This window comes from Paroedura picta, chromosome 17 (genome assembly GCF_049243985.1).
Source record: "Paroedura picta isolate Pp20150507F chromosome 17, Ppicta_v3.0, whole genome shotgun sequence".
Taxonomy (NCBI): domain Eukaryota; kingdom Metazoa; phylum Chordata; class Lepidosauria; order Squamata; family Gekkonidae; genus Paroedura; species Paroedura picta.
In genome coordinates, this window is record NC_135385.1 from 17,818,216 (window position 1) to 17,888,132 (window position 69,917).

At 47.7% G+C, this 69,917-nt stretch overlaps 4 protein-coding genes across 9 annotated transcripts in view; 1 reads left to right on the forward strand and 3 right to left on the reverse strand.

The window, feature by feature from the left end:
- Window positions 1-3,006: 3,006 nt before the first annotated feature.
- Window positions 3,007-10,330, reverse strand: LOC143827328 (transmembrane protein 238-like). Of its 2 annotated transcripts, none has more exons than XM_077316800.1 (2): window positions 9,538-10,330; window positions 3,007-3,573 (listed from the first exon to the last, which is right to left on the reverse strand). In XM_077316800.1, exon 1 carries the CDS (start codon window positions 9,977-9,979, stop codon window positions 9,551-9,553), a length of 429 nt encoding a protein of 142 aa, XP_077172915.1. In that variant the 5' UTR covers window positions 9,980-10,330; the 3' UTR covers window positions 3,007-3,573; window positions 9,538-9,550. The 2 variants fall into 2 exon arrangements, with proteins under 2 accessions (XP_077172915.1, XP_077172914.1); XM_077316799.1 differs by having other exon boundaries at window positions 9,534-10,330.
- A 4,857-nt stretch (window positions 10,331-15,187) lies between these two features.
- RSL1D1 (ribosomal L1 domain containing 1) lies at window positions 15,188-24,952 on the reverse strand. The gene is made up of 9 exons (XM_077316601.1): window positions 24,807-24,952; window positions 22,065-22,207; window positions 21,383-21,521; window positions 20,501-20,649; window positions 20,294-20,395; window positions 18,886-18,979; window positions 18,598-18,720; window positions 17,275-17,466; window positions 15,188-15,729 (listed from the first exon to the last, which is right to left on the reverse strand). The coding sequence occupies exons 1-9, from the start codon at window positions 24,846-24,848 to the stop codon at window positions 15,400-15,402; spliced, it is 1,314 nt and encodes a 437-aa protein (XP_077172716.1). The 5' UTR covers window positions 24,849-24,952; the 3' UTR covers window positions 15,188-15,399.
- A 915-nt stretch (window positions 24,953-25,867) lies between these two features.
- Window positions 25,868-57,342, reverse strand: GSPT1 (G1 to S phase transition 1). Of its 2 annotated transcripts, none has more exons than XM_077315992.1 (15): window positions 56,832-57,342; window positions 44,731-44,778; window positions 44,576-44,617; window positions 43,615-43,839; window positions 40,904-40,937; window positions 40,653-40,730; window positions 38,550-38,730; window positions 37,528-37,682; window positions 36,240-36,380; window positions 35,689-35,782; window positions 34,856-34,936; window positions 33,205-33,378; window positions 31,011-31,100; window positions 30,059-30,227; window positions 25,868-27,773 (listed from the first exon to the last, which is right to left on the reverse strand). In XM_077315992.1, exons 1-15 carry the CDS (start codon window positions 57,154-57,156, stop codon window positions 27,721-27,723), a joined length of 1,890 nt encoding a protein of 629 aa, XP_077172107.1. In that variant the 5' UTR covers window positions 57,157-57,342; the 3' UTR covers window positions 25,868-27,720. The 2 variants fall into 2 exon arrangements, with proteins under 2 accessions (XP_077172107.1, XP_077172106.1); XM_077315991.1 differs by having other exon boundaries at window positions 43,615-43,842; window positions 56,832-57,341.
- Window positions 57,343-63,318: 5,976 nt separating this feature from the next.
- SNX29 (sorting nexin 29) overlaps window positions 63,319-69,917 on the forward strand; it is a 154,446-nt gene continuing 147,847 nt past the window's right edge. For 3 of the 4 annotated variants that reach the window (XR_013227311.1, XR_013227310.1, XM_077316989.1), the window contains exons 1-7: window positions 63,319-63,412; window positions 64,757-64,821; window positions 65,855-65,907; window positions 67,492-67,616; window positions 68,498-68,678; window positions 69,570-69,640; window positions 69,803-69,917. The exon at window positions 69,803-69,917 is cut by the window's right edge and continues 134 nt beyond it. Coding sequence is in view for 2 of the 4 variants with exons in the window: in XM_077316989.1 (XP_077173104.1) it covers window positions 63,406-63,412; window positions 64,757-64,821; window positions 65,855-65,907; window positions 67,492-67,616; window positions 68,498-68,678; window positions 69,570-69,640; window positions 69,803-69,917 (617 nt within the window). In the remaining 2 variants the exon portion in view is untranslated. The remainder of the gene's footprint in view (window positions 63,413-64,756; window positions 64,822-65,854; window positions 65,908-67,491; window positions 67,617-68,497; window positions 68,679-69,569; window positions 69,641-69,802) is intronic. The other variant, XM_077316990.1, reaches the window with a different exon arrangement.

The window sequence follows — 69,917 nt, forward strand, 5'->3', positions numbered from 1 at the left end:
CACCCAGCTCTTCCTCCTGATGGATGGCTGCCCTGATTCCCCCCAGAATCTTTAGCCAGATGTCTGGAAGCAGTGATGGGATGGCTCAAGCAGAGTCGTCTGAAATTCGGTCCTTTGAAGACGGAAGTCCTGTGGCTGGGTCAAAAAGGTTTAACCGAGGAAGTGCGACTGCTCATTCTGACCGGGGGAACAACTGTCACTAGCTCACTCCCACAGGAACCTGGGCATGACCCTGGATGCCTCCCTCTCCATGGAGGCATAGATAGCAAGAATTGTGCAGCTGGTGTTCTATCACCTGCACCAAGCCGAACTACTAGCGTCCTACTTGGCCACGGAACATCAAGCCACAGTGATCCATGCGATGGTCACCTCTAGACTGGATCTCTGCAACTTGGTCTACGCAGGCTTACCCTTATCCTTGATCTGGAAACTACGACAGGTCCAGAATGCAGCAGCCAGAGTCCTCACATGAACATCGTGGAGATCCCACATCCGGCCTGCTCTCCAGCAACTGCACTGGCTACCAGTTGAATCCTGAATTAAGGTTTTGGTAATCAACTTTAAGGCCATATGTGGTCTGGGCCCGGTGTAGCAGAGGGACCGCCTCACAGTCTATTACCCCCAAAGAGCTCTACGCTCTGCCACTTCCAATAGACTGGTGATCCCTGTCCCCAAAGAAGCTCATCTGACCTCAACTAGGGCCAGAGCTTTCTCTGTCCTGGTCCCCACCTGGTGGAATGAGCTCCCAGAAGAGATCAGGGCCCTGCCGGAGCAAGCTCAGCTCCACAGGGCCTGCAAAATGAAGCCCTTCTGCCAGGCATTTAGTTGAGGTTGACTGAACCAACAACCATCTACTGGCCCCCCCAGAACCTCCCCCTTCCTGAGCTGACCAACTCAGGGTTATAGTTAATATGCTAATGTTGCTTTGTTAGCTATGTTGTTGTTGTTAGGTGCGAAGTCGTGTCCGACCCATTGCGACCCCCTGGACAATGATCCTCCAGGCCTTCCTGTCCTCTCCCATTCCCCGGAGTCCATTTAAGTTTGCAAGCTATGTTATATCAGTTATGAATTATTACGCAACCGCTGTTACTACTGTTGTTCATGTGATATTACTCTGAATGTACTTACCTTCTTGTTTCCTGTGTTATATGTAAGCTGACCTGAGCCGCACGGAGACGGCGGAATATTAATATGATAAGTAATTAAGTGTACAGTTATAATGCTTTTAGAAGAGAAGTTTAGGGGCCTGGAGGGGAGAATTAAAATCCTGCATGAAATCAGAGGATTTTATTGACAAGATCTGTGCAAACCCGCATAGGAATTTATTATTTAGATTTATATTCATTCGCATGAATGAATGAAGAAACTGGTCCCAAGGGGGGAGGTTAATTTCCTTATGTAGCTTCCCCTTACTGCTACAGTGCAAGCCCAAAGGCATGGAGCAAGATGTCACTCAGAGCTGCTGGGGCTCAGAAATAGACTCCCGGTTGTCGCAGGGGAGATGGAAGCAGCAATAAGGACAGGAAGAACCAAAACAAAAGCAAACATGGAGCGAAGAGGGCATGGGGATAGATGAAGTGGTTGTGGTGGATCCCTCCCTCCCGTCTTTAGTTTGTTGTTGCTTATGTTGGACCTTTGGGGTCCTTTCTGAAACAGGCTCTGTTCCGCAGTCACGATATATGGTTTTTGAATCTCTCGGGGAGGAGGCTGGTAGTTGGAAGCCAGGCTCCCTGAGGAAAAGTTAGCTCTGTCTTGGAGTAAGAGGAAAAAAATAATTAATCTTCTTGGACTGAGAACGGGGAGGGGAAGAAAGGTTTTAGGAGCAAGGTTCCGGGTTAGAACAGGCTTTCTGTTTTCTATTCCTGAGGCAGTGGTGGCACTGTTACTCTGCCCATGTACAAAATCACACAGGCAGGTGGAGTACTAGGCTAAAGGGTGGGGGGGAAATAACTGCTTATATTTTCCAGGAGGGAGCAAGATTCCTCCTGGTTAAAAAAGAGGTTCTTACTGGTGGCAGCAACAAGATAGCAGGACAAAGGGACAGTGTGAAAGATTAAGGGTGAGAATCAGTGGATTGCATTTTCCGCCATTCACCACATGGTGACAGCGGTTCGCATTCGAACCAGGATTACAGGTAACAGACACACCAGTAAGGGTTTTTTATCAGTCGAAGATTTTTTTTTCCATTTGGGTCACAAATACAGCAGAATGCTAATTCAAGCAGAGCTTTAGTTAGGATTGAGATAGGATAGATTAGGGAAAATTAGTGCAGACAGAGTCCGGAGAACCACTGAGAATTCTTCAGCTGTCCAAAGCAGCACTTTACGAGCAGTGCCAGAAGCAAAAGACAGATTTTAAGAAGAGGAACATGGATGGGATGAAGGCAAAGCTGCATCCAGTCTGGAGGGGATAAAACACCAGGGCCCTCAAACCAGCTGCATGAGGTTTGGCTTCAGGAGACAGAGTTGGAAAAGCTGAAGCTGCACGCTCAAGAAATGCAAGCCGCAAAGCAGAGACAACTGGCCCAGATCCAAGCAGCCGAAGCAGAAAAGCAGAGAGCTGAAAGCGAACGGCAGAGGCAACATGAACTGGCCACGGCACAAAGTGGGCAAAGAACAACTCAAGACTGGCCGTTAGCCTATACTGAGGCTCGAAGATTTCCCACATACAAGCTGGGGGAAGATTCAAGGGGCGGCAGTCAGCAGACTGCCCTTATCCGCTGACAATTCATTTCTCAAATGGTGTAATAATCTATCAGAGGCCTGGCCATACTCCACTTAATACTGAGTTGGTGGATGGGCTGAAAGAGGTGGGAGACCCTGGGGGGGGGGGGAGTGCCCATGTTCCGCCTAGAATTTCTGTTGAGAAAGTTTGAAGTCAGTCATGGTTTGTATTTCTTTGGCTTTCCCACGGAAAAAAAACAAGCAAGTTAGCCACAAAGAGCCTAATCTCCACCCATTCTAATTCCAAACTTTAAAAAAGACAAAGAAAAACTGAGCATCTGAAAGATTTGGAGTTTAGTGAAACATATTTTACAATATAAAAATGCAAAAAAGAAAAATCATATTAAACGAGCAAAATAATTTATAAAGCTCCACGGCGTAAAAACATGCCTGTTGTTCCCGATATTTAAGGGCATCCATGCCTTGGTTGCAAGATTATTCTTGCCTAAGATCATCATTCTGTAAATACTTCTACATATTTTATTTAATTACTTGCATATATAGCTGATTGCAAGATCAACACCCATGTTTTTCGGGCAGAGGTGCCAAGACTCTTTCTGAACCACTGTTGATGTTTTTTTTGAAAAATTGTAAATCTAGCTGTCCAAACGTCATTTTTAAATACCTGGCTAAAAATCCATTTCCATCCCTTGAGAGGCAGGATTTACAGCTCCTTCACTGTGTAACGGAGGGATTTATTTGGCAGAAACGTGGTTCTACCATACAGTGCAAATTTCCGGGAGACAGCTGGATTTCTTCAGTGAAAAAGAGTAATTCATTCTCCCAGTGGTCGGGTTGATGTTCCTATTTGATTTCCACCATAAAACGCAGTCGCAGCCTTCAACAAATCCTGGAGGGGGAAAAAAACACAATGCCAATAAAACAATTAAACTGCTTGTAGTACAATTCCTTTTGAAAACTATCTCCTGTCTAAATAGCAGCTTAATGGAGCCAACAAGACATAACCTAAATAGTCTTTGTGGCACCTCACTTCATAGTTTCAGTATGCATTTTCTTATTGACTTCCACTGATTCTGATATTGTTTGGCTCTTACAGCATATATCTGTTTCACTTAATATTTCTGGTAAGGCCTTGGAGGAGGAGCATGTCTCATGGCTTAAGTGCCACTCAGCGCTTAACACCCACTCAGGGCAGCTGTCCCGCCCCTGAGTGCCTCCTCCTCCAACCGGCTTACCTGTCTGTCCAGCGGCCAGCCAATTGGCTCCTAGCAGTTCAAAACAGAGTGGATGAAATGCCCATTTGGAGTAGAAAAAAGGTTTTAAAAACCTTTCTCCTCTCTCCTAACCATCCGAAGGAGGCAGGGAGACAGAATATGCCTATAGACTGGGGCACTAACGTTGTATTTGAGTCATGGCATTGAATTCCAAAATTATGACAAATCTGGGAGTCTTCAACAAAAACTGAACTGTATGTCTTCTTGCAAAAACTCATTTCAATCCTCGTTTTTTTAAACAGCGCCCCATTTTGGAAACTCTTGGGCTTTGGAGTCCTATGAATGCAGACTAAACCATATTGAGCACGGGGAATTGCAATCAACCAGAAGGTAGCAAATATTGATAAGGAAAAGGAGACGATATTGCAGAGGGCGAGGCAGAAACTGTGGACAAAAGGCAACGAAGAGGCAAATGGGGAAAGGGCAAGGAAGGGGACAGTGGCCTGCCGAAAGGGTCAATGTTATTGTGCTGTGCAGTGTGACAGGGACTGTGGAAAGAAATGTTCCCCCCTGTGTCAGTATTCCTGCTGAAATCTCCCAGAGACCAGAAAGGGAAGACGGGATCCACTGAGCATAAAATGAAAGAAGGGGAAGTTTTGAATGAATGTTCCTATTAAACCCCCTCCACTCATAGAATCATAGAACTGGACGGGACCTCCAGGGTCATCTAGTCCAACCCCCTGTAGAATACAGGAAACTCACAACTGCCTGCCCACCCACAGGAACCCCAATTCCATGCCCAGATGGTGCCCACCCCCAACCAGAATCCCTGGCCCGTCTGCCCAGGAGGAAATTCGACGCCCAACCCCAAATTGGCGATCAGCATGTCCCTGGGCATGCAAGAAGAGGCCACAGGGGCCAAGCATGGACATAGACCTTCTTCTCACTGTGTCCCAGAAATCTTGAATACAAGACCTGGTATTTATCTAACCCTTCCTAAAGTACATGAGAAGGACCCTATATTGTATATAGTTTTTTATCAGCTGTAAATAGTTTCCAGCTGGGAATCCTCCCGCCCTGAGGGAGGCAAATCCACTGAGTCGTCTGGAGATAATATGTTTGAGGTACGCTCAAGCCCAGCCCTCAGGCACCCCTCCTGTCAGTGGCGGCAAGGAGTTATTTATCCAGCCCTTCCAGAAGTACATGAGGGACCCTGCTGGATTGGACCCAGAAGGCCCATCGGGCTCAGCTACCTGGTTCGAAAAGAGACCAGCCGGGTGCCAGGAAGGGGCTGGGCAGGCAGGGCAGGGCAGGGAAGGGGCAGCCGTGCCTGTCCTTCCTCCTTAGCATCTTGCCCTCAGGCCCTCCTCCCAGGGAAGGAAGGGCCGTCAAAGGCAGCACAATCGGTCCAAAGCCCAGGTGCCCAATTGGTGGGCTGGGAAGGACTCAGAGCGTTGGGGGCTGGAGACCATGGCGGGAGGGGTTTCAAAGGGAAGGGACCTCCGGATTCCCCCTGACTCTACAGCTGTTTTCCCCAGGGGAACTGTCCTCTGCCATCTAAGGCCCAGTTGTCCTTCTCAGAGATCTCCCAAGGTGTCCCTTGCCTGGTTTATGTCCCCCAGCCCCTCCCAGTACTCCCAGGTAGACTGCTCCTGAACGTGGAAGTGCCATTCCTATCATGACTTATGGCCTTTGTTTGAATGGCTCACATCACACAGATGCCTCCAGGGGGAGGAAGAGAAGAAACATTCACTAACCCCCCATTTCTTCCTGCAGGTAATTGACCTCCTGCCCCCCCACCTTCGGAGAGGCCTGGCTGGAGCCCCAAAGATGCCCCCTTTTCCTGCAGAGAAGTCCCCTTCCCAGAATGCCTTGCTCCGAAGCCATGAGCGTTAGCCCTGGCTGATTTGTGTGCCTCTCTTTTGACTGCAGGTCCAAACCAAAGAGGAGGAAGAAGAAGAGGAAGAGGAGGAGGAGGAAGAGGAGGACAAAGAGGAAGAGGAGATGAGATGGAAGAGGAGATGAGATGCCCGGAGCCCTCTGCAGCCGGCCCGCAAGCGACACAGGGGTGCTGGGGGGGCTTCGGCGACGGCTACAGAGGGGCCTCCGTCCCCTCTGGGCACGGTTTTGTAAATATTGTATATAGTTTTTATCAGCTGTAAATAGTTTCAATTTACAAACTGTAAATATTTAATGAACTGTAAATATTTGAAAATAAAATGTTTTGTAAAGTTTCTTTGTGCTGTTTTCTTTTGGCTGTGTAAATATTCATTTCTCTGCCTGTGGTTGAAACATGACAGACCTTATTTGCTGTCTGCCTTACTCAACGAAGCTCAAAAGTGAATTACACTACAGAACGTAAGTCAAATACGATAAGCAGACAACAAACTCTTTATCTTTGTTGAAAGGCTGGAATCACCATTTTGTGTTGTAGGAACAGCACTAAGAAAGAAATCCGCTTGACACTCACTGGAATCTGGCTGAAGTTACTTTCTTCAGTATCAAAACTCCTATGAGGGTCTTTTACCTCTTCTGGGGGAACATACTAAAATGCCTGAGTGAAATCAGTGAGTAGCCAATTCTGCTCCCCAGCTACTCAACCTTGGTAAGCCTTTGGAACTCTCTTTGATAACTAACCCTGTCTCATCTCTCTCCACGCCACTCCCTGCCCCATCCTCCTTGGTGAATTGACACCCTCGGCGTTAGACCCTGTGGACTCTGAGCTTGCCTCACAATTTGGTCTTGGCTTCCCGGCCGAGGGTGTAATCAACCCGTAACCAGTGTGCGGCTCAGCAGGCCAGCAAAGACCGAGACCATTAATTATTCTGTTATTCTAATATTTCTCATTGCAAGAACTTTGGATCTGCCCCATTTAGGTAGTTCCTTTTTGTGGTCTGACACTAGTTCTGCAGCTACGCAATCTGGAGCCAAATGCTTATCTGTTACACCTTTGCAGCACTCTAATTAGATTCAGATGGGAAGCCCTGTTAGTCTGAAGTAGCATAGTCTGAGGAAGAGTGCTTGCACTCGAAAGCTCACACCCTGAATAAATCTGTTGGTCTGAAAGGTGCGACTGGACTCTGATTTTATTGAAACTATTTAAGAATTGATATGTATACATTGCACCCTTTTCTCTCTCTCTCTCTGGACAAACTGTGGGATTAATATCAGGCAAACAGCCTTGTATTTTGAAATCAGAGTCCAGTAGCACCTTTAAGACCAACAAAGATTTATTCAAGGGATGAGCTTTCGAGTGCTTGCACTCGAAAGCTCACACCCAGAATAAATCTTTGCTGGTCTTAAAGGTGCTCTCATTTTATTGTGCTACTTCAGACCAACACGGCTACCCATTTGAATCTAGCCTTGTATTTTGTAATTCTATACTGAGTTCATTATACTTTTTAGAAAAAATGGATTTTAATGTAAACTATTAGGATCCTATGCCTTAATTTTATAAAACTTAGATTGCATGTTTTTATTGCGATACACAGTTCCTGGGGTACTGTGATTTTATTGTATGACTCAAGGCCTCTGGGTCAAAGGAGCTTAATGTTGATAAAGGAAAGGAATAAATGAGAAAAAAAAATACTTCTCAGGCAATTTCTTATTCAACGTCTACCTTGACCGTTTCACCTCACCGAAACTTCAGTTCTTTTTAACCACTCTTAGAATCACTTCCTCAGGCAGTAACAGTGGAAGACCAGTGAAGAATTTCACTGGTGTTCCTATCATCCTGGTAGACATTGAGAAAACCACCTGTTCTCCTTTTGAGATGAGACGCCAGACTTGAAAACCCAGCGCTTCTTGTTTCACTTCGAATAGGGCTTGAAGGAAACTACATCCACATGAAACAGAGATTCAAGTTCCAAGTGTACTTTAAAATCTACTTATCTTTAGACAACAGTAGTTTAGTTTGTATATAACTAAAGGACTCCGCCAAGCACTATGATCGGCGGTCAATGTTGTCAAAGTGCAAAGTGCCACCATAAGATCTGGTGATTATACACGATCCCCACCCTAAACGTTGCCCTTGCAAATTTACTAGCTGGATGGCTAACTCTGCGTAGTTAGAGAAAGATGTGATTCCAGCCAACGTTAGTTCTGAGAAGAGGAAGAGAATCAGAGCTCAAATCTGGGCTTGAACCCCAAAAAAAGGCCGTTTGGGGTCCACGGCGGCCCATGGACCTAACCTCAAATCAGCCTCACACAGACAGGAAATTGTAGAAGAAAGCCCCATTGATCTATAAAACTTGCTGTCAACGTAACCCACAGAAGCACAGGACTCTGAGCCAGAATGCACTCTGTGCACTCTCAGAGGCTACGATCTCTGTTACGCCTCCTTTGTGATAGGAAATTCCTATTGCATATATGCACACACATCAAATCCCACCAAGAGCTGTCAGGAACGGGAGTGGCAGGCTATAAATATAATAAATATAAATATAAATAAATAAACTCAAATATAAATATAATAAATAAACTCAAAGAGGCTCCTTCTCAGTCTACGAAGCTCAAGCACTGGCTAGAAATTCATTTTTCAACCTCTCCAGGAAGTCCATTAATTGACATGCTAAGTGACTCATTACACTGGTATAATTTAATTTTCTCTAAGATCAAAATCATAGGCATCGATGTATCACGGCTCAGGCAAGGAGGAAAACTACACATTTAAAACCATCTCAGAGATCCAAGGACCTGGAACGGCAAATTTTAAATTCAGTTCCTTGTAGCACCCGCTCACCGAGATTTTGGGGAATCCCTCTATTGTATTTCTGCCTTCGTACTTCCACTCTTTGGAACCTTTTCAGGCAAGGAAGGCATGACTTTCGGCAAGGTTGAGCATCTTTCCTTTGAGCATGACCTGTGGCAGGTATCGTCAAATTCAGGTAGCAGAAAGAGTTTGCTTGCACGGTTGTGATGTCCCCGATACCCTTCCTCACATTATTCTGCTTTCTCCAGCCAATGTAGTTTGAATCAGGTACAAACGGACAGGAACGTATCCGTACCTATCTGTTTGTACCTGTACCTGCACAGGTCACTGGGTCCATTTGACTTGTCCTCTCTCTCTGCCCAACTTACCTGGCAGGATCTCTGGCTGGACAGGAGGGAGAAGCCATGCTAGACCCAGGGGCAGGAGGCTCTGCGTCGTCCCTTAGCCCAGGGCTAGTCCACCTGCGGCCCTCCAGATGCCCAATGGACTACAATCCCCGTGAGCCCCTGCCAGCAAACGCCCTGACATTACCGAGGAAGAAGAGTTGGTTCTTACATGCCGCTGGCAGGCGCTCCTGGGAATTGGAGTCCACTGGAGGACCACAGGTGGGCTACCCCTGGGCTGCCTTCGAATGGGGCTCCAATCCTCAAAGCTAACGCTGGCAGGGGCTGCTGGGAATTGTAGTCCACTGGAGGACCACAGGTGGGCTACCCCTGGGCTGCCTTCGAATGGGACGCCAATCCTCAAAGCTAACGCTGGCAGGGGCTCCTGGGAATTGTAGTCCACTGGAGGACCACAGGTGGGCTACCCCGGGGCTGCCTTCGAATGGGGCTCCAATCCTCAAAGCTGGCAGGGGCTCCTGGGAATTGGAGTCCCCCTGTCCCACCTCGCAGGGCTGTTGTGCGCGCACGCCCCCCGACGTACCTGCCTGCGTGGGTGGCTCAGACGGGCTGGAGCTCGAGGTCGAGCGTTGGGGCGGGCGCGGGGCGCGGGGCGGCGCGCGGGCGGGCGAAGGCGCCGGAGAGGCGGCGGCCGAGGGAGCGGACGCTGCCGCCGAGGCCGGGCTTGGGGCGCGTCGGGGCGCGGCGGAGGCCGACGTCGTCCTGCAGCTCGGCGGGCGGCACCTCGAGGTTGCCGGCGTACCAGAAGACCCACCAGAGGAGGCTGAGGACGAGCCCCAGGCCGCCCGCGTACACCAGCAGGTCGCCGAACGCCACGTCGGCGAAGACGCCGCTCAGCAGCAGCGCCAAGCCCGCCGCGTCGAAGGCCAGCGCCAGCCACAGCGACGCCGCGCACCGCACCAGCCGCGCGCCCCGCACCGGCGCGCTCCGGCACGCCTCGACGCCAGGGGAAGCCTCCGCACACGCCATGCCGCCCCCCGACGGCCGGACTGTTGGGCCCGCGACGCCTCCGCACGGCCGCCACGCGCCGACACCCCGCGCGCCCACAGCCCCGCACGGCACGAGCCGCCTGCCGACGCCCGCGCCCTGCAATGCCCTGCCCTGGAGCGCCCTGGCGTCGAAGACGCGGGGCCACCCCCGCTGGCGCAGGCGGCGCAAGGGCTGGAGAGGGAGTGAGGTGGGGTGGGCCCCCGCTTGGGACGGGCCCGAGGGTCGCGCAGCGGCTCTAGGGCACCTCGGGAGAGGAAGAGTTGGTTCTTAGATGCCGCTTTGCTCTAGCTGAAGGAGGCTCAAAGTTCGCCTTCCCTTTCGTCTCCCCACAACAGACACCCTGTGAGGGAGGGGAGGCTGAGAGAGCCCTGAGATTAAGAAGTTGGTTCTTATATGCCGCTTTTCTCTACCCGAAGGAGGCTCAAAGCGGCTTACATTCACCTTCCCTTTCCTCTCCCCACAACAGACACCCTGTGAGGGAGGGGAGGCTGAGAGAGCCCTGATATTACTGAGGAAGAAGAGTTGGTTCTTATATGCCACTTTTCTCTACCCGAAGGAGGCTCAAAGCGGCTTACAATCCCCTTCCCTTTCCTCTCCCCACAACAGACACCCTGTGAGGTGGGGGAGGCTGAGAGAGCCCTGATATTACTGAAGAAGAAGAAGAGTTGGTTCTTATATGCTGCTTTTCTCTCCCTGAAGGAGTCTCAAAGGGGCTTACAATCCCCTTCCCTTTCCTCTCCCCACAACAGACACCCTGTGAGGTGGGGGAGGCTGAGAGAGCCCTGATATTACTGAAGAAGAAGAAGAGTTGGTTCTTATATGCCACTTTTCTCTACCTGAAGGAGTCTCAAAGGGGCTTACAGTCGCCTTCCCTTTCCTCTCCCCACAACAGACACCCTGTGAGGTGGGGGAGGCTGAGAGAGCCCTGATATTGCTGAAGAAGAAGAAGAGTTGGTTCTTATATGCCGCTTTTCTCTACCTGAAGGAGGCTCAAAGCGGCTGACAGTCGCCTTCCCTTTCCTCTCTCCACAACAGACACCCTGTGAGGGAGGGGAGGCTGAGAGAGCCCTGAGATTACTTTCCTGGTCTACCACCGACGCCGTGGGAGGCAGGTGGGGCTGAGAGAGCTCAGAGAGAACTGGCTGTGAGTCCCCCAGCTCTAAGGACGGGGAATCAGACGCACCTCTCCAGATTGGAGACCACCACTCTGAACCGCTATACCACTCTTGCACCGGCCAGCCTGGATACCCTTTCCCAGGAGGGGCTTAAGGATTTACAGGGCCAGTTTAAGGATTCGTTGGGGGGGGGGAGGGAGCAGCAGAGGACACTTGTGGTGGGAGCAACCAGCCCGGGGGGGGGGGGGGGAGAAGGGCACCCAACAGTGGAAATAGGTGTCACTCTATGTGCCCTTAATAGGGGGATGGAGAGGGGTGGGGGGAAAGAGGCACCTCTCCAGGCAACCCCTCCACCGTGGCATCCTTTCTCCCCACCCGCTAGCCAACCTCCATTTTATTTATCATCACCTATGTTTCTTCTGTATTTACTTTATTCATACCCCACCTTAGTCCACAGAGGCTAACCGAAGCAGTGTTCGTCATTCGCCTTTCCATTGTATCCTCACCACAATCCTGTGATTGCTCAGCTGAGAGCCTGTAACCGGCCCGGGTGGTTTAGTGAATCCTAGAGACCCTTGCCAGTTTTCTGGGGTGACAGGTGTTGAACAGAAGCGCCAAAGGCAAAAATAACCCTCCGCTTTTCTGACAGGCTTTTATTATTTTGAGGTTTGTTAAATATGGTATGTTTCAGTTTCTCCTGCAACCTGTGCCTTTATCAGGTTTATAGAAAGATCTATCTTGTCTCTTCATGGCTCCAGTCTCCAGCTTTAAATATCCACAGAATTGGCCATGTTGAGAATTAATTATTTCAATGCCTAGGAGTATCTCAGAAAAACCTTTTTTTGACACTCCGTGTAAAATTTACACTTTTGATTTCATTTTATCTACAAAGCACTTGTCAGAAGTAAGGTGACTTCTTTCTGCATGCACGTTCCTTCTCCCTGAATATACACTTGTATATACATTTTTATTCCAGTCTTCCTCCAAGGAGCTCTTCAGGACTGCCTGAGGAGATACCTTAATTTTAACATTTTGATGTACGTGTTTTCTGATGGCCCACAGGTATCTCCATAAACATGTTTCTCACACACCTTTTTTTACTCATAAGCTTTCCTTGTATCCATGGAAACAGCATCATTCTCATGGTCTTTATTTATGTATCTGTGTTTCCCCCCCCCCCTCTTCTTTACATTAGCTCCTCAAAACTGAGAAGAAAATCCTTGTTGTCATCTTTCTCTCCAGGCATTTAGAACGGGCCAGCCTTGCTCCTATATCCATACGTCAAACTGATAGATCCAGGATGCGTATTATTGAACACACCGTCACAAATTCCTTCAAAATTAGAACATTTGCTGTGTCAGCAATCGAAAGAACCACACACGTGAGAAATGGGAACCAAGATCAACTAGCTGTGGTTTTCTACTTAAGGATGTGGTTGAAGTCCTCTTGCTAATTTGGGGTACTGATACAAATGTAAGCAGCGCTTGGTTTCCTATCGGTTACCGTAGCTTAAAGAAATTATCAACAAAAGGGAATTGAAATCATTTGTTTTTGGACTGAGTCGGAGAAATTCACATAAGGAGCAGGCAAGGGCTGCTTAATGTACAAGGAGTGTCAAGAACCAAAGTTGAGAATTTCAAAACAGGGATGTAGGGCTGAGAGTCCTGCTGCTTTTCTCTACCCGAAGGAGGCTCAAAGCGGCATACAGTCGCCTTCCCTTTCCTCTCCCCACAACAGACACCCTGTGGGGTGGGTGAGGCTGAGAGAGCCCTGATATTCCTGCTCGGTCAGAACAGTTTTATCAGTGCCGTGGCGAGCCCAAGGTCACCCAGCTGGCTGCATGTGGGGGAGCGCAGAATCGAATCCGGCATGCCAGATTAGAAGCCCGCACTCCTAACCACTACACCAAACTGGTGGGCAATCCCGCCCAGAAATATCAGGACTCCGATGCTTGTGAGTGTGGGGGGCATGTATTAAAAGCATTATATTTTCTTAGTAATTCTTAGAACACCCTTAGGAAGAGCATGGTGAAATCCGTATATTACAGCTGCAGGGTCATTGTGTGGTTTGAGAAGGTTGAGACACAGACTTGGCCAAAATGAGACTCAGAGGACTTATCAGATCATATTCCTAGCTAGTATACTACAGTAGCGATCCCCAACCTGTAGGCTGCGGACCACATGTGGTCCGTCAACTAATTGGAGGTGGGCCGTGAAGGACGCCTTCTTCCGCCCCCCCCCCCCCCCCCCGGCTCTTTACAACACACTTCGGGTGTCATTGTCTCCCATCACTCCCAGATGGGACTATCTTGTTGCAGAGAAACAAGCTCAGGGTTCCCATTGATTTGTCATTGTCAGGAGTTAAAATTTCCATGAAAATAAAATGTTCCTTATGTTCACTGTTGTGGCGTGTCTGTATCTTATTTTGAAGGGACGTTTAAACATTACCATAGCGATCAGAGAGCGTTAGGGCAGTGGTTGAGAGTGGAGAAGTAAACTACCCCCCCCCCTCACACCAGGCCTCAGTAAAATTGTCAAGCGTTGAGTGGTCCCCGGTGATAAAAAGGTTGGGGACCATTGTGCTACAGCACTTGTGGGATATTCCCCCCCTGAAATGTTTCAGCAATCAAGGCATTAGAGCAGGGGTAGTCAAACTGCGGCCCTCCAGATGTCCATGGACTACAATTCCCATGAACCCCTGCCAGCGAACGCTGGCAGAGGCTCATAGGAATTATAGTCCATGGACATCTGGAGGGCCGCAGTTTGACTACCCCTGCATTAGAGCATTTGATGAACAATTATACAGTTTTGTTCCAGAGGCTTACATAGATTATAGACTGCGCTTCTAAGCATAGGATGCAAAATTCCTGGTCACGACTCGCTGTCATTTTTGTTCTACATTTTGAACATTTTTTAAACAAGCTTCTCGGGCACCATGCCGAGACCCAAAATACACCGTGTGCGTTCTCAAATGAAGAGGCGTAGTAGACTCTGTGAGTACAACCAACCTGCAAGAAAGGAACGTAGGAAAGAGGGTGCCTGTCCACAGAACGCATCATGTGTGGGGTGGGAATCCTGTGCATGCACCAGCTCCAAAGGGGGCAGGGTGCCCCCTCTTTGACATTTCTCATTAGAAAAAAAATATGTCCGAAGCCAATATGCTGGTGAAATTCCAATGGGGGGGTTGCACGAGAAGACAGGATGAATTTTATTATTATTATTATTATTTGTAGATTTATTTCCCGCCTCTCCCGACAGGCTCGAGGTGGGTCACAACAACTAACCCCATTAGAATTCCCATTAAAACATCAATCTACTAACATGACGGCTAAAAATCCCATCCCTCCCCCAATTGTTATAAGAACATTCTAGGTCAGCCCTTTTCAGCTTTTTTACCGCTGAGAAAACCCTGAAACACGGCCAGCTGGAGCCCCTCTTCTTTCCACCCCCTTTAGGCCCATCATTGGATGTTTTTTGGGGGGGAGGGAAGGATAAACATGACCATATATGGTCATATCACAATAATATTTTAACAAATTTATCTAGATATACAATTAATTCCCACCCAATTGGAGAAACCCTTCCAGGGCCCTCAAGAATCTGAAGAAGGCCTGTTCTAGGTGTTTATAACCTCTTCAGATGCAACAGAAGCTAGCTTTACAGATCCCCTTTTGAATTGTGAATTTGTACTCATTTGTGCACCTTGCAAAGCTGTTATGATCCTACCAACTGCAAGCACCCTATGCAGCCTTGTGCAGCATGCCGAAAGAGCTCATGGCTTTTGCACAGATATTTTATCAAACAGGCTAACTATAACTAATAACTAAGTTATCCCTTAACTCCCAGGGATGGAGGACTATTTAAACAGACTCTGAGCACACAAATGTTGCAGACTGAGGGTCTACGGGGTACACCGTGCAGATCTGGGATAAAATATTTTTGGTAACCTAATCGTCGCTGAGCCTTTAGGCACCTCTGGGGAAAAGTTTGTCACGCTAGGTTTGCAGCATTCATTCCGATGGGCTCAAGAGAGAACGAAGCCAAAAAAACACAGTTACGATTCAACCCAAGTGTTGAAGATTGTCTGACTTTATGGACACTTGTGATATAATAAAAATGCGTCGTTCTTGGGTCCTGCCAACAGCGGCTAAACACAATGGCAACTAAATTACGGATTTGAAAGTGGAAAGCTGGAAACAGGGAGAAAACCATGACTCAAGTAGTCTTCTTTGTTAAAGCTTAAAAGTTTTGCCTTAAAAGCTGGCAATTCTGTGAGTGGTCACACTCACTGCAACAATGCCCTTTCCCCCAGTGTCTGTTTTGGTGTTCTCGGGGCCTTCTTTGTGGACATTACGGCTTTCTTCCTTTGGGGGTTCACTGAAGACCTGGTATTTGGCTTTTGGGGAGTCTTTGCCAGCTCCTTTTCCACGCCCACTTGTTTTGGAGCCTTGGTCTTGTCCTGTTTGAGCAGTTTTGGGGTCTTCGGGCTTGACTCACCCTTAGGAACTTCCAGTCCTGCTAGGGGAGCCTCTGAATTTAGCTTTCTCTTGCCAGGGATGTGAACTTTGGCGTTCGTCTCCACCCCTTTGCTGGCAGGAGGACTAGGCTCTGCCACCTATATTTTGGAGGAAAAGGAACACCTCATTCAGCTTCAATGAAAAAACCCATTGTAAAAACATCCTACGCCGTCTTGATGTGAAAAGTACTCTCCCCACTAGTAGTTGGTTCTTATATGCCGCTTTTCCCTACCCGAAGGAGGCTCAAAGCGGCTTACAGTCGCCTTCCCTTTCCTCTCCCCACAACAGACACCCTGTGAGGGAGGTGAGGCTGAGAGAGCCCTGAGATTACTGAAGAAGAAGAGTTGGTTCTTATAGGCCGCTTTTCCCTACCAAAGGAGTCTCAAAGCGGCTTACATTTGCCTTCCCTTCCTCTCCCCACAACAGACACTCTGCGAGGGAGGTGATATTCCTGCTGGGTCAGAACAGCTCTATCAGGGCTGTGATGAGCCCAAGGTCACCCAGCTAGCTGCCTGTGGGGGAGGAGCGGGGAATCAAACCCGGCTCGCTTTTGCAGAAAGCACTCTCCTAACCACTACACCAAGGAGGCCAGTTCTTCAAAGCAGGCCCCCTGTTCACCCACCAAACCAGATGTGTCTCTTCCAAAGCTCACTGTCCCTTTAGATTCTCAATTCACAGGTGCAAAACTCATCTCTTCCCGATTTTCATCCACACTTGACTATTACACATAGCCTCCTGTCCTCAGAAGAAGAAGAGTTGGTTCTTATATGCCGCTTTTCCCTACCCGAAGGAGGCTCAGAGTGGCTTACAGTCGCCTTCCCTTTCCTCTCCCCACAACAGACACCCTGTGAGGGAGGTGAGGCTGAGAGAGCCCTGATATCACTGCCCGGTCAGAACAGTTTTATCAGTGCCGTGGCGAGCCCAAGGTCACCCAGCTGGCTGCATGTGGGGGAGCCCAGAATCGAACCTGGCATGCCAGATTAGAAGTCCACACTCCTAACCACTGCACCAAACTGGCTCTGAATAGGGGGGAGAGGACAATCGCCCCCCCAAACCTAACCAAGATGCACAAATCTGAATTATCTGTAAAAGTAAGGGGGGCACCTGGCAAATTGTACCTATGTTGAAATTAATATATATATTAATATAATTTAATATATATATATATATATATATATATATATATATATATATATATATATATATATATATATATATATATATATATATATATATATATATATATATATATAATATTAATATAATTTAATATATATATATATATTACACTACTATTTTTGTGTTCTATGAATATTTTTGTTGCTCCATATAGACCAAATTTTAATCAAGAACCCTCCCCCCCCCACAGTCAATGGTGTCCTGCTTTACCAATGTTGAAATCTGGTCACCTTAGTAAAAGGTGACTGTCACCAGCACTACCAAGCGCCACCCCCCTGTCCCACCAACAATGGTCTAGGCCAGGGGTAGTCAAACTGCGGTCCTCCAGATGTCCATGGACTACAATTCACTGGCAGGGGGCTCCTGGGAATTGTAGTCCATGGACATCTGGAGGACCGCAGTTTGACTACCCCTGGTCTAGGCACATATGTGAGGGTGGCCTTATCTTTTGGCACCCAGGTTACCTTTTCAATTGGCACCAGCAGTGGAATCTCTTCATCGTCTTCCTGCTCTGGCCTTGCAGCGCCTGAGGCTTCCGCTGTCTCTTCTCCCTCTCCCTTCTGACACCCGGCAGCAGGGGCAACGCTTCCTTCCGCCACGGGTTTCACGGGAGTCTGCCCTCTAGTTTTGTTCTTCTGATTCTTTTTCTTGTTTTTCTTAAAAACCATGTGAAAGAGGGTGTTAAGAAGACAGCCAATCTAAGGCCACTGTTTTATTATTATTATTATTATTATTATTATTATTATTATATTTATATTTATACCCCGCCTCCCCCCGAAGGCTCGATATCTATGGATATCGGCTGGATACCAGGATTCCCCCCCCCCCACACACACACACACAGTAGTTCAGCAGTGGAATAGGCTGCCTAAGGAGGTGGTGAGTTCTCCCTCAATTGCAGTCTTCAAGCAGCCACTGGACAGATCCTTCTCCTGGATGCTTGAGGCTGATCCTGCATTCAGCAGGAGGTTGGACTAGATGGCCTCTGTGGGCACTTCTGACTATGATTCTAGGACCCCCACACACATTTCAATAGCAGTCTACAGAGAACTCTGCTCCACCTGTTGCAAATTCTATGTCCAGTCAAGCACAGGCTTTGCATGGAATTCTCAGCATCCCAAGTTAGTACCAGAGGATTGTACCGGGCTTTAATGGCTGGTTCTGTAGCTCTTCATCCTGCCTTCAGGGTTTATCTGCTTCATTTACCCCCCCCCCACACACACCTTTCCCTGCAACAGGGAACCAGAGCAGCTTGCAGAGTTCCCTTCTCCATCTTATCCTCACAACACCCCTGTAAGGTTGGCCGAGTTGAGAGTTTGTGACTGGCCCAACCTCACCCAGCACGGCAGAGAGGGGAGTCACGCTTGGGGTTCCCGCATCCCAGTCTGATATCCTGCCCTCCACACCACACCAGCTCTCAGCCTGGAAAAAGAGGCCCTGGCCCTTTGACGGAAGCTTAAGGGGATGTGATCCCCATGTTGGGAAGCCTCGAGTCCAGGTATGTTTCCCCAGCCCTGCCTCCAACATCCCATTCAGCCCTGCGACCACAAGAAGACCTTTTCGCTTTTGGCTGCAATGCCCCAAGTTCATGGAACAGCATCACTCAGCCTGGCTAGTTATTTAAGACGTCGTTACTCACCACAAGACTTTAGATCCGGGTGGGATGCAAGTGCAAACAGTCCCTGACCTCATCAACAGCAAAACCTTATATACAGTTGCGGCCAAGCATGCCTATTTGAAGATGAAATGAATGGGCATGCTGGGAAAGGCTCAGGGGCATCTCTCACCTTCCGCTGTTCCGTGCCTGTCTTTTTCTGGACGTCCTGCGCACTTGGAGCGCTCGAGTGAAAGATGGGAAGGGCCACGGACTTATCAGTTTTGAGGTGAAGGATTTTAATGCTCCTAGAGATCTACAGGAACGGAAGGCGATATCTGAAGTCAGGTGCTCCGGTTGAGCACTTCCAGAGAGACCCACAAATAAACCCCAGGGATTAACGAGGTGGGTTCCTGTGCAAAAGACCACGGCACAACACACACAAACACTCAATCATTTCCATCTGCTCAGGCAGCGTTACCTTAGGAGCTTTAGCAGCAAGGGCCATCGCAACAGCCATAACGTTCCCCGCGATTTCCTCCGCTGTCATCCCGGCGTGTCCGACACGTGCGGTGCTGAAAACAAAACAACACCTTGAGTAACCTGCTAACTTCCTCGAACTTCAGCGCTCTCAACGCGGCTGCCTGTTTGATCCAGCAACCTGGATCCACCAGGTCACCTTTGAACATGTAGATCCCCTTGAAAGAGCACGACCAAAGGGGCTGCTCGGTAGAAATACCCACAGGAGCACCGCTGGACATACGATACGATAACGTTTATTGTATATAGCCAAAGGCCACTGCAAAGCACAATTAAAACAGTACAGTACAAATGCAAAATAAAACAATATTTCTCCAATATTACACACATACAACTGTAAACATGGACTGCTGAGTCACAATAAGATTTTTAAAAATGGTGTATCATCTGCCTATGCTCCACAGCCAGAAAGGCGGCAAGGCCTGGAGGCTGGTAAGTGTGCATGTGTGGGGAGGGGGAGGTCAGGCTGCGGGAGCCGGCTTGTGCTCCACTCCATCCTGCACCGGGCCTCTGCAATGACAGCTCACCTACAGGCAAAGGAAATCAGTTTCCCTAGATAAAACGGCTGCTTTGGTGGGGGGCCTTTATGGCATTGCTCCCCAGAGGCTCAGGGATGCCCGCCTCCAAGGGGGACCTTGTTCTTGGCTGCCCTTGTTCAAATGAAAGGGTCTCCCATGATGCAACGGCAGCTACTGGAGAATCAGGAAGTCCGGTAGGCACCTGGGCTTGTGGTACCATTCTCCACTTTAGGATTTCCTTCTTTTTATTCCTCTTTCTCCCCTCCTCCCTACTTGGGCTTCCTTTATTTTTTTCCCCCATTCCTCTTCTGCGATTCTTTTGCAAAACGAAAAGGGAGGGGTTATCTCTGGCTGCTCCTCCTGGGGCAGCTTTCCTCCGTTTGGTTCACGGCCTCCAAAAGGCATTTTGGAGCGATCCTCATCACCGGCTCTCAAATTCCAAAGGCTCTCCTTGCTCTAGCCCATGTGTCCCTGCATGTCCTCTCTTCTAATCAGGCGTCTGGTTGAGGTCGACCTGTCCATCGCTTCCAATTGGCCCCTCTGAAGCTCTCCCCACCTACCGTGACTGTTAAGAAATCCACCCAACCCCTGGGTCAGGCTAAAACTCTTTGCAGTTTCACCATCCTTTAATTGTTATTGTCGTGATTGTTATTGCGTTAATGTTATGGTCGTTACCACCTTACTGTTATCAGAATTATGCGACCTGTATCATTTTGCTGTTTCATGTAAACCGCCCTGAGCCTTCAGGAAGGGCGGTATATAAATAAATATACAACAAATAAATAATGACGAGTAAGCAGAACAAGGGAATACAATAACAATAATACTCACTAGCAGCAACCCTTGTTAGTGACCGGAAGAATAGTTCCCTGGATATGCCTGTTCAGTTCTTTGGCCAGATTCTTTGCTCGCAAGTTCACGGAGAGAGGGGCCCTGACGTTTCAAAAAACACACGTTTTAAGTGAAAGGGGCTCGGGTTCCCAGAGAGAATCTTGTACAGTAGATCCCACGACCCCCCCAAAAAATAACCCCACTTACTTTTTACTCCTGTAGAAGTGTTTCCCTATATGAGACGGTAAAAGCCTCCTCACGCGGTCATCGGAGAGAAAGAGGGAAAACCTGCTAAGGAGTCGACGCTTGGCTTCAAACGACTTGTATTCTTTTTTCAAGGTTTTGTAAGAAATGACCTTCAGAAACAGAAGACAGAGTGTTGGCGGTTACAGTATCGATCTTCGTGATTAATCAATCGCGGTTTAGGGGGAAGGTAAAGAGGAGGGAAGTTTGCCTGGCCTCAACCTGGGCCAGGGCCTTTTTGCTCCTGGCCCCACCTGGAGGAATGAGCTCCTGGGAGAGGAGGGCCTGCAAAATTTCAATTGGGGGGGGGGGTTTACTGGGGGGTAAATGAAGAAGAAGAAAAGCTGGTTCTTATATGCCGCTGTTCTCTACCCGAAGGAGTCTCAAAGCAACTTAAAGTCACCTTCCCTTTCCTCTCCCCACAACAGACACCCTATGAGGTGGGTGAGGCTGAGAGAGCCCTGATATCACTGCCCAGTCAGAGCAGTTTTATCAGTACCGTGGCAAGCCCAAGGTCACCCAGCTGGCTGCATGTGGGGGAGCGGGGAATCAAACCTGGCTTGCCAGATTAGAAGGCCGCACTCCTAACCACTACACCAAACTGGCAAAATGTTCTGTTTTCCCCATCCCCACACTGCCAAAAAGCAATAAGGAACTGGCAGCTTGTGAGTCCAGACTGGCCCAATTATCTACCTAACCCCATACATTAAAGAAGACCCTAAACCCATTTCTAGGCTTGTCCATTGTGTGCTCCACGGCCTGTGGCCTTTGCTCCTTCGCAGAACACGCGGCACACCTAGAAAAAGAGGGAGGTGATCCCTTGAGGAAGACATGCGCCCTTGATACCTCTGCGACATTTGTGACCCCGTGCTGGCTCAAGAGTTTCCGGTACAAGTTCTCCGTCTGCTCAGCGGTTAAGCCCAGCTCGTCCTTGGTAAACAGGCAGACCTCAGATGTTGCAGACAGAATGCCATGAGGGAGTGTTCTATTTTAAAAGAGAGAATTTGATTTAATTTACTGGACTTATTGCCTGCTACGCCCAGCGAAACGACCCGTGGCGGGTTGCAAGACAATTCCAGTACATAAAATCCCATTAAAAAGCACATGAAAAGCACATAAGAACCAACTCTTCTTCTTCTTCTTCTTCTTCTACAAGCAGCATAAATATACACGGCAGTAAAAATAAAACCCCATCCTATAGTGGAAGGGCATCAGTAAGGCATCAGCTGGCCACCACTGATCATATACAAATTGGTGGCGCCTTCTGGGGAGGGGGGCAAATATAGATCTTAACTATATATAAATTAGGGACAGGCAACTGTTTTGGACTGAGTGCGGAGAGACTGGTGTGCTGGCAGGCAAAAGGGACGTGTGTCTCAGAATTGTAGTTCATGGACATCTGGAGGGCCACAGTTTGACTACCCCTGTGCTACAGTCTAGCAAGGAATTGGAGATGTCCTGCTTCGCTTGTTCCTGAATAACGAGATCTTCTTCACCCAAGACTGCTTACTGGGAATATCACACTTACATTTTGACTACTTGTTCACGTGGTGGGATTTTCCATACTGTGACCATCAAAAAGACGTTCTGGTCTTCATGCAGCAGCTGTTTCTCGGCTGTTTTCTGCCTTGTCTTGTTGTAAGCAAGCAGGGCGTGAGCTGCTTTTTTAATCTCAAAGAATAAAAAGAACGACAATAATAAAAGCAAGGAACAAAAAACTAGAAAAGCATTTTGTGTCCTTCAGAAATCTCAGAAAGACATTTTCTGGGCGCTAACACAGGTCGACATTAATTTTTTTCCAAACCTGACCAATTAGCGTGACGGATTGGGTATGAATTTCAGTTTTTCATATAGTGAGTCTATAACTTCAGCCTGCAAGCCCTACATTAGAAAGAAGGGAATTAAAGGGTCAAAGGAAGTGAGTTCAATCACATTTATGCTGCCTGCCAATTGCTTCTTTCACCCTCCTCCAACTACACTCCTGTTTTTATATCAAGGATCATTTCTCATGTTGGATAAAATTATTTAAGAATGTATTTGTGATAATACAGAGAATGACTACAACTGTAGTAGGGTCCAGCTTTTCTACTAAGGAAAAAGAGTGCAAAACCACACATAAGACCATGCTGGGGATCATGTGATCTGCATCAACAGAAGCTGTGTTCAATGAGGGCTGTACGAAAAAAATTAAATAATATGGCTCATTCTAAACCTGAGTAAATGGATAAGGGTGTGGAGAGAGACAGAAAAGGCAGCCACCAATGGGTGCCAATGAGTGTGACAGACTACAACCCAGAACACCCAAGTCTGCACCCCTACTCTGCCATGGAAGCTTGCTGGGTGATTTTGGGTCAAGCATACACTCTGTGCTGAAATCAATTTACAGGCTGTTGCGAGGATAAAGACATAGGAGAGGATAATAATGTGAATTGCTTTGGGTTCCCATAGGGAGAAAGACAGGCATGAATTAAATAAATCGAATATAAGAAAAAAATGTACCGGTATTGGCAGGCCACATGTGCCGCAATTAACTGAGGGTATCCATGTGGACTACAAACATCAAAACAGTAATACGCAGTCAGTGTATGTCCATTACTTACAATTATGCTTACAATTATGCTGCTTCTATTTTATTTTACCAAGGGAGGGACATGCACACTAAACATAGAAGCAACATAGCTACGTGATAGCCATTACCCTACTGTTGTTGTTGTTATGTGCGAAGTCGTGTCCGACCCATCGCGACCCCATGGACAATGATCCTCCAGGCCTTCCTGTCCTCTACCATTCCCTGGAGTCCTTTTAAGTTTGCACCTACTGCTTCAGTGACTCCATCCATCCACCTCATTCTCTGTCGTCCCCTTCTTCTTTTGCCCTCGATCACTCCCAGCATTAGGCTCTTCTCCAGGGAGTCCTACCCTACTGTAGTACAGCAAATATATTTATTTGTTCTATTTATATCTCTCTGCTCCCAGCGCAGCTGGTCCACGGCTGCTTACATCAGTAGAAGATCACAATAAGATAAAACCAATCAAAGCCTTACAAATCCCCTCCCCACCCACCCTCAACCCAATACATCCTCATATCATAGGACACAATTGTCCTATAAACCCAGACACAAGTCACTGGCAGGCAACAATAGCAGGTGACAACTCAGATGACTGATCAGTTTCTAGTTTGTTTAGTTAGGCTCATCTTCAGGGAAGAGGCAATCTCTAACATTACAGACAGAAAAATGTAGTAGTCTAATAAATGTTGATCAACGAGAGGTTTTCCTGTGCACGCAAATCACAGGCATTTTAAAAAACGACTCTTGACTGTGTTAAGTACATACAGTCTGCAAGCTTCGGCTTCACCTTGTAGCCACCCAAATGCCGACTGATGAGGCAAGAGGGCTGAACTGCATCACTTGCTAGTGCTGTTAAACAAACTTTATTATTGATATCAGCTCTACAAGCGGCACAGGGTAGTGCTCAGTCTGGGATCCAGAGAGCCCAGATTCATTGACACCCTCTCTCTGAGAAATATCATGGGAGGATCCTTGGCTGGTGCCTGCCGCATCCTATCCTACCTCACCGAGCAAATGTCACAAGACTTGAATCCAGGGGCACCTTTAAGACCAAGAAAGATTGATTCAAGGTGTGAGCTTCCGTGTGCAGGCACACTTCCTCATGCAATGGAACACGGATCAAAAGAGTACAGTTATAAGGGGAAATGAGCAGCAAACGAGTAAACGGCCCCACAACACCCCAAATACGCAGTATGGCGATTCCTTGCTAGAAAAGCAAATCAGTCCCTTGGGTTTCAATCGTCCTTCACAAAAACACGGGGGCAACAAAGCTGTTAAGGCTAGTGATTAATGGCAGGCGCTTTCCCAGGTGCGAAAAAGAACTAAAAAGAGACTGAAAGGGACTAAACTCTTTGTGGGCCTTGAAGGAGCCATGGGACTCCAATTTTGCCCCGATCCTCCAGACCAGGGGTAGTCAAACTGCGGCCCTCCAGATGTCCATGGACTACAATTCCCAGGAGCCCCTGCCAGCAAAAGCTGGCAGGGGCTCATGGGAATTGTAGTCCATGGACATCTGGAGGGCCGCAGTTTGACTACCCCTGCTCCAGACCAACAGGGCCACGCACATGAGGACGACCTGGAGGAGGGGAGATTCATGTTCCCCGCCTGGACCTCCAGGAGGGAAAAGGCAGGATATAGTAGTTAATTCCCAAGTCACCCGTGGGATTCGTGGCGCTTCCTAATTCCTCCCCACCTTCTTACCATCGCCTCGTCCAGAGACAGCGCGGGAGGAGCGGCAGCCATGCTTCCCCTTCGCTTCCCACGCGGCTCGAACCGGCGCGCGTCGCGCTCCGATGACGTCAGCAGGAACCGCGCCTCCAACCGCCCTGGGTTTGCTGGGGCCGCGAGCCGCGCGCCGGCCTGAAGCGCTCCCCGGAGCGCGCCACAGCGACCCCTGGCGGCGCAAGCGGGCCAGGCTGACGCGCCTGCGCGTTTCCTCAGGAACCCTGGCACGTGGCGCTCCGGGGTAGACTGCCCCTGCCTGCAGAGGTTCCATTGGGCTCCCTTTCTAAAGAGCATCTAAAACAGTGTGCTCCCGCCCCTCCCATGAGAGTCTGGGCCGTGTTGGACATTTCCCTTGCTCGCTTCTAGGTTTTCATGGATTTCTCCCAGGCAAATTCAGCTTTTCACAGAATCACAGAATCATAGAGTTGGAAGGGGCCATTCAGGCCATCTAGTCCAACCCCCTGCTCAACGCAGGATTTCCTTGAAAAAGCACAGGGCAATTTAAGGACAGTAAGCAGTGGTGGTTGTTGGAGCTCCACAACGCAGCCTATTAATAAATCCGTCTCCACGAGGGGGCAAGCAGCAGTGGCAAAGGGATATATTTGCACAGAGAGTGAAAAGCAACATCATGATTGATTCACCATGTGAAAAGCAACATCATGATTGCAGCTACAATCCATACCTGTAATTCAGAGATGTGTTTCATTTTTGGGGATTGTATATAAATTGGTTTCCCCCCCGGGGTTTCTCAGTTCAGTTCTGCCTTTTGTCCCACCATGCCGATCTCGCTCTTTTCCGCTGCTCCAGACAGACGAACGCTCTAGCTTGATCTACCCCGCAAGGTTGTTGTGTGGATGGTAACTCCCCCCCGGCCAAGCTTCTTGCCCTACCGTGACCCCTGTTAAAGGATCGTTCGACGCCCAAAGGGGTCCCTACCCCCAGATTGAGAACCACTGGTCTAAGACCTTTTGATTTGCTTTTCGGAAGTTATTTTAACACCAGTTCAGATTCGCAGAAAAGAACTAAAGCTCAGGAAATTTGCAGACATAATAAAATTTATTTAAATTTCATGCATTACGGTAGCTACAAGTGTCATATGAAATTGAAGGACAATCAAACTTTTGCTCTGTCCATACAACGTAGCCTTAAATGTGAAATGGATGGGAATTCCACAGTTACGAAGAAACAAAAAGGGCAAACGGTTCTGAATTTCAAGGTGTTTTTTGTGAAACGGAACAGTCCGCAGACTGCAGAGTTACAGGAGGGCTAGGGTATATTATTAATTTTGTACATACAGAAACAGCAAAAAAAAAATTAATTGGGGGAGAAGCATTTTGAACGATCAGCCTTCTAGCTGAATCTGACACTGCTGTCGAAAATCGGTACTTGGGATGAAAGGTGAATCTTCCATTCCGCTTTTTATAGCACCGGCACAGAATCCGCACCCGGCCCACAGCTACGTCAAAGTCTGCCGCCTTTGTTCCTTCAAACTGCAACCACACCAAGTGTCAAGGGTTCACTACTGCTTTTCTCCCGTGCAAATTTGTTTTGATTCGATCAAGGTATGCTTGATTCGACTTTCTCTCCGTTTATTATTATTTTTTTAAAAAAAGCAAAATCTCTTGGATTTCATGTGAAAAGCGGGAGAACAGTGAACGTCGGGGTCTTGACTCCTATCCCATTCATTTCCGATCTCTCTTGACAAAGCAAAGATTCACACGTCGTCCACATTAGACAGAATGAACTGAATTAACCTGGTTCTTGAGCTCAGGTTGCAGCATTATTGCTGGAGTGACCACGTAGCTGTCCTTATTGGTGAGCATTTAACTGCCAGGACTCTGATGCTGTTCTTTAAAGCAGACGCATCAGCCAAATGCAAGGCCTAAACCAGGGCAAAGTGTGGCTCTGCAGAGGCCCGTGGACTACAATTCCCATGAGCCCCTGTGAATGCTGGCAGGGGCTCATGGGAATTGTAGTCTACGGACCTCTGCAGAGCTGCACTCCGGCCACCCCTGGGAGCACTCCTGTCTAGTCCACAACAACCTAAAAATGTCGGAGCTATAAAATGATGCAGTGTTTAATTAAATAGTACCGTACTTGCATGAACATATTTAAGTATTCTTTTCTCAGCCACCATAAGGAAAGGGAAAACCAAGAGGCTTTTGTTTTTCTCTCTCTCTCTTTAGCACAAATTTTGTCAATTGTCTAATTGCTTCATTTAAAACTGGACTGGAGGGGGAGGGGTCCACAAAAGGATGAGGGGCCGGAAGGAGGATTGTGTAAAGTCCAAATAAGTCCACAGCTCGGGCTACTTGGCAGGTTAAAAGCTAAATGCAACGGTGTTACATCCGGAGAGAAACATTATTCAAAAGCAATTAAGATACCCCCCCCCAACAAAAAAGGGATTTCAAATTGAATAGTTTATTAACATGGTAATTGTCTTTATAACATGTGCACGCACGCACACTCCAAATGATCTGCCTTGAAAAATGTTTTTTTTTTTAATATGCTGGGGACGGGAGGGGGAAATTAAACATAAATCCTATAGATTTTCATAATTCTAGGCAATTATGTCCACACCACTTACAAAGCTATTGCCAAATCTTTCCAAGGAAGCAGAATGGAGGGGGAGGGAGGGTGGGAGGGAGGAAGGGAGGAAGGAAGGGGGGGCATATGGTTTTTTTTGGGGGGGGGAGGAAATTCAACAGTGGCATAGCAGAGCTCTCAATATGAGAAAGCTGACATCATGTGGACCTTTGCTGTGAAATTTGTCATTGTAAAATACAGGGCAGAGAGTTATCAATGGGAAGGAAAATGAGAAGGCGATATGAGTCAGTTCCCCCCCCCCCCTCACAGTATTTTGTGCAGGCTGGTTGGTTGGAAACACGGCTCAGTCCTTCTCTGGAACCAGCTTAAGAACTTTCCCAATGGCAATGGTCTTACCTAGGAAATAAACAAACAGACGGGGGTTAGAAAGAAGTCCTGGGCGTGAATGGCTTGCTGTCGCGTACCAGGGCTCTGGTGCATGTTAGACCCGCCCCCCCCCCCCACCGCCCTAGACGAAAAATCCAACCCAACTCCGTGGAGGAGAAAAGGCTTTCCGTCTTTCTCGATAGGTTTACTAGGCAGTACAGAATACAGAACGATATGAACAGGAATCATCAACAGAGACAAAGAACCATGATCTTCCTGACCTTTTATAGGTTAGGGGTTTGAGCAGGAATACCAGTTCACAAAGGGGGAGCGCCTTTGATCTTTGGCGCGAAAACTAGGAGACATCCTGTCTCACTTCCCAGGTGCTGAGTTACCTTGCCGCTGGGTGTCAGTGGCTCTCTTGCGAATCAAGGACACTAGCCGATAAGGCAGAGCTCCTAGTGGGGGGGGGGGGGGAATGAAGCCACCAGATGACCGGTTGTAACCCTGGGATGAAAGGGAGACCAGGAATTCCAGGGGAAGGGCTGTGAGTTAGGCCAACGGCCTAGAGGCTCAGCAGCCAGCTCTGCTGACCAAACCGGGAGGCGGAATATGACATCATATGACGCCTGCACAGGAATGGACCCCCTGAACCCTCCCCCTGGAAAACTCCTTTTTCATTCCTCTTTGGGCCTCCAACAGCTGCTCCTGAGGACTGAAGGAAGCAAGGAGGAGGATGGGCTGGCACAATACCTCACATCTGCTCTCCCAGGAGAGGAGGGGAGGGTTTCCCCACCCTCCAGCGGCAACCTTTGGGCCCCTCAACCCCCAGAGGGCACAAGCTCAATCTCAAGCCCTGCTTGACTAGATCCAAGGGTTTGATTGAAAACTCCAAGGGAAGGGAAAATAACAAGCAGAACTTCACTTGTCTGTAGCTTCCTCAGCCTACGGTGTTAAAATTTTGCTTCTAGTTCTGGATTCTTTTTTTTTGGGGGGGGGGGGGGCAAGTGTTCCTCTTTCGTACTAAAGAACCTCCAAATGATTCGGCAGAAATCTACACCAGCAGCTTTCCTTGCCACTTCCCAAAATGGGATCTCTGGGCCTCCCTCGACAGCTTCGGCCACGCAGTGGTGCTGGACGCCCAACGTGCAGCCACAATGAAGCTTCTGACAAGTTTGTCCACCCTTCCCCGAAGGCTCCGGGCAGGTTACGGGCACATTGAAAGCACGCCGCCTGTAACCTTATCAAATCTTAAACATTAAAATTTCTTTTGAAAGACACTTCTCTCCAACTACTAAAGCTCTTAGCCCAACGCCCCATTAAGCAGCTTTAAAGTAATTAGGTCGTTATTGAGGGCAAGCGGAGGGCAGTGGGCTTTGCTGAAAAGCTCCAGATTAACCTCCACCTCGGGTGCGATGCGGCCCAGGGAGGCATGTGGCTCTCTGACCACTGAAGCGCTCGAGGGCCAGGTGTATGTATGATGGCACACTGCCAGCTCCCACAAATCTCAGGCAGAGACGGGCTCCCGAGCAAGGATGGGCTGTTGGATGCTTTAGCCCAGGGGTGGGCAAACTGTGGCCCTCCAGATGCCCGTGGACTATGTTTCCCATGAGCCCCTGCCAGCATGCTCATGGGAGTTGTAGTCCATGGACATCTGGAGGGCCACAGTTTGCCCACCCCTGATTTAGCCAGTGCAGTACGTGGTCTGCAGCTCCAGGGAGCCAATTCTGCAATTATCACTGACAAGAGCCACGTTTCCTTCCACCCATGGCTTAAGGCCCTCACCAGTAGCATCAGTTTCAAGGTGGAAACATCTCATCAATTAATAGACCCAACCAGATGCCTTCACCGCTTCCCTGGAACATAGGGCAGATGCTTTACTGGGGATGCCAAGTATCACTGCTCTAACGGAAGATGGGAAGAACGGAGGGGAGAGACTAAACTGGAGCTACTCCCCGACTAGCTCGGGACCCAAGGTTGCAGCCTTAGCGTCTGCAAGGTGTCGTGCAATGCCAGGGCCGTCAATAAGCCACCCACTCTGCCTAACTTCTTCGCAGAACAAAAGGTGGGCCTAGCGTGCGTGACCAAGCCCTGGGAATGACAACACAAGGCAGCTGGCCTTGAAAGAACTTGCTCTGCCCGGTTTCTCGGTCCTTCACCAATCCTGGACTGAAGGTCGGGGTGGGAGGCAATGCTGGTTTGAGAGGCTTTCTCCTTTAGAGAGGGATTGGCGTGGCTGATTCACTGACGCCATTGACGAAATTGCTCTGCAGGCCTGACCCAAGCCAGCCCGCATCGTGGACACAGGTCCTTACCCTCATCTCTTAAAGTGAAGCGACCCATCTGAGGGAAGTCTTTGAAGGTCTCAAGGCAGATGGTTCCTGCTGTCCTTAAACGGGCGATGCAGACTTGATCTTGCTTCACAAAACGGGGCCGTGTCTTGCTTTTCTCTCCTGATTTCTTGTCTACCAGACAGATTAAGGCCTGTGTGAGGAAATGAAGATGGTGACGGGGAGACTGAACTGGGGCCCGTAAATCTCTTTCTCACAACCGAAGCCCCGGAACCTCTCACAGGGGTTTCTCCTCGCTGCGGGCCACATTGCTACCATGGTCCTGACAACAACCCTGAAAGGTAGACTAGGGCTACAGGGGATAAGGAAAAGACACGGCTTGTCTGGAAAACCTGCGTTTGTGGCAGAGGCCCCATTTGAACCGGGACTGCCTGGTAAGCATGTCCTTTCTGCTAAGAAGGGCTGTTAAATCCTACACCATGTTCCCAAATTAGGCAGCACTAGTTTAATTGAAATCTAACACCATGAATGCCCGATCTTTCTGCCTTGCGAGGTCTTCAGAGCAGTCTGCAATCTAAAACGAATAAAGATTGAGGCAAACTGAAATACTGTCACACATCACCATAAACACTCGCCACAAGTGTAAACAAGCAAGAATTACGGTAGCCACAGAGATATGCTCTCTCGTCACAACTGTGAGAAGAGCTTTATGGTGCTCCATAAAGTGAGCACGCCACCACCAGCAAGGGCTTACCTCTGCCTAGTCTCTGAAGCCAGGGCCATTCGCACCACCTTGGATGACGGCCTTATTGAACGTGACCCTCAGATGTATAATAATTCCTTCCATAAAAATAAGACAGCTCGAGGCAAAGAGTTTTCAAAATTCTCATCCCCAAAAAGACGAATAAATGCCACTTGGCGTTTTAACTCCTCGAAGCAGGAAAGCACCCCTCCCGCCTGTTCCATTAATACTCACTGTAATCTCGACTTCTTCAATACAGGTGTGAATATGGAGCACTGCGTTGTAACCTGGGCAGATGATCGATTTGTGCTCAATTATCACTATCTGCAAGGAACGACGAAGTCTTTGTTATTGTCACAGAGAGAAAACCCACCAATGCCTCCTTTCGGATGCCACGGATCACCTGCTCCCTCACCATCATCTTTCCCCGAGGCCAAATTACTCCGAAAGGAGGTGACCTGCAAAAGCAAGCACACTTCTACCCTTTAATCTTATCTGGGATTCAAATTCAAATACCTTTATTGGCATAATCATAACAAAGCATAACCATCTCGGAGAACGGTACATGTTCCCTCTCGTGGGGGCGAGCAAGATTGACAGTCCTGTGACAATAGTGCACTCTCTTTTATTGGATCAGAACCCTCAAGTGACCGAAGGCACTGCAAAATTCCTCCACGGAATTTTCTCCAGGTGGTCCGGGATCTGAATCACCTTGTCTTTTATGTAGATGCTTTGCTATGACTTTGCCAATAAAGGTATTTGAATCCGAATTTGTTCTATCCCCGCTTTGCACCCCCCCCAGACCCCTCTCAAACCCCGCCAGCACATAAAAATTGGGAGTCCAGGTAAAGGTCTCTGCTCTCCCCAGGGACCAGGTGGATTCGAGCAAGGAAACCTGTTTTGAATTGGGGTGTGGATCATAACCGATCTGGGATTCTCTACTGCCTTCCTCTTAAGGGGCAAGGGTCCATGGTTCCCCTCTTTGCCGTTAATAACTCCGTGGAGATAAATTAGGACAAGAAAGAAACTAGCCCAAGATTACCCAGCAAGCATTTCAACCCAGATCTCCCCAGTTCTGGCGGTGAAGGAAAGTGCCATGAAGTCATATCTGACTTATGGCAACCCCGTAGGGTTTTTCATGAAAGAGATGTTCAAGGGTGATTCGCCAGTACATAGCTCCAGGACACAACCCTGGTATTCGTTGGAGGTCTCCCATCCAAATATTAGCCAGGGCTGAACCTGTGTTCTGCTGAGACTGCGCTAGTCTCGGCTATCCAGTTCTATAATTTTTTAAATTTTTTATTATTTTTATTATAATTAATAAATAACAATCAACAGAAGCACCCCACCAAAAACAAAATTCACCACCGCACAACTCTGTGGCTTTTGAATCCTGTAATCAATGTCCATTTCATCTGTTACATCACACATTACAACACTAGTTCACATACCTTATAGTCTGAAAATTTCCTTAAGTAATTTGCCAAATCAAGCCAAATGATATTGAAATCCTCAATCTTTTTCTCCCCTTGAATTACTTTAATGTTATCTGTTAACTTTTCCAACATCATAAACTGCCTAATTTCCTTTCGCCAATTATCTAATGAGATGAGATATTATCTGCGTTTTTTCCAGTTAGCAGCAATTAACATCCTGGCAGCTACAATCAGAAAGTTCCCCAATATTTTCTGCTTACACTGAGCATTTTCATTGAGAAATAAATTGAGGAGACCCAACTGGACTGAAGATTCCAGTTTCACTTTTATAATTTTACTAATTTCCCAAAAGATTTTCTCTCAGGATTTCATTATTGCTGGACATTCCCACGATCACGATGCTGGTTGGTTTAGTTGTTAAAGGGTTTCTATGCTGCCCCCCTCTCCAGAAGGTCTCGAGGCAGCTTACGCTGAAGGGGAATAATCTCATCCAGTAAAAACAATTAGGTCTAAAAATGAAACTTATAAAAATGTTCCCAACCTACAATCGCTCCAACCATTAAAATCTCCGGGCCAGATTTTACCCATGTAACATGTAGTTAGGTAGCCTCTTGTGGCGCAGAGTGGTAAGGCAGCTGTCTGAAAGCTTTGCCCATGAGGCTGGGAGTTCGATCCCAGCAGCCGGCTCAAGGTTGACTTAGCCTTCCATCCTTCCGAGGTCGGTCAAATGAGTCCCCAGCTTGCTGGGGGGTAAACGGTCATGACTGGGGAAGGCACTGGCAAACCACCCCGCATTGAGTCTGCCATGAAAATGCTAGAAGGCATCACCCCAAGGGTCAGACATGACTCGGTGCTTGCACAGGGGATACCTTTACCTTTTAACATGTAGTTGGCCCAACATACTTGGAAGTGGAATATCTCAGGCAAAGGTTTAGATGGAAATTAGGGCTGTGTGTTCGTAGGGGGGGCTATTAGATGGTAAAGACTCATACCTGAGCATCAAAAGTACGTCCTGAATGACACAGGTTGTTACTATCGCAGAGTATAAATCCAGGGAGAATCTCCTCCTCTTCGATTCCTTTCAGCCGTATCTTCAGATTTTCACCTGGAGCTACAGACTCAGTTTCTACATCGTCAGAAAGGATTCCAAGGACTTCCACGTTGTGCTTTTAAGGAAGAGTGAGATCGGGATCAACCTACAACGCTGCAGTGATTGTAGGCTGCGTTTATGACAGAGCCAAATTAACTAGATTACAGAACCAGTTATCATTCTAGGTAGAGAAATTTCCTATCCAAACCAGAAAGCATAAATGATGCTTAGCAGGCAGCAACGACCTGAATTTTTAACAGCGTTAAAATGATGGAATATTGCCTGCCGCGGAGCAAGACTGGAAGATACTACCAGTACAATTTTACACAGAGCAAAGTCAGAGTCCAGTGGCCCCTTTAAGACCAACTAAGTTTCATGCAAGGTATAAGCTTTCGTGTCCCACTGGACTTAAAACTCTGCTCTGCTGCTTCAGACCCCCAAGGCTATCTAAATTTATACAGAGTTACTGCCGCTTAGAGAGAAAATAAGTGAGTACAGACTGGGGTAACTTTGCCCGGGAATTTAAAACAAGGAGAAAGCGGCCTGGGATGAATGGATGCGTAGGGTGGGCAGGAAACAAAGAATGCCCGGTCAGATTTGCGCATCAGCTGAAATGTTCTGCAGCGCATAAAGCCTTCTGTTAAGCATGGGATTAGCTGGACATTTTTCACGGGCTGGCAAAGGTGTTCACGGCTCTTGCAACCCGGCGACAAAACCGGGGCTCAGAAAAATACAAGGCCTGTCTCGTGAACCGCCCATCAGCTCCACAGCGTTCTGTTTTATTACAGGCTGCTTTTCTCCTTGCATTAAAGCTATTCACAAGAACCTGAATTGTACTCGGTACGAGTTTTTGTCTCAAACCCATTTCTGAGTACTGTCTGTGTATCTGCAGGGACAGAGGAGAATCAGCGAAAATCTCCCCCCCCCCCCCCCGGTTAGTGGAAGTTTTCCTGTTGATACAACCCAAAGGCAGCACAAAGAGAACTTTGTGTGTGTATGTGTGTGTGTGTGTGGGGGGGGGATGCAGTATATGGGCAGTTTGTTTCTGAGCAGCAAATTCATTCATTCATTCATTCATTCATTCATTCATTCATTCATTCATTCATTCATTCATTCATTCATTCATTCATTCATTCATTCATTCATTCATTCATTCATTCATTCATTCATTCATTCATTCACTGCTCCTAGCAATGCTGGCTAGCGGTGGGCTACGCTGATAAAATTGCACAGACGACAAAACAATCCCCACCATAAAAACCTTAACCCACCAAGACGGTCACGGTTATTCAGATTCGGGACATGCAAGCAGAATGTGAAGCCAGGAGAACATCAACCAATGAACGGTTTTTCAGGAGTCAAGCGCCCCATGGCCTCGAGAGCCCCTCCCTATAAAAACTAGGCTGATGAGACGCACTATTTATAGGCCGTCCGGAGTCCACCCCAAATGCCTGCGACCACAAGCTTGAGCTCGGGAGGGGAATAAAGATTTCCAGTGAGTTTCCTGTTGGTAGACAAAACAGTTGGGATTTGGGGGGCGGGGTCTGCTGTACCTTGTTTGGCATCATCACAAGCTGCTGGCCTTTGCAGATTGAGCCCGATTCCAGCTTCCCTAGAACCACCGTGCCCATATCCTTGACAAGGCAAAGAAAAGCAACGTGAGTCAAACGGCCCTCAAAATAAATACTTCCGGGTCGGGGCATGCTCCAATTTGCCATCACATCCAAATGGAGAAACCGGAGTTCCTTTGTCCCAACAAGTGAGGATTCTCACCCTTGCTTCAACCCCAGCAGGTGGGAAGCAAAATCCCAGTCTGCCCCAGGAGGCCTGCATGTGAACCTCGGGGTGAACTTTTTCAGCCAAGCTCCATGCGACAGGTAAGATGGGGAGAGTCTGCAAATGCAGCAAGCAGGGATGCTCCCCGATGCGGACAAATTAACTGTTAATTTATTGCGAGGACTCAGGACGGACTGGATTTGGGTCGCCTCAGAGCCTCTTGAGATGTCAGTGGCGAGCCACTAAACACACAGCCCAGAATGAAGACAAGAAGAAGAAGAAGAAGAGGAGTTGGTTCCTATATGCCGCTTTTCCCTACCCGAAGGAGGCTCAAAGCGGCTTACAGTCGCCTTCCCTTTCCTCTCCCCACAACAGACACTCTGTGGGGTAGGTGAGGGCTAAGAGAGCACTGATATCACTGCCCGGTCAGTGCCGTGGCAATCCCAAGGTCACCCAGCTGGCTGCATGTAGGGGAGCGCAGAATCGAACCTGGCATGCCAGATTAGAAGTCCACACTCCTAACCACTACACCAAACTGGCTCTCCTCTCCTAATAAAATGACAAGTGGAGAGTCACAACATCACAGGATCGTGACCCTATTGATTTGTACCTTGTATTTGTCAACAATTGGCAGCCTGATTGGTCCATCAACTGATCTGTTGAAATTTGGCAAATTATCCAGGTATGGAATAAACGGTAGCCCACTGGAGGAACAGAAGAAAGGTGGGGAAAGGAGGAAAGTCATGTAAGTCTATAGGCTTTCTTGTAACTTTCCAACCAAAACAACATACATTGTTAAGACAGCGTCACTACCTGCATCTAAGCCGACCGAACTAATTCAACAATGTGATAAGTTTACCTGCTTCATGTCTGTGGTATGAGCAGCATCTGATCAAATTTTAATGGCATAGCAAATATGAAAGCCACTTCAGAAACCCCACCCAGGCACCCAGCTGAGAAAAGAGCCACCCGGTCATCATGACTCTTGTTATTAATCACAAAATAATATTTTCTGTAGACTGAGGAGTCTCTGGAAGCATACAGAGCCTTGCCTGTGAGGGTGGCAAAGGGCTATGAACTCTACTCATCCAGGTTGTTACAAGGAGGGTCAATTCTTCCTTCAAAAGGTATGCAAGACAAATCCAGATTCAAAATACGTACATGTACCAAGGACAAAAGTCTGACTGCTCCTTGAGGTTTGCTCCAGTGAGTCCCGAACAGGGCATGAAGTGGATGTCTTTTTTGGGGTTGAAGCCCACCTTCTTTAAAAATGGCACCAGTTTCTCTTTGCATTCCTCATACCTAAATCAACGAGAAGAACGTTTCTCTAATAATCCGCCGCTCGTGACGCCCACGCCCCGGAACTTCCTAGTTTCCTAGGACGGAGACCTGCCTGAACTGCAAACCTGTGACAGGAAGTTGTTCTTGGAACAGGCAATGTCTGGTGTACAAAGTTCAGAAGAGAAGGAGACAGATAGGGCAGAGAGTTCAGGACCTTTCTGCCTTTTAAGTGTGCTTTTTGTCTGTCCCTAGATTGCTACTCTCAGGGCAATTCCCTGCTTCTTCTCGGAAGCTTCTCACTCTCTTCTCCTTTAGGTAGCTAAGTAGAAAGACCCTATCCTATCTCACTCTGCCCTATCACACTATGTCCTTCCATGAAGACATCCTTTTTTCCTCCTTTAACCTAAAGCACAGCGTGTGCATCTCCTTCACTTACTTACCCTGCTAACAGTTATGGGATACCAGAATCCCTTGACAAGGAAAAAGGGCAGGGTTATGCTGTCACTGGTGCCGAGGCTGCAGGAAGCAGGCAGGAGGCACGGGCCAAGCTCTCCGAGGAGTACCACAGTGAATAACAAAGCCAAGGGTCACAATCGCAAAGGAACTGTTTCCACCACGGTGTGATCATAGTTGGCCAACCCTGTCTCTTGCCCTTGAAGTTTTTACCACTTATGGAGCAAGAAATAAGAAGAAGAGAAGGTGGAGAGGGGGCATGGTTGCTATCTAAGTATTTGAAAGGTTGTCACTTGGAAGAGGGCAGGATGCTGTTTCCGTTGGCTGCAGAGGAGAGGACACGCAGTAATGGGCTTAAACTGAGTGTAGAACAGTACCAGCTAGATATCAGGAAAACAATTTTTGCAGTCAGAGTAGTTCAACAGAGGAATCAGCTGCCTAAGGAGGTGGCGAGCTTCCCCTCACTGGCAATGTTCAAGCAATTTTTCGACAGCTACTTATCATGGGTGCTTTAAGCTGATCCTGTACTGAGCTGTTTCTATGATCTGATCCCTACATACAACAATAACAGGACGTACAAGTGGGTAAGGAGGAGAATTCCATTCCTCATGCAAAAGCAAGCTTGAGAATCAGACAGTGCACAGAAAGCGCAAAAAAGCTGGAAGACTCGCCATGTTCACAGATCATTATGTGCCTGAAAGCGTTTCATGCTCACCTTTCGTTGCTCCAGTTCACAGTAGGATCATCCATTTTATTAATAAGAACTATTAAGTGTTTCACGCCGGCTGTTTTGGCCAACATGGCATGTTCTCGCGTTTGCCCCCCCTTCTCAAACCCGGTCTCAAATTCTCCTTTCCTCGCTGAGATGACCTAAGTACGAAGGGAAACAGAATCAGAGGACGCACACGAGTGCGGGCCTAGCACCGTTTCCTGCTACTTTTGACAGAATGAAGAGCAGGCCTTGGGAAGCAGCCAAGGGCTGAACCGCCCCAGGCAGCACAGCTCAGGACAACTGCCATGAACACAACAGCCCCCTAGCCTTGCAAAAACTATAAGAATGTGCAAAACTGAAACAACAACAACAGCAACAAAATCTAGCGACAAGCAGATTCCGGCCCGTTATGTGGAAACACATTCTATATTATTTATTTATTTATTTGGATTTTTATACCGTAACTTTACACAATGGGCGCGGGGGCGGCAGTGGCTGGCGAGGCCCAGTGCTGAGCCCTATTCGCTGCACCACCGCCTCTGCACCCCTGTTCTGTTTTCCAAGGCCATCCCCACTCTCCTGAGGGAAGAACCGGACATAGAAGATGGTGGAGGAGGTGGCAGCACCGCTGGGCCTGGCCGGCGTGCTCCCTGGGGTGGGACAATGGACGCCATGAACGCAGTCATATCCGTTTCAGGGAGCGCGCCAGTAGATATGTTTCCACATCAAAAGACAGAACATCCCATTACCACTAGTAGACTAGCATTGCCTAGTGCATAGGAATGGGGAAATTCAGGTAAAAAAAATCTCCTGTCTCTGCCATGGAAGCTTGCTGGATAACTTTAGGCTAAACCTAAATCTTACAGCATCACCGCCAGGACAAAAGGGGGAAGGAGGGGAGGCCATTTATGCCACCCTGAGCTTCTCAGGGAAAGGGAAGGATAAAAATACACAGCTAGCTATAGACCCCCACAACGGTGTGCGGATATGGCAGTACAAATAAGAGGGACTCGGTGATTACTTACCAGCACAGCTAGATCGGCTTGAGAAGCACCACCAATCATATTTGGAACAAAGCTCTTATGCCCGGGGGCATCTAGGATTGTGAAGTGTTTCTTCTCCGTTTCAAAATAGGCACGGCCCACCTCCACTGTTTTACCTTTGTCACGCTCTTCCTGGTTTGTGTCTAAGGCCCAGGAGAGGTACCTGCATCGGAAGACCAATACGGCATCCTTACTATCTGATATTTATATATTTATAATTCCATTTCTAGAACGCTCCTCCCCAAAGACAGGCTCAGGGCAGTTTGCCACAGTTATACAAGACTGGTAAACAAACAAAAACATAATACAATTCAGTGAAATTCTAAAGCCACCATTGTTTGCCTGGCAGTCTTCTGCTGTAATTGTGGTGTAGGGTCCCCTATAAATAGGAAGTCTTATAAAGGGGGAGAAAACGAGGAGAGGAGAGAGGCCATTTCACAGCCTCTATGGAATTTTGATAGGTCAGTCTGGGCCTGACTCTCCAATGGCAGCTAATTCCACCAGGCAGAAGCCAGGGCCAAAAAGGTCTGGCTCCGAATACCATCTCCTCCCTGCATTTTAGCCCACCCACTGAGACTTATGGATCCAGATGGCTTCCTAAATGCACTGTGGGACCCAGAGCCTCCTGGTGACTCATTAGATGATCTGGTCAGCAACTGGCATTAATGGACGTTGGCTGCCACCAATGAGATTGGTCAATGGCCGCTCCGCCTCCACCTCAGATCAGCTCCATGGAGCACTGAGGAGCTACGTAAGAGGAACAGAGCTGAAACATCTACAATGGATTTGGAGCGAAGAAACTATAGGACCATCCTATAGGATGCTTATGAGAGCTGCTTACGGGCAGTGAAAACTGCAAGTTCATGCCCAGCACAATTATATAGAGTAATTCAATCTCTTACCATCCTAAAAGAAAGGCTTAGAAATAGTAATCAATTGGATATCAGCACTGAGGCATTTGCAAGCTATTTTGCTGATAAAGTCATCACTCCTCCATGACCTCCCACCTACGCTGGCTACAAGTAAAAGAACTGGAAGCCTCTTGGCCACCTCTGGAGGTCACATTTCATGGCTTCAGGTGGCTCTCGTTGACTTAAGTGGAGAGGTTGCTTACTTCAATGAGGCCAACCATGTATCCTCCTTGGCTGCTCAAATCGATCAATTAGAGGGTAGGAGGCCCCCCTCTGTCAACCTCTCCCTACCTTCCAGTGTTCCTGGAAGGACTGAAAGACATGGTCATCCAACCTCTGTTGAAAAGGTATCCCTGGATCCACAGAGCCCGGCCAACTACCGCCCTATTTCACATCTTGCATTTCTGGGGAACATGGCTGAAAAGACAGCCATGGACCAACTCTTAACATATCAAGAGGAAGCTTTGGTTTTCAATCCATTCCAGTCCGACTTCCAACCTGGCCATGGTGTTGTTGAGAGCTTTGGTTGCTCTGACAGATGATCTTCGGCATCAGCAGGACTGAAGCAGGTCATGTTGTTAGAGCTCAGAGAAGTGGTCAATGTGGCAAACCATGAACTTCTTGCTCACTGGAATCCAGGGAACAGCTCTTCAGTGGCTGAACTCCTTCCTCCATGGTCATGGGCAGAAGATTGTGGTGGATGATAAGCACCTGCACCACAGTTAACCCACCTGTGGGGTTCCACAGGTTGTGGTGCTATCCCCCACGTTATGTAACATCTTTATGCTCCCTCTTTCCCAACTGGTCTAGAGATGTGGACTTGGGTGCCACCAATATACAGATGGCACCCAACTCTACCTTCTGATGGACAGCTGCCTGGACTCACTCCCAGAAACATTTGCCAGGAAGCAGAGATGGCTTGGGATGAAGAAGAACCACCTGAAACTCAACCCCTCCAAAACGGAGGCCCTGCGTCCAGGTAGCAAGGGACTAGGGAAGGAAACAACGAGCAAGTGGGGAGAGGAAAGGTTTTGAGCTGTCCTGAACCTTTGAGTACGGGCAACATAGAAATATGAAAATACATAAACTGGAACAGGAATCACTTGCAGCAGTAAAAACAACTCTTCCACACCCAAGAGTGAACACGGTTCAAAGCATGATGCAAGATTCATACCAGGTTTCTCTATTTTTCTCTTTCGCTTCTCTTTCGTATTTTTCAAGTGTCCTCTTATCAACCATGCCCGTCAAGTACCTAGAAAACAGACGCGTCACATTAATTAATTTGTAATAAAGAGTGGGCCTTGGGACCCAAGTCAAAGACACACTGATGGACTACTGCAATCAAGAACTTGTGGCGATTTAAGGATTTCTTCATAGTCATCACTATAAACAATTCTAATAATTTTTTGTAAAGGGTTTGCTTACATTATTTGTCCTCCGATTGTTGATTTGCCAGCATCTAAAGAAAGTCAATTGAACAAGGAGAGATCAGTCTAGGAAATGCAAGTGGATTGTTAACATTCTGACTCACTCAAACGTCTTAACATTTTTTACATCAAGAGGGCCCAACGCCCTTCGCAGAACGCTCTTTTATTCAGTTCGCTTTTAATAAGATCACAGTAGTTGTTACATTCCAAGACCGAGGTTGAGCGCTCCAAAGGGGTGGGGGTGGGGCCTTTTGTCCCACACTGTGGTACTGTGGAGCAGCACAAAGTATTTTGGAAAGGAAACACCTTTTATAAGGTACGGCATGGGGGCCAGGTATTCGAAATAGGAAACAAACTATCCTTTCTGGACAACTGGTCATTTTCAGCCTTTGGATTCCAGGCACAGTCAATAGTTGCATGATGGAAACAATCAAATGGAAGCGCTCCAGTCTTAAATACCCCAAAGCTCAATACACATTTAAACATTAATAACCTGTCTTTCCACAAGCTCTAGGTGGCTGGCAACCAGTTTTTTTAAAAATCACCTTAAAATAACATAAAGTATGCCTCCAGAAAGAGAAGGCCCCATCTTAACACCCCCCACTCCCTATTTGGCCTTTTAAAAGCAGCAGAATCTCACTTTTTCTACTTCGTCTCAAAGCAACGCACAAGACACATCACTTAAAAGCCTGTGAAAAAAAAACCTTCTAAAAGTGAAACAGTTTACAGACATTTGCCATCCGAGTGGCAAGACGCTGATCTTTTATTTATTTAGATTTATTTAGATTTATTTAGATTTAGAAGAAGAGTTGGTTCTTATATGCTGCTTTTCCCTACCCGAAGGAGGCTCAAAGCGGCTTACAGTCGCCTTCCCTTTCCTCTCCCCACAACAGACACCCTGTGGGGTAGGTGAGGCTGAGAGAACCCTGATATTCCTGCCCGGTCAGAACAGTTTTATCAGTGCTGTGGCGAACCCAAGGTCACCCAGCTGGTTGCATGTGGGGGAGCGCAGAATCAAACCCGGCATGCCAGATTAGAAGTCCGCACTCCTAACCACTACACCAAACTGGCTCTCGCAATTTATTCACTCTTGCAAGCGACCACATCCACCGCAACCGGCAAGGCTAAGGAGCTTACTGGATTCCCCAAACCTCTGCCAATCTGCAGGCAAAGAACGCTTGTGGCTCAGGTTAAGCCGGCCTCAACTACACTGGACAACGGGGATTCCAAGAACGGAGCTTTTCTTCCTAATCCCAAAATTGGCCGCAGGGGGTCCCCAATTCAGGTCAAGACCACGGCATTAGAGAAGGGGTGCCGCGTTCGTGTGCCAGGTTCCTGAAACAAAACGGTTCTGAGGAGCTGATGCTTGGTCAATGGAGTGACCATTTGAAATTACGGCTTTTTACAAGATTTATTTTTCCTACTTTTGTGTTTTTCTACCTTTCTGTCCCTTTCCATTGTTGTGAGCTCATAAGCGCTATTCTTTCCACGCAAGTGCAAGCACAGAAGCCAAAACCACTTGAAAAGCCATCGTTGCGTAAGATTTTACATTTCAGTATTACTTTTCCAGTATTTTTCCGTATCAGTATGTGTTTGGTCTAGCAGCCCCGATGTTCCAAGATTTCCATGAACCACCAGCCAGAGGATGCTTAGCTGCGGAACTTGTGTGATAAAGGCCATCGTGACACAGTGTGTCCTGGGTGCATTATCAGTGAATGCCTTTTGCCCCATCCCTCTCAACTCCCAGACTGGCACAGATGGGCAAGTCCTACCTGGAATGAAACTGGTTCTCTATGGAAGGAGTTTCATTGGTAGATGCTATCAGTGGTTGTGCCAGAATGGACCATTAAGATGTGACTTAACTGGGGTGGGCTTTCACACCTTTATAAAACCTTACCTATTGAACTCGTAAGACACACAGCAATGTGGGAAATGCCCCTGTGTTAATTTGGAAAAATGACGCTGCAGCTTTAATAAATTTCTTTTCATCCACAGCGCAAAGAAGTACAGAACCAGCCCCTAAGGGGCTTCGGGCATCACTCCAACGTGGCGTACAGGGATACAGTCACTGATAAAGGCACTTGTTTGCTTGCCACAAGGGAGGTACCGTAATGGCTCTCCAGGGCTATTATGGATCAGCACATAAGTGAGTGAGGAAAGCTTAAACTGCTCCTCCTCATTCTGTTGAGCCAGTCTGATGGGGGGGGAAGGGGCAGGAGAGAAGTAACTGCCTGATTTCTCTCTAAAAATATTCATATGCAACACCTAGTTGAGTCTTTAGATCAGGGGTAGTCAAACTGCGGCCCTCCAGTAGTCAAACTGGGGTAGTCAAACTGCGGCCCTCCATGGACTACAATTCCCAGAACCCAGGGTAGTCAAACTGCGGCCCTCCAGATGTCCATGGACTACAATTCCCAGAACCCAGGGTAGTCAAACTGCAGCCTCCAGATGTCCATGGACTAAAATTCCCAGAACCCAGGGTAGTCAAACTGCGGCCCTCCAGATGTCCATGGACTACGATTCCCAGAAGCCCCTGCCAGCATTCGCTGGCAGGGGCTCCTGGGAATTGTAGTCCATAGACATCTGGAGGGCCGCAGTTTGACTACCCCTGCTTTAGATTGTTAATAATTACACCAAGGAAGCCCTGAAGAAGACCTCTGAACTCCATCACAACTCCCACGCTGCTCCTCGTAGTTATCCGCAACTTACCTACGTGTCCAATGAATACGACATTTACGTGTTCTTTTTTGGGGGCACCTGGCGGCGCCACCATGGATTTGGGCTTGGGGATCTCCTCCTCTTCCTCCATCATCTCCTGGGCACCCTCCTCAATCGGTCCCGCATCTCCGGAGGGCCCCCCTCCCAGCTCAGGCTCAAGGGCTTCTTCTTTGTGGTCCCATGAATCTTCCGGGGACATTTCCGTTTCTCCGTTTTCTACTGGAATTTAGGTTTTTAAAAAAATACTTGTGTAAACGAAAGGCAAACTCTTTTTTGTCACCCCCACCAAGGAAAAGAAGTATCAGGACTTGAGGGGAAAAAGGGTTGTTTTTACTTCTAAGCACTTAAATGTCGCAAATCCCAGTTCTTTCTGATTGTGTCCAATGTCTCGGGTATTTAAAATTTAAAACAGCCACCCAACTCTGAGTCAAGGGGCTTAGCAGACCGTTTCAGTCCGGCAGCGGGAAAGAAAGACGTGCGGAAAACCACCCCAAAACGGTCGTTTCAGAAAAGGGAGATATGCAAGTAAATTCATAGCTCAACCTGCTTCTTGACAGCTCATGGGCATGAAAATATTTATCTTGCTCAGACTCCAGCGGCCTGTGAAAACCAGCCACCCGCCCTTTAGACAGAAGGCGAGGGGCTGACAATTTAAAAACGACAGCAATGCTCCTGAGAAGTCCGGTTAACAAACGCTGCGTACAAAACAGCCGCCTGTTTTGTATGCAGATCCCCCAACTCAGAAGCTGTTCAGTTACACATATATTAGAGCAGGGGTAGTCAACCTGTGGTCCTCCAGATGTCCATGGACTACAATTCCCATGAGCCCCTGCCAGCATTTGCTGGCAGGGGCTCATGGGAATTGTAGTCCATGGACATCTGGAGGACCACAGGTTGATTATCGCTGCATTAGAGCAAGCTCAGTGCTATGCAAACAAGTAATTTCTCTTACCGACTGATTCGGAGATTTCCATGCTGACGGCGCTGTTCAGTCCTAAAGAAACAGAAGCACATCGCGTTTCAACTGGAATTCAACTGTCCCAGTTAAACAACCCTTTACAGGGGATAACTTGAGCAAACCATTTAACAATTAGCTCTGCACCTTACCATCACAAGATGAGGGCTGCTCCTCTTGCAAAGACTCTGCAGATATCCCTGAAAACAAATGAAAGAGATTCAAGAATGAAACAACTGCCATGCATGTTCAAGAACTGTTTTATGCGAGGTGAAAACAAGCAAAGGTTTCTAGGAATGTTTCCCCTCGTTCATTTTTATTCTACAATCCCACTTTTCGGCCTTGACAAGAACTGCCGGGGGAACTAACAAATGAAAACAAATAAGATCACATCTTAAAACCAGGAAAAAAAAATACACCGTTAACATCAGAGCTAAAATACACACAAAAACATAACATATTTAAAATATTGGACAGGAAGGACGGGTCACTGAGACAAACAAAACAAAAAGACTTTCCTAGTTGGAAAACGTTAACAGACAGGGCAAACAAATCTCCCTGAGGATAAAATTCTGGAGTTTTGATTTGAGACCTAACTCCCCTTATTCTGTTACTTGAATTATTGGAGTCTACAGATGTTAAAAGGCCTATTTGTAAAAAAAAAAAAAGGCTCTGAAAACGTCTGCTTAAATGCAGGCTCAGTACCTGGGAAACTTTCCAACTGAGGAGTGGGGTTTTTTGAAGCAAAGGTAGTCCAATTTATCACTTGTGAAACAGTAACCCTGTATGCTGCGTGCAATGAAAATTTTCTACCCTCATGTCAAGTACTATGAAAACAGGTCTCAGTACAGGAGTGTTACACCAGCAAAAAGTAATCTTTTCGCGGGCCTGGCCTCAGTGCTTGATTTCGGAGGCTCTGCAAATCCACCCGGACGACTAGGAATTCAAAACCTTTTATCCAGCTGCAGCCATCCGACCTTTAACACTTACAATGTACTAATTGCTGAAGACCATCCTCTAACTGTACATTTCTTTATTTGGTTGGGAATCTTCACATTTGACAAACTGTCTCCAAAATCAACTCTACACAGTTCATTCCGTATAGAGTAGAATAACGGAGTAGGAAGGGGCCATACAGGCCATCTGTGTCCATCCAAATAGGCTTCTTGGCTCCCTTATCCAGTTTTCCATCTTGACTTGAGCGGTTTTTAAAGGCCTTACGGCATGTCTGTCATCTGTCCTTTCAAGCAAAGTGGGCTAACTGAGAGGGCCTTGGCTCTTTGATCGGCAGTTCTGCACATTAATTCCTTTCCTGTTCTTCAATACAGATTATCTAGCTTTCCAGATATTCAGAAGCCTTTAAGCTTGACTCCCGTTTTTGAAGTACTCGTTTCCGTTGGCATCAGTCTTTCTTTCGGCATGAATCGCAACGAAGTCAATCTCGTCCCGACCTAACTGAATACTTCAGAAAGTGCCACACGCTTGGCTTGCTCAAGCCCTCCAATTATGCCTCAGTCTTACTGGCTCCGCTTGTTCCTACTACTTATGTAACCTCAATGTAGGGGGTTACTGAGTCAAGTGAATGATGATAACAAAGTTATGTCTGACCTAGATTCAAATGGAGTTGGAATTATTCGGTATTAAACCCTCTTTCTGAACCAGGACTTTGGGGATTTTCTATGTATAAAACAGGCAAGAATACATTTATTTTAGCTTACTAGTAATGTGCAGAAGCAACATAGCAGAGGTTGATTTATAATAGCTGGAGGTTTCTTTGTTGTTAAAATTGATATTGTTCATTTTTTTAAGTTTAAAAATAACATACTGTGCCTGAAGGAAGCAGTTTGGCCACTATGTCTGAAATAAATTCTGGACACAATCATCACTCAGCATTAGAGCATGTGACCTGCCCAATTTAACCCCCTCAGTTAAGAGGCCTGTGTTCCTAGAGAGCCCTTGCCAGTCCAAAATGGACCACATTCACCAAGAGGGACAATTTGCCTTGTTCAGGATGAGGCTGGTGCATTTCAGGATTCGAAAATACTTCTGTGTTCGGCAAAACAGACTTGACCGCCACCCAATCCAATGTGGGTCATGTCAATTTGACATGAAGGGGGTGTGCGTGGTTGGGATGGGAGAGATACATATGAAACTGCTTCTGGGTGAGCTTGGGTCAGTTAAGTTCTCTTAGAGCTCTCTCAGCCCCTCCCTCCCTCACAGGGTGTCCGTTGCGGGGAGAGGAAGAAAAGGCATTTGTAAGCTGTTTTGAGACTCCTTCGGGGCATGAAAAGGAGGGTATTAAAAATAACGTATACTGAATCTGGCCTCTACAGAGGTCACGATTATAGATATGGTCTGGCAGCTCTTCAGAGTCTCAGGTTTAGATCTTTCACAAAGGCCTTTCAACTGTAGATGCCGGGGACTTGAACCTGGGACCTATTGTGCACCATGCAATTGCTGCCCTTTGTCAGAATTGTCTCCATATTGATGAGCTTTAAATGAGCTTTTATCTATATACCACCCTTCCCCAGGGGCTCCTCCTCCTGTCTTATAAGAATTAATGACAAACAGCTCAATTCTGATATAAGGAGACATCGTATATCCTTTAGTATAACGATCTAGAGATCACACACACGGCTGAAAATACAAGCACTGCAAGTCCAGAATCTTTACGTGCTCAAAAGGCTTAACAAAGCTGTTTGTTATTCACTTCCAAAGTGTTACCGTGGCTTTGCTGAATCAGGGGGAAAATAAACCCATTATCAACCCAAAGTATGCTGTTGTGCTAAAACTTGTGACTACTGCATAAACTCCTGGATGCCTGCAACAGAAACAATGATGCACGGGAGTTTTCTGCTCTTCTGTCTAAGGAAGAAGAACTCTGGCACATACATTGGATGTAAGTAGCCTGTTAAATTTTAGCTTACTTTCCTATGGCTGAATACAATACAGAACAGGGGTGGGGTACACAGTAAACGAGCCAACCCCCCCACCCACCCAAAAAAGCCAAAGTTTACCTGTGTAGCAGGCACAGATCGGAAATATAATTCAACACACAATGTATAACTATGCAATATATTTAGATAGGTGAGGCTAGAATTGCAATACAAAATGTGAAAGTAGTAACTCTGTTGTAAGTGACGGTCCTTCTACTTAAACTAGAGCATCTATTTTCATTCATTCATTCATTCATTCATTCATTCATTCATTCATTCATTCATTCATTCATTCATTCATTCATTCATTCATTCATTCATCCATCCATCCATCCATCCATCCATCCATCCATCCATCCATCCATCCATCCATCCATCCATCCATCCATCCATCCATCCATCCATCCATCCATAAACTAGAGCATCTAGCCATCCAAAGGAGCAAAGCCTTTCATGGGTCAGGATGCTGGCCAGTTTCACTCCCAGTTCCGGAATCAGCTTCCTCAAGCCTTTCTCTCCGGTTTTGCTCTGTGCATTTGGCAGCAACAGCACTACACCTACAGACCCCGCCCTCTGCAAGAATAAATGAAGAACAAAACAAAAACTCTACATCATCCCAAGTATCATGGGAGCCAACTTGGTGTAGCGGTTGAGAGCAGCAGCTTCTAACCTGGTGAGCCAGGATTGGTTCCCTGCTCCCTCACACACAGCCAGCTGGGTGACCTTGGGCTCGTCACAGCACTGATAGAGCTGTTCTGACCAAGCAGGAATATCAGGCAGGGCTCTCTCAGCCCCACCTCCCTCACAGGGTGACAATGAGATTTAAAAGATCTGCTGGCTGATATCTCCATCAGGCTTTCTCAACAGGGGGTTTCTCGACGGCCCCAAAGGGTTCTGCCAACAGGGTGGGAGTAAATATTTAAAAATATATTTAATTTTTTTTCAAAAATGGGGTGATATGATCATATATGGTTATGTCAACTCCCCCATGGCCACCAATGGACCTGGAGGGGGGAGCCTTAAGTCACACAAATCCTTGCTGGCTGAAGTTCTCTGCACATGGTAGCGATTGGAGTCCAGAGAAGTATGTACTCTCATTTTAACTGTGATGGAGTGGGTGATATGAGTGGCAGAGACCTGCCCCAGCCCTGTTCCCAGCCCAGTCACTGGGTCACTGGTCCATTTCTGGCATTGGGGGGGAGGGGTGTTTGACGGGAGTGTGATGTCACATCCATTGGGAGCATCTGGGTGATGTCACTTCCGGTGGCACGTGACTGCCGGGGCGTGGCAGGGAGGCATGGCCTGCTGACATCACTTCCGGGGTTTCTTGAAGCCTGAAGAAGGTTTCACGGGTTGAGAAAACCTGTTCAAACTAGTTAAGCACACTTCTTTAATGAGATCTAGAACTGACGGTCACCCGCAGTGCTGCAGCTATGACGCTCAAATTGCATTTTAAAGAGTATAATGTGGAATGGTGATTATTTGGAGCACTTCATTCCAGACTGGCCTTTAAGAACTTCAAGGATGCCTTGTGCCACATTACCAGCATTAAACCTGATGGAAATCAAATATCAAACTGGAAGCAGACTAAAAAAAAACAACAACAACAAATAACCCTATGAACTCGCCCTCTATCTCGGAATTTAAGAGAACTCAATATTGCAACAAAAATAAAGAACCTTTTGTGAAGAACGTTTTTTCCTAGTTCCTCGGGTCCAATTCTGCTTCAGAGGTTACACAGCTCCAAATGTCTAAGCACCAGCCCGAGACTTTGAAAAACAAATGTGCCTAAGAACATTTTCCCAAACCTTTTACGATCCCAGGAATAGCAAAACCAGAAAAGCAGGCCTGGGAAGCATACAGGCATTTCAGGTTGCAGGCTATTCTGACTCACATATTGACCTTCCTGAATGCCACTTTCTCAACTTTACTTTTGAGAAACCCCCGAAACATTCCTCAGGCTTTGAGAAACCCCAGAGGTGGCACAATCATGCAGAATACGGTTGGGAAGCAGAGCTGTGGACACGCCCACCTGGGGCCCCTCCCCTTCCCATCCCCTCCAGGCCCATCATTGGCCATTTTGGGGGGTGGGAAATGGGTCAAACTGACCATATATGGTCGTATCACCTGATAAGTGTTTAACAAATGTTTAAAATATATATTAAAATTAACTCCCAGCCATTTGGGAAACCCTTCTAGGGGCATCAAGAAGCCCTGGTTGGGGAGGTCTGCTGTATACTGTTAAATCTTTAGCATCCATGACTAATATCTGGTACAGACCTTTCTACTCTTCAGTATTTCCCCACGGTCTTAGAAGCGTGGGGCTAAATCTGGAGAGTGTCCTGCATATGCTCTGGGGAAGATTTATCTCAGAGCTCAAGGGCTCATCTCAATCCAACTCAAATCAAACCGTTTACTGTATAAGTGGGAATGTGACAACTCCCTGCAGAATTTCATTAGTATGTTGGGAGGGGGGGAAAGCAAATATTTCAGGCAAACAAGAGTCCCGTAGTATCAACACACTTTTCTTGGATGCTTTAGGATGCTTAGGGCTGATCCTGCGTTGACCAGGGGGTTGGACTAGATGGCCTGTATGGCCCCTTCCAACTCTATGATTCTATGATCCTGCGCTGAGCAGGGGGTTGGACTAGATGGCCTGTATGGCCCCTTCCAACTCTAGGATTCTAGGATTCTATGATCCTGCGTTGAGCAGGGGGTTGGACTAGATGGCCTGTATGGCCCCTTCCAACTCTATGATTCTAGGATTCTATGATCCTGCGTTGAGCAGGGGGTTGGACTAGATGGCCTGTGTGGCCCCTTCCAACTCTAGGATTCTGTGATTCTATGATCCTGCGTTGAGCAGGGGGTTGGTCCCTTCCAACTCTATGATTCTATTCTATGAACTGAAGGGTAACCCTGACGAGATCATGAGCGCCTCAATGAATTCGGTCGCTTGCGGTTGACTGGAGTCACCCTTTTCCCGTCTCTCTAATCACCCCTTTGCCAAGTCAATAAAGATAAGTAATAATTAAGCCTCACACAGATTCTGGCGAAGACAAAGGCAGAACTCCACACACTGAATTACCCTCAGGGCAAACGGGCCAAGAAAACACACGCGGAGATGACAAACTGTGCCTTTGCCCAAAAGCATTGTTTGGGTACCAGCGGGAGAACAGGAATTTAAGCAGCTCCATGCAGGCCATGCTGCAGCCACTCTTCCTGGTCAGAGACCTGAAGAATGCAGGAATAGGAAATTGGAATTCTAAAGAGCAGCTTCTCTGAAGCCAAATATATGAGTGCGCTTAGGATGGGGGAGAGAAGAGGCTGCACTTTTAGAGATAATTCTCTAAATACCAGCAATACCGTCGCATGCTCTTGTTTTGCACAAAGGAAGTTCCAGGTTCTAACTCCACGTAAATTGCTACCTGAGATTTCAGAGATGCCTGCTGCCAGTCAGAACACAAAATACTGACCATCCAACAATCGCCTGATTCAATATAAAAGGCAGCTTGGTATGTTCAATGCCAGACTGCAAAGGCAGACTGAGCAAGTATCTTGAAGTACACATGGTTTGGAACAGGGGTAGTCAAACTGCGGCCCTCCAGATCTCCATGGACTACAGTTCCCAGGAGCCCCTGCCACCAGATTTACTATTAATCGGAGAGCCGTAAAGCAAAACCCAGGACTGGATGCTATTCTCCTTCCATATGAAGTACAAGGCTGTTCTTTTTCAGGTGATCATTTAGCAACTGATTTTGTAAAAGCAGTATCTTGAGACAACATTATATAGCCACGTTTTTCTTATCTATTTTTATGTTACCTGAGCGTGGCTACTTTTATAAGCTGCCTCGAGTCACCGTGCTCGGCAGAAAGGGCAGTGCATAAACATTAAAAAAAAATAAATTAGAGGGAAGTAGAACTTAACAATACTACATCCATGGGTGGGGGTAGCAGATTAAATGCTAAGAACCACTGGTCAACACCTTCAGAACAAATAACTACCCGCAAAATGCCTATTTCAGAAGGCCCTTTGAACTTTATCAAGCACGGCTCCTTCAAACAAAAGGTCTTGCGGCTAAGGACTAACCTTTACTGGAAAGAACTGAAGAGAGAACACAAACTTGGAACAGGGTGGAAGGGGGGGGGAGAGAAGAGACCAGTCATACTAAACAGGGAGGTACAAGAGCCAAGTCTACTGGACACTGTGAGGTCAGCTGATACAACTCCTAACACCGAGGTTCAGAAGGTTCCATCCAAAATACTTTGGGTTGTTTAAAGAGTAGGAAGGAAGAGACTAGGTCTTCAGCTTGCAGGTCCCTGAGGAAAAGAGTGATAGCTTGCCCCCAAACACAAGGCTGCCCATAAGCACATCCTGAGCTGAAGGGGAGCAATCATGGCCACCACGAGAAATTTGCCTTGTCTACCAAGCCATGCCCAGTTGTCACTAATGCTATTGATCCAGAGCAATTTGCAAAGGACAAACTACTCCTCAAGTGATTTAGCCTGGCTGGTACAACCCCTGGAATGTAAGACAAAATAGACCTTTAATTATCTGGTTTACCTGAGGGGGGGGGGAGCCAGTGGTCCAACATGGAGGGTAGGGGGGAGAATTAAATCTATAAATGCTTGAAATTACCAACTTCAACTAGCAATGCTTGTTCTGTTCTGGGAAAGACTGAATCGGTGACATCTTCAGCTCTAAGATGAAGCAACATTCAGGAGAAACAAGCAGAGACAGGAAATTAAAACCACAGGCTTATATATACTTAATTGGGAGCAAGTCCCATTTAATTGAGTTTTACAAGCAAACGCATACTATCAGACTGCAAATACTCTCAATTATGTTAGGATGATTAAGCCTGTCTTCCCACCTTCCTGGGGAAGATAAAGACCTCTTTTACTGAGCTAAAAGTAAGTTAAAATTAAGACAGAAATGTTGAATTTTTTTGAGCAATTGCTTCTGTTTTTTTTGGCCACTTTATTACATTTTATTAGGGTTTTCTTCCTCATGGAGAACTGGTACCACAGTGGTATTTTTGTCGACTAAATCCATATGAGGAAGCTGTAGGTCACACTAAAGTGAGAGAAATGTTTATAAATACAAATTGTTTGGCCATGTTTGAATTGAGGTCTTTGGCTTTCAACCACCAAGATATTAAACGTAATAAATCAACACTATTTCCATAAAACATGTTCTATAACTCGCAATCACATTTCAGCAGCATCTATTGATACTGAATCCTTGGAATTGAAATACCTTCCCTCCTGATTTAGCGCCCATGCACACTGTAAAGTGCGGCTAAATGCAACTTGTATGCAGCGTGTGCAAAGACAGCCTTATCTGCTGATGGAAGCCTGCACCTAAAACTCATCAATTCTTCTTTAATGCACTAGTCCAGAACCTCCAAGTATAGTACCACTATTTGATCGGGACTTTTGGAAGCAGGATGACAAAGATGGCCTGGGAAGGAAGACTGAGACAACATCAAAAAGCAGACAGAGATGGTGAAAGACAGAGTTAATAAAAATAAATGGGCCATAGGTCTGGAAAGATTGAACAATATTGGTCTGAAGGGAAAAGCCCTATAGCCCAGCATTCTACCATCAGTACTACTGTCCCTATGTCACTATGAACGCATCTCCTAATCTGAGAGATGTTCCAGCGTAGTGTGGCTCAGCTGCCTGTCTGCTGGCTGATAACACAAAGAACACGTTATGCCAGGCTTTTAAAAAAAATACAGATGTTCTGTTTTCCACCTTTTCCCAGAGATATAGGTGTGCCGGGTTTTAAGCTGACAAAAACTTGAAGCTAGTCGAGGAAACCAAGCCACCTTTATATTTGACGGAAGAACAACCATCATGCACTCAGCCTCATGTCTCCCTCTGACCAACTCAACAATGGTGAAAGAGCCAGAGGAGCCAAGGACCATGACGGAGGAGGAGCCCAAGCACTGCAGAGGCTTCTGCTGACAATGAACCGCCAGTACCAGAGATCGCCCTGCCAGAGCCTGCAAGAGAAGCCTTGCCTCTGGTACCAAGGAAGCCACCAAGCCTCTGCCATGCAAACCTGGAACGGCAGTAGCAGAAGGTGGCACAGAGGAGGCCAAGTGCCAGACTGGCTGGCTGCACACAATCCGACAACAGAGCAAAAAGGGTAGCAATTCCTTGCAGGATCCTGGCCAGAGCTGCATGACTCATAGCACTTGCATGCAGGTGAGGTCAATTACACTGCAGGTGGAGTCAATTACCTCTCAGCCTATATAGGCCAGTATGCCAAGCTGTTCAGATCTCTAGCTTACCAAGCTTTGGATAAAGTATTATCTTTTGGGGCCACCTGAGCAGGCCACGGTGCAGAGAACAGGGCATCCAGCGTGGAAAAGCGGGTTACAAAAGCTAAACTAAACCTGAGGCGATCTGAGTTTTCATCTCCCCAATAGCCTTAAAGTTCACTGGATGATGTCGCCCCCAACGGCAAAGTCACAATCTACCTTGAGTTACTTGGAAGAATTGTAGGATAAAAATCTAAGGGGGCTTGATTCCAGGGATGCCACACACACACAGATTAGCAACAGGCACATTTATTGGCCAAATTTTTCTAGGTGAAAGAGCAAGGAAGTTAACAAATCCTGCAAGCGCAGAATTCTGAGCCAGAGAATCAATGTGGATTAAATCAGTTTTATCCGATATCGATAACCTCAAACACCAACAAGAGGCCTGCAGAATATGGAAGGTCGAAAACAGAATACGAACAGCCTTTGACAGTTGTGCAGACCAAGGGTTTGATTCTGTATGAAGCAGCTTCATGCAGACCAATTAGTTTACGTTCAATCAGATGCCGAGCAGTATCTAAAAGGGTGCCCTGTGAGTAATTTCAGCAGTCCAGTAACTCTACCAGGGCTTTAACGGCCCACTGGGTAATACATATGAATTAACTGCATCCACGAACTGTTTGCAGAACCTGGAGGAACCTCTTGATGTCCAAGTAGACCCGTTTAGAATTCGGCATTTTAATCAAACTTCTGCCAGCCCGACCTTCTGCCCGCTCAGACGCCTTAGAAATGTAGACAACTGTTTAAAATTGATGAATACACACAAGTATAGGGACAAGATGGTCTGTGCTTCAGAGATATCATTTCTCTGTATAACAACCTGCTGCTTTCTCCACACAGCTCCTGCATAGACTGTGAAGGCTTCCATGTGAAGAAGCAGCCCAGGGCGATGTAACGGACAGAATGTCAAGACTTAGACCAGCGAATCCAGAATTAAAATATCTACTCAGTTGCAAAGCTTGATGGGAAGACTGGGTCCTGTCCTTATTTCTCTGAGCCTGTCTTACCTTGAGGAGGAAACAAAAGAGGAGGGAAACCACACCTGCTAACCCAAGTTCCTTGGATGATGGGCTGGATAAAACGCAACCATTTCTTTAAAACATAACTTTATATTAAGGCTTCAAGATCCTTCTCCATAGAGGAAACTTAATCAGCTGCCAGTGTAGCCTAATAGCCACCTCCCAGCCATGCTTCATGACAATTGACATCCTCTGAGTCACACCATGCCCATCGGCTCCAACCACATCAGGCCAGGGCTGGGGTGTCTCTGTCATACTATCCAGGACCAAAATATTTCAAGTCTCCATTTTCAGAGGCACTCCCTAGGAGCACCTCCAACATGGCTGCTTTCTGGTTCCAGCTCCCTTTGCCACACCCCTTCCCAACTCCACCTACCACCAATCAAATCCACATTGCCATGCGACACCATTGACTGCTCTTCTACTTGCAAAACTGAAGGACCCTGTGTGTGTGTGTGGCTGTGTATGTTAAAATTCTCTCATCTTGTCTCCCTGTTCTCTGTAACCACCCCCTCCCCAACTGTCTTACACTAATTTCCCACTTCACTAAGTTTAGGAAAAGTATCAGTCTTTCTTTACCAAGAATCTTTCAGGCAAAAATTACGAATGAACTGGAGAGTCAGTTCCACTGAAACCAGCAATTACAGGGATAGGACTGTACTATAAGAAATGTAATTCAAACTCTAACTTTTAAGAAATATATGCTTCCCAGAAGCTTCTTAAGGGCAGTGGTGGGTGGTGGTGGGGAACTGGTGAGTTCTTTTCCAGCCACGGACCCTGACACTAAACACATTTCTTTTGGACCGAGCCCCCAGCAGTATCAGCTGGGAGGTCTTGGTCTTTATACCCAGTTCATCGCTGTCTGATATATAAAGCAGGATGCAAGCTTGGAATGGACCACTGCTCTCACCCAGCAGGGCTCAAATGAGGATCACCAACAGAGAGGGGCAGGCTGGCAGCCATGAGCAGCTTTACCAACACCTAAAGTCCAGTCATACTTCTGAAACCTATAATGCAAAGGTTAGAATAGACCAGCAAGTCTTAGGGGCAGCAGTTACATGACCAAAGCAGGGACAAAGCGAGTGGCAGCAGACGTGAGGCCTTGAGGAGAGGAGGGGAAAGGCAATTGTAAGCTGCTTGGAGACTCTTTGGGGTAGAGAAAAGTGGCATATGAGAACCAACTCTTCTCCTATTCTCACTGACCAGCAATATCAGGGATCTCTCAGCCTCACCCACCTCACAGGGTGTCTGTTGTGGGGAGAGGAAGGGAAGGCGATTGTAAGCTGCTTTGAGCCTCCTTCAGGTAGAGAAAAGTGGCATCTAAGAACCAACTCTTCTTCTTGCTCAGTAATATTAGAGCTCTCTCAGTCTCGCTTCCCTCCTAGAGTGTCTGTTGTGGGGAGAAGAAAAGGAAAGGGGATTGTAAGCCACTTTGAGACTCTTTCTGGTAGAGGCTGGTCTCAGCCTCCCCTCCCTCCCAGGGTGTCTGTTGTGGGGAGAGGAAAGGCAAGGCGACTTGTAAGCCACTTTGAGCCTCCTTCAGGTAGAGAAAAGCGGCATATAAGAACCAACTCTTCTTCTTCAGTCATATCAGGGCTCTCTCAGCCTCCCCCATCTCACAGGGTGTCTGTTGTGGGGAGAGGAAGAGAAGGGGATTGTAAACCGCTTTGAGCCTCCTCGGGGGGAAGAGAAAAGCGGCCTATAACACCCAACTCTCCCTCTCCTGTCCAGACCGCGCAGAAACCCCAGGCCTCTCTCAGCCTCACCCACTTCCCAGGGTGCCTTTTGCGGGGACACGAAGGAAGGAAGGAAGGAAGGAAGGAAGGAAGGAAGGGGGGTTGGAGTTGTAAGCCGCTTTGAGCCCCGTCTGGCAGAGAAAAGCGGCGTATAAGACCCAACTCCTCTTCTTCAGGCGCCAGGGCTTGTTCCAAAGCAAACCCACCCGGGCTACTCGAGGTGGGGGTCTCACCGTGGGCCTGGGCGGGCGGCGGGGGCGAGGGCAGGCCGGGCCCCCCCCTGAGGAAGGCGGGCACGAACTCGGCGGCGTGGACGTTGGGCACGAAGGGCTTGGCGTTGACGTTGAGGTGCCGGCTGAAGGCCGCGCCCAGCTGCTGCTGCTGCTGCTGCTCGTCGGCGTCCAGCGGGGCCGCCTCGGCGTCGGCCTCGTCGGCGGCGTCCTTGTCGGGGGCTGCGGCTGCGGGGTCGGCGGGGCCGCTGCCCGGCTCGAGGTCCGCCTGGTCCCAGCAGTCGGGCGCCGAGTCGCTGCTGCTGCCGCTGCCGCCGTTGGCCTCCATTTTGGGCCCGTCCCCCCCTCCGCGCGGCGCTGGCGGCGGCGGCTCCCTTCCCCGCGGGGGCGCGCGAGGCCGCGGGCACGAGCGCACCGGCGCCGACTCAGCACTCGCTCCGGCCGCTGCGCTGCGCTGCGCTCCGCGTGCGCCCCACCGCCCCGACACCGCCGCGCAGGATGGCCTCCGTCAGCCGCCGTACGCCTCTTCCCCTCGCCGCCCCCCCCTCCCCTTCCCCGAGGCGCGGCGCCCATCTTGGTAGTTCGCCAGCCCCTCGGAAGCATAGGCGGCCTGCGGCGGAGGGGACTACACTTCCCAGGAGGCCGAGCGCGCGCGCGGCAGGGGACGCTGGGAAAACGCGGCTTCCCGCTTCCCTCCCCCCCACGTCGGCGGAGGCACGAACGACAACTCCCAGCGGCCCTTGCGCGCCGGACTCGCCTTTTGCAAACCCCATGCCCGGTTCCTTGGTTAGGGGGTCTGCATTTGGGGGGTTAGGGGGAAGTAGTTCCAATTCGAAGGGATCTGCTCTGTTGTGAGTTCATTCTGGTTTTGCAAGGAAGTTTGGGAAAGGCTAATGTGCATTTGGGGCGAAACAAGTCTCATGTGCGGCATTGGTTTGCGGGTGATGTTGGCAGCGCTTTGGTGATTGATTGATGCTAACTTTGTGTTGTGAGGTCAATGGCCAGAAACAGTACATGGAAGGCTACTGGTTGCCACATGGACGGATCTGAACCGCCTTGCTGCTGATTTATTGTAGGATCCCAGTGCTGCTTTACTAGAGTCCCGCTGTCTCCAAAGGTGCCTCTTGTGGCGCAGAATGGTAAGGCAGCAGACATATAGTCTGAAAGCTCTGCCCATGAGGCTGGGAGTTCGATCCCAGCAGCCAGCTCAAGGTTGATTCCGCCTTCCATCCTTCCGAGGTCGGTAAAATGAGGACCCAGCTTGCTGGGGGGTAAACGGTAATGACTGGGGAAGGCACTGGCAAACCACCCCGTATTGAGTCTGCCATGAAAACGCTGGAGGGCGTCACCTCAAGGGTCAGACATGACTCGGTGCTTGCACAGGGGATACCTCTACCTTTACTTTTTTGCTGTCTCCAAGTAGATGTACTCTTGAGTAAACCACTGAATGGCAACTCTTTTTTGGTTAATGCAACTCAACATCTGGGCTAGTTGACTGAAAATAATGTTTTGTGGACCATTCCAAATGCATTTAAAGGTTTCAAGGTGGATGTTCTTTCTGGTTAGAGCAGTGATTCTCCATCTTCTTAATGCCGCGACACTTTAATACAGCTCATGTTATGCATAAAATATGCACATGTTCTTTGACAGATTAAACTGAAACTGACCAATGGCGTGAAGATCCATTGTTCATGATTGTATAAGAATTGGTCTTGGTCTCCAAACTCAACATCTTTGTTGCCCTCCTCTAGACATGTTCCAGTTCGTCTACATCCCCCTGCAACTGGGGTGCCCAAAACTGAACACAGGACTCCAAGTGAGTCCAAACCAGAGCAGAGTAAAGCAGTACCATCACCTCCCGTGATCTGGACATGATACAGCTCAAAATCCCATTTGTGCCAAGCAGGGCAATCCTGACAATTTGTCTTTTTAGCCACTGAGTCACATTGCTGACTCATGTTCAGTGTATGGTCTACTAAGACCTTATGCAGAAGGAAACCTGACCTGTATGTGCCATCTTGAAACCCAAAGTCTCCTCACAGCGTTTCTTGTTCCTACCTTCTGGCCTTGTGACCCACCTCAGGAGAGTCCTGATGATCTTTGGGTTCCTGATCCCTCGCTTGAGAACCACACCCCCAGGATTTGCTGCCTTGAGAATGCATGGACTTAAAAGCCGTAACTTTTGACATGTTTTAAATCCATACCCTCCAAATGGAATTCATGACAACACTCCTGGAGGTAGAACAGATAGTGCTGAGCAGAACAAAAATTTATGGAGTGGCGTGTTCTTTCATGCACAACTTCAGCTCTGAATCCTGCGGGACAAGCTGAGACTTGCCCAGCAGCAGGTGAAGCTCAAAGAACTGTGCACATTCTAGAAGAGAACAAAACACACTTCACCGCCAGGAGAAAACAAATACCACCACAAGTCTAAATTCAATGAAGACCCATTAGTACATGTTTTGATTAGTTCTCCTTTAATAAGTTAAACAGCAGGTTGCTGAATATTCTGCTGCAGACTAGAAAAACCTACTCATCTGGCTTCTAAGTTTGCTCCCAGGTTCGCCCGCATGCATGTTCAGCCCGGTGCTGTTAGCAGCACCTGTTTTTTTTTTTTTTTGTATGAACCAGCTGTTTGCAGCATGCATGCCAATCAATGCAGCTCATGCAGTACAGCTCATCAGAAAAATAAAAAAGCAACAAACCTAATTTTTAAAAGGATTAAAAGCAAACAAAATGGCATTGCGCCTAACAAAATAGCCAGACAAAATGTTATTTTCTGGGGAGATCTCTTAGACCAGCCAAAACCATTAAAAACTTCACTGCTTTTCAAAGATGGAAGACAGTATGTTTCACAGGTAGGTCATTCTACAATCTCATAGTCTTAACAGCAATTTTCATAGAGGGAGAGGTAAGTCCCAGCCACAAAAACCGAGTCGGGTGTGCACAAGCTTGAGCAAACATCAGAGGTGTTGTGAGTGCTGCCTATTAAGTAATGCAGAAATGCTTTCCGTGCAGCGAGGATGAATACGAACAGCCAGTGCTTGTAAAAAATCTAAAGCTCAGCATGAACTTAGGTCTGCAAGAGTGGCTAAACACAACGGGAAAAGGTTCCTTGGTTATGTATGGAGCAAGAAAAAGGCCAAGCTTGAGAAGAGGAAAATGGAATTTTAATGGGTAATGAAGAGAGGGCAGAAGTGCTCAGTTCCTACTGCGCCTCTTACAAAGGAAACTGTGCTCAACCTGAGAAAAAGAGAGAACACCTATGAAGAAAGGGACCTGATGCCTAGGAAAGTCATAGGGGTGGTATGTAAGCACCTTGCTTCTTTAAGACCGTTTATGCACTGGAGGTTTCATGCTGTGCTGCAGGCTGTAGTTTTAGTCGTGGCAGGGTGCCCCACCTTTTCCTGCACCCACATGGGGGAGCATTTGGCTTGGTGCACCTCATCCGCCTCCTGTTTGTGCTCCTGCACAAGAGCTGGGGCAGTGAAGTTCCCAGTGCATAAACGGTCTAAATGAAACCAAGTCCTTAGGGCCAGATGAACGGAATCCAAGGGTATTAAAGGGATTTGCTGGTGTGATTTCAGAGACTCTGTCATTTGTTTTAAAGAATTCTTGGAGAATAGTGGCAGGCAGATATCCCCATATTTCCTTGAGAGTGAGAAGGGAATCCAGGTAACAGCTGACACACTAGCTTGATGTCTGTACCTGGAAAGGTTCAAAACAGAACTGAAACATAAATCAAAATTCCAGGTGATCTTGAGAGGCTGGAAAACCGAGCTAAAATGAACACAACAAATTTCAACAGATAAATGTAAAGTTCTGCTTTTAGCTAGTAAAAATCAAATGCGTAATTACAGGATGGGGAAGACTTGTCTTGGGGGTAGCACACATGAATCTAGGGGTCTTAGTAGATTATACACTGAATATGAGTCAGCAGTGTGATGCAGCAGCTAAAAAGGCAAATGTGATTTGCTCTGCATCAGCAGAAGTATAATATCTGGATCACGCAAAATGACAGTATAATGCTCTCAATTTCAAATATTTGGGGCGAGAAAATATTCTTTGTCTCCAACCCTGAGGCAATCTCTACACCTCCTGTATAAAGTTCCTCCTTCCCAGGCCTCCCAGTGCCATAATGCAGAACTATTCCCCTCCCCCCCCCCGCCCCGATTTAATGTCCTTAACAGTATAACCCTAATAACTCTTGGCTGGGAGTAAGCCCCATTGAATAAAGCTGAGTAGGATTCCGAGTTGGCCAGCTTATGATGGCAGTATTTGGGCTTAGGTTGCAGTTACAGACCTTCAGAATCCCACAACCCTAAAACCATCAGTGCAGGTGAGATCTGGGAACTGGGTAAGCAGGTAAATAACGATTACTACCTTCCACAGAATGAGTGCTCAAAATAACTACTAACCCCTAGCTCTGTGTACACTAGAGGGGGGGGGGGCTAGGGATGCCGGCTCTCCTCAGGGCCAAACTACAAGTGATGGGGCCATCATGTGGCCAGTTACATCATTTAAAAAGCATTGGTAGTTCTTTAATATTTGCCATGAGAGCCTGATCCAGAGTGGACATGTGGATGCCCCTGTACCTTTTCACAAACAAACCTGGGCTGTTTTGGCACTTGAAATATATGCAATAGAACAACAGCTCTTGGGGCTCTCATCCACCCAATTCAGATTGTAGCCTCAGTTTTTAAAGACCTACAAATACTGTTAAAATGGTGGTCATGGACAACCTATGCTTGCTGTTGCTTCAGTCTGGGCCTCACTCTTGACCTTTATGAAGCAGTAGAAGAAGGTTTTATTCATGATGGCATTCAATTAATTCCAGTTCTTCTGCCTAGTGGCAGTTTTAAATTAGATAAATAAATGAACCATTATATTTAAAGTAAAGGTAAAGGTATCCCCTGTGCAAGCACCGAGTCATGTCTGACCCTTGGGGTGACACCCTCTAGCGTTTTCATGGCAGACTCAATACGGGGTGGTTTGCCAGTACCTTCCCCAGTCATGACCGTTTACCCCCCAGCAGCAAGCTGGGTACTCATTTTACCGACCTCGGAAGGATGGAAGGCTGAGTCAACCTTGAGCCGGCTGCTGGGATCGAACTCCCAACCTCATGGGCAAAGCTTTCAGGCAGCTGCCTTACCACTCTGCGCCACAAGAGGCTCTCCATTATATTTAGGAGAACGTAATTACTGTTCATGAATTTTGCTAGGCCGGGGTGATGCAGAATGGAGCCCAATTATTTCAGTTTAAGCAAATAATCTTAGAATCATAGAGTTGGAAGGGATCTCCTGGGTCATCTAGTCCAACCCCCTGCACTGTGCAGGACACTCACATCCCAATCGCTCATCTACTGTCACCTGCCACCCCCTTGGAATCTTCACAGAATCAGCCTCTCCATCAGGTGGCTATCCAGCCTCTGTTTAAAACTCTTGCCAAACTGCAGAGGTAACCCAAAGCCAAAATAAAGTCCACAACAGTCAGTCATTGTATCTGCAGAAGCGTGTGTATTAACTAAGTTAATAAAAGTTAGCTGGCCTTAAAGGTGCCGCCGGACTCTAAATTTGGTCACTCCTGAGGTTACGCCAAGATTGCACACCAGTAGTTAACAGTTTGCAAATGACTGAGGATGTGACAATGGTGCATTTACGCGAAGACTTAATCTGCTGCTGCAAAGAAAAAAAAACACAGAAAAAATATTAATTACAAGCTGGAAGACTCCTATTCAGAACTCAAAACCCCAATATTTTTAAAGCTATGAAGCTGTCGGCGAACGATTTTCATAGAATCCTAGAGTTGGAAGGGGCCACACAGGCCATCTAGTCCAACCCCCTGCTCAACACAGGTTCATAGAATCCTAGAGTTGGAAGTGGCCATAGAGGCCATCTAGTCCAACCCCCTGCTCAATACAGGTTCATAGAATCCTAGAGTTAGAAGGGGCCGTAGAGGCCATCTAGTCCAACCCGCTGCTCAACGCAGGTTCATAGAATCATAGAGTTGGAAGGGGCCACACAGGCCATCTAGTCCAACCCCCTGCTCAACGCAGGATCAGCCCAGAGCATCCTAAAGCACCCAAGAAAAGTGTGTCTCCAACCCTTGCTTGAAGCCTGCCAGTGAAGACAGCCATTTTCTGACGCCGACTTGCAATTGGAGGGGGGGAGGGGGATTGCTTTTTGGGCGCTGGATTCAGCCGGCAGCCTGCCAGCTTGCCCGGGCACAGAAAAAGCATCGAGCCCAAGCCGTCTGGCCGAGGAACCTATTCCAGTTTGGCTAAATCCAGCTTTGCAGGAGGCAATGCAAGCGAGGACCCACTGCGGGGCCCTACCCGGGGGGGGGAGGCTGAAGAGCCCCGAGTTCGAATCCTCCCCTCCTCCACCAGGGACTCCCATCCCGCAGCCGCCTCGCGCGCCACGCCGAAGGGGAGCCCGCGGAGGGAGGAGGCACTTCCGGGTGAGGCGAGTTTTGCTTCCGGGTCTCCGCCGGCCACTTCCGGGACCGGGATGCTGGGCTGGGGAGCGGCTGTTTCTTGGGACTCTCGCGGGGAGGCTTTGCCGGGCTGCTGAGCGCCATGAGCGGTGAGTGTCGGGGATGCTGGTGCTGGTGCTGCTGGCCCGGAGGCCTTCCCTGTGCCCTGTGCAAAGGGCACTCTGCACACGCTCAGGAGCCCGCTTCTCGCCGCTCACCCCCCCTCCCCCCCAAAGCTACTCTGAGGTTTTAGGAATGGGGGTTGAGTTAGGGGGAGGCTGCAGACCAGGGGGAGTCCAACTGCGGCCCTCCAGAGGACCATGGACTACCGTTCCCATGAGCCCCTGCCAGCTTTTTGCTGGAGGCCCCTTCCCACTCTGGTTCTATGAATAAACTAGGAAGTATTTTTTTTTGCTCTGGTCAATTAACAAAGGAGATGGAAAGCAGCTGTGTTTTGCTGTCACGGGCCATGGCTGTGCTTTAGGGTAGGGGTAATCAACCTGTGGTCCTCCAGATGTCCGTGGGCTACAATTCCCATGAGCCCCTGCCAGCGTTCACTGGCAGGGGCTCCTGGGAATTGCAGTCCATGGACATCTGGAGGACCACAGGTTGACTACCCCTGAGCTATATGAATGAAACTTAGAATTGCAGGGGAAATCTTGGACAGCCCTATGTCCTCACCCTACCGATACCCAACCTGTGGACCCCCATCGCTAACGCTGGCAGGGGCTCATGGGAATTGTAGTCCACAGACATCTGGAGGACCACAGGTTGACTACTCCTGAGCTATATGAATGAAACTTAGAATTGCAGGGGAAAGCTTGGACAGCCCTATGTCCTCACCCTACCGATACCCAACCTGTGGACCCCCTATCACTAACGCTGGCGGGGGCTCATGGGAATTGTAGTCCACAGACATCTGGAGGACCACAGGTTGACTACCCCTGGTCTAAGGGACTGAGCATGCTTGTTATCCTCGTGCTGTTGAGGACTTAAACAGTTCCGCAGGGCCTGCAAAAGGGAGCTCTTCCACCAGACATTTGGTTGAGGTCGACCGAAACTAAATAACATCTAGTGGGCCCCGAACCTCCCTCCTTTGAACCCATGTGACAGATCTGGCCAACTGTGGGCCTGTTAGATTGCTCACCACGTGGAAGGTTATTTTCCCTGTTTATTGTTATTTTTGTTGTAACCTTTCATTCATTATCATCAGTGAGTTTGGTGTATTGTTCTGTTACGTTCTATGTGAACTGCCCCTGAGCCTTAGAGGAGGGCGATATACAAATGTAATAAGTAAAAATCAAGAGTTGGAGAAACCAGGCCTGTGGGCCTGGTAGTCTTCTAGATGGTAAAACTTTGAACAGAGATTGTGTAATAGTCCCTATCCCTTACTGTGATTTCTTGTTGGCCCCCTGCTTGATATAGAGGCTTATGGATGCTTTCTTGACTTCTAGGGCCTCAGAACAATGTTGATAGAAGGCAGTTTCTGCTGCAGAGGTTATTGGATGCAGTGAAACAGGTAAGAACCAATAGCTCCTTACATCTTGAAAACCTTCCTAGTCATAATTGGAGCTCTCATGTCAGGGAATAATTAGGAGCAATTGTTGTTGTTGTTCCTGGTTTTGTACATGCATCCGTCCCTGTTTGTTCTGAAAAATAAATATGCTTGTTCTTTGGCCGTAGTCTTTTCTGTAAGTAGCAACAATGTGCATTCCCCTGTTTAACTTTGCAAATCATTTAGCAAATCATTTCCTGTGAATGCTTTTTGTTTGGGTGGAGATGTGTGGGGCTGGAGTCAGTCATTCAGCAGGACTTTGCCATGGCACCCAGGGGTGGTGGCACTCAGAAGGAAAGAGATACAGGAATCTCTGCTGCTTCTACCTTCTTAATCATGTCCTGCAAATAGATGATAGGGGTGTGCAGAATCAATGGCTTCCCCAATTTATGGCTGGCTAGCAAGCCGAGGGGTAAGGCAGCGACATGCAGTCTGAAAGCTCTGCCCATGAGGCTGGGAGTTCGATCCCAGCAGCCGGCTCAAGGTTGACTCAGCCTTCCATCCTTCCGAGGTCGGTAAAATGAGTACCCAGCTTGCTGGGGGGTAAACGGTAATGACTGGGGAAGGCACAGGCAAACCACCCCGTATTGAGTCTGCCATGAAAATGCTAGAGGGCGTCACCCCAAGCGTCAGACATGACCCGGTGCTTGCACAGGGGATACCTTTACCTTTTACCTTTAGTAAGCCGAGCCTAAATTTGTGGATTCCTGTGAATCAGTCATAGAATCATGGGATAGGAAGGGGCTGTACAGGCCATCTAGTCCAACCCCCTGCTCAATGCGGGACCAACCTAAAACATTTATGATAAGTATCTTGTCTAGCTGGTGCTGTAGTGTTTTGCCTTATGCAAGCAGGTTTTGTTTGCAACTGATAACGCCTTGCATCTTTGGGCTACTTTAAACGTTTTAATAAAACAGATCTGGCTTTGAGTAATGTTTTCCATTAAAAATGAAAGTTCTTCTGCTTGGTTTAATGGATGTGGTTGTGCTTATTGCAGTGCCAGATCAGATTTGGAGGAAGGAAAGAGATTGCTTCTGATTCAGATAGCAGGTAAGGCTTAGGAACTGTGTCTCTGTCACATGTCAGCCATAGAATAAATCAGGGGTAGTCAAACTGCGGCCCTCCAGATGCCAGCAATTGCTGGCAGGGGCTCCTGGGAATTGTAGTCCATGGACATCTGGAGGGCCGCAGTTTGACTACCTCTGGAATAAATCTTTATCTGTATGGTCAATGGGTGATTTGGTAGCCAAATTTGTGCGGGTGTGAGGGATGGAAGGGGGTTAGTTGTATGTCATACAGCGCCAAGATTATGGAATTCTCTTCCCCATTATAACCATCTGTCCCTTTCTGTCATTTTCTTCTGCCATATAAAGACTGGCGTTTTGTCTGGCATTCCCTCAGCCATCCCCGCAAATTTGGGATATTTTGTTTCGAATATATATATATATATTTTAGCTTTGGTTTGATAATGTTTTTGAATGTCTTTTTAGCTTCGCCTTCAAAAATACGCTTGATGGTATTTCTAGGGAGGCCTAGAAATACCATCAAAAATCCTGGCCTCCCTCCCTAAAGTGCCTAAAACATCAGCTAGTATCCCCCTGCTGATTACCAAGAATGCACTTTGGCTCAGCTTGCTGCTAAATGCTTCTGTGCAACTTTCAGACAGAAAAGATGTTTCTAGAAGAACAAGCATGGTTTCCAATGGGCCGGTTGATTTTGTCCCTGCCTGTTCTAATGAGCGAAGTGGGCATTGTTGGGCAGTATGCTGGGGCAACGCCTCTAAAGCCAACCTGGGCCTCAGGCAGGTCAATGTAAGGTCATGCGTTTAGATCCCAGTTGAGTCGACAGGAGCTGTGCTGCAGCTGTGCCAGTTTCCGAGGCTGTTGGTGGCGAAGCAGTGTACAGATCTTAATTTAAAAAGACAGGGAGCCGGATGGTGTGACTCCATTCCTCTTAACAGAGGCACTTTTCTCTGGCACAAAGAGTCGTAGAACAGTTCTGTACCATCCAGTGCATAATTCAGCTAAGTTCCTGCTCATTGTGAGTTGTGTGATGGTTACTGTCGGGCAGGGAGCTTTGCCACGGAAGCCGGGTGACCCCGGACTGGTCCCACGCTCCCAATTTGACCTACCCCGCAGGGTTGTTTGCGAAGATAAAAATGGGAGAAGGGGCGTGTGATTTTAAACCACCTTGGGTTGCCCATGTTGAGATTCAGTACTTTATACTTTGACTATATTGATTTCCCCCTTTTTAATGCTACCGTGAACCACTCCGAGCCCCACTTGGTAAGGCAGGAGGGTTTCTAAATTGAAATTATAAAGTAGATAGAAGTGGATAAAATAATAGAAAAAGAATGGCATCCATTCCTGGCGTCCTTGGAAGGTTTTAGAAGGTGAGGAGCTACCTGCAGACACCTTTAGCTTCCTCTGGTCGTACCTTGGCCCAGCCAGGACTTGGCTGGAGATATTTATATCACTGATGGGTGGGCGAAAGTGACTTCCGTTTGTGCTTTGACCGCCGTCTTCAGTGCAAACGATCTCCCAGGTTCACGGAGAATTTAGTATCTGGCTCTAGTTTCCAGCCTGGCTTCCATACCTCACCCCATTCCGTATGACGTTGCTTGTTCTTTTGCAGAGTGACATGCCTGTGTGCTCAGTTCGAATCCGTGCTCCAGCATGGCTTGAAGAGGACCCGGGGATTGGCCTTGACTGCAGCAGCAATTAAGCAGGCAGCGGGCTTCTCCAGTAAAACGGAAATGGGTAATTTGAGCGTCCGAAATACTTTGCTTATATTTAAAATGCCTTTTTTGGTTACTTTGGTGTGAAAACTTGGTAATGGATCTAATTTCGGCCATGCCAGTAACTGATATTGTAGCGTGTCTTTCTGCCTGTCCTATCCCATTTTGTAACTTTCCTGTGCTATGAGCATGAGGAGTTGGCAGCAAACAGGTTGCCCCCCCCCCTCTTTCTCCCTCTGGTGCTGTTTCTATGTTCCTTAGAGCAGGGGTAGTCAATCTGTGGTCCTCCAGATGTTCATGGACCACAATTCCCATGAACCCCTGCCAGCATTCGCTACCCCTGCCTTAGAGCTGTCCGACAAAGAAAGCATTACATGAGGCTTTTCCCCCAACAGTTATGGGGGAAAAGAAGAGCTGGTTTTTATACCCCACTTCTCACTACCCAAAGGACTCCCAGAGTGGCTTTACAGCTGCCTTCCCTTCCACTCCTCACAAGTAGGTGGGGCTGAGAGCTCTGACAGCACTGCTCTGTGAGAACAGCTCTAACAGGACTGTGACTAGCCCAAGATCACCCGTTTGTGCATGTGGAGGAGTAGCGGATCACACCCTGATCACCAGATTAGAAGCCACTGCTCTTAACCACTCTACCAAGTTGGGTTCAGCTTGTTTACTGATGTTACAGGTCTCAAACCATACTTTGTTGTTTCTTGTTTGCATCTTTATATAACTGGGTTAACATCATCACATCATATAAGCTAGTTTCTCTGGATCTACGGTGAATAGCCATTCTGCTGCAAGAAGGTCCAGCGGCAGGTTAGAGGTTCAACCAGCTGTAGCATTACTCTGTCTTAAAGGGATGATTTTAGATCTGAATATATGCCTCCTTTTCTCTCCCTGTCCCAGATCCTGTATTCTGGTATTACGTGAAAGAAATTCTTAACAGGCACGAGCTGCAGCGCTTTTACTCCTTGAAGAACATTACGACAGATGTGGGCAGAGGCCGTGCCTGGCTGCGTTGTGCATTGAATGAGCATTCCTTGGAGCGATATTTCCATATGCTGCTGGCAGATAAGGACCGGCTTAGGTACCTTCTGTGTCATGCTTTTCCCGATCAGTAAAGGAGTAATGGCAGGGAGGAGCCTGTTGAGGCAGGAGAAGTGGCAACAACAGACTGGAACGACGAATTTCATAGAATCATAGAATCATAGAGTTGGAAGGGGCCATACAGGCCATCTAGTCATAGAATCATAGAGTTGGAAGGGGCCATACAGGCCATCTAATCCAACCCCCTGCTCTACGCAGGATCAGCCCAAAGCATCCAAGAAAAGTTAATAACATTTATAGCCCAAGTGAGACTGAGTAATTGTACGGATTTCCTGTTCACACTACTGAAGAACTTACTGTCATGCTTGCTTCTAGCTTACACGTGGGTCCCCCTTCCCATTTCTCAGGCTCTTGAGGCCATCTGGCCTCCTGTCATACTTTGAATGTCACAGCTGCCCTTTCCTGCCTCCAGATGTCCAGCTGTAAGCCGTGCATCTTTGACGACAAGGTGGTGAATCCTGTAAGATCACAGGCCGTGAGAACAAATGGCACAGGGGTGGACCAAGAATGGTTTAATACATCTCATTAAATCCTTGGGTGATCATTGGGTGGGTGGGTGGGAAGGGTTATATTGTCCGGTTTTCCCCCCAAAACTAGCTGCTCCAGAACTTCCTGCACAGCTACATAATGGCTGAACTTTCAAGCTTCTGTTGGCTTTGGGGACGGAAGAGGTAGAAAGGCCAATTTTATACCGCTTCCCACTGGAGACTCTCAGCCCGCAGGACTGGAAAAACCTCCTTGGGGCGGGAAAACAGAGAAGATCCTCAACTTGCCTGCCTCTTTGCTGAAGACTGCTGGATGCAATTTGACATATATGTCGCCTCCTTCATTGGTTTAGTGCTACTTTTTCTTTTCTCTTTTTTGCACCCAGTGTCTTCTATGAAGACTGGTCTTTCATGATGGATGAAGAGCGCTCCAGTATGATCCCCACCATGGCAGCTGGTAAGCATTGCCTGACTGTACTGATGCCAATGGAATGGCCTTGAAATATAGGTGTGTCTTGTGGGATTTGTGTTCAGTAATGCCGACACACTTAAGCATGGCGGGCAGTGTTTTGTGTTTGGAGTTATGCCGCATCAGGGATCTCCCTTGCTTTATCTGCAGGTCTGAACCCAATTCTTTTTGCTATCAACATTGATAACAAGGATTTAAATGGACAGAGCAAAGGCGCTTCCGCGGTATCCCATCTTCTCAAGGAATCCACGCAGAACGTTACCTC

Excerpts from the sequence above, each read along its gene's own strand:
- LOC143827328 (XM_077316800.1), bottom strand. The coding sequence starts at position 9,979 with ATGGCGTGTGCGGAGGCTTCCCCTGGCGTCGAGGCGTGCCGGAGCGCG.
- RSL1D1 (XM_077316601.1), bottom strand. The coding sequence starts at position 24,848 with ATGGCTGCCGCTCCTCCCGCGCTGTCTCTGGACGAGGCGATG. Across the intron at positions 21,522-22,064 it reads CGTGAACAAGTAGTCAAAAT|AACACTCCCTCATGGCATTC; the intron begins GTAAGTGTGATA and ends CTTTTAAAATAG. Across the intron at positions 18,980-20,293 it reads ACTAACAAGGGTTGCTGCTA|CACCGCACGTGTCGGACACG; the intron begins GTGAGTATTATT and ends TTTTGTTTTCAG.
- GSPT1 (XM_077315991.1), bottom strand. The coding sequence starts at position 57,156 with ATGGAGGCCAACGGCGGCAGCGGCAGCAGCAGCGACTCGGCGCCCGAC. Across the intron at positions 35,783-36,239 it reads GACTTTTGTCCTTGGTACAT|TGGGCTACCGTTTATTCCAT; the intron begins GTACGTATTTTG and ends CTGTTCCTCCAG. Across the intron at positions 27,774-30,058 it reads CTTCACTTTAAGAGATGAGG|GTAAGACCATTGCCATTGGG; the intron begins GTAAGGACCTGT and ends TTTATTTCCTAG.